The following is a 72,089-nucleotide window of genomic DNA, read 5'->3' as shown; positions in this document are numbered from 1 at the left end:
CCAGTAGCCCATTTGTGTTACCACTTCAGCAGTGAGACATCCATGGCTTCTTGAATTTTACCACAACCTTTCCATGATTGTGCTTTAGGCTGTCATGGTTAGTAAATTACTTTAATCTTCTGATTTCTGCCTTTCAGAGTTTCAGTTCTCCCTCGCTCCTTCCACTTTTATGTAAATTATAATTATTTTGGTCAATCCCACGTACACATACATGCACACAAACACACACATTAAGAACTCAATACTAAATGGATGAGTTTAACTGCAGGATAACGGAGAATTCATGAATTGTAACATAGGTCAGATAAAGGCCATTCAACACTCACATATGAGCACATATTAATAAAATGGCAAAACCACTCTGGAAGACTCTTTGGCAGTTTCTTGTAACATTAAACATATACCCACCTTACAAATCTGCAACTCTACACCTAAGCATTTACCTAAGAGAAATAAAGTATATGTCCTGTCCACAAAAAGATATTCATGAGAATGTTCATAAAGCTCTATTTTTAATAGCCTCAGACTAGAAACAATGCAAATGTCAAAGGTGAAGGGATAAACAGATATTCATACATTGGAAACCTACGTAGCAATGAAAAGGAATAAATCATTGATACAGGCAACATGTGAATCTCAAAAACATTGTTTTGAGTAAAAGAAGCCAGAAATCAAAGAGTATATATTATACAATTTTATTTATAGGAAGTTAAAGAACAGGAAAACTATCCAGGGGGATAGATGTCAGAAAAGTGGTTGCTCCAGGAGAAGGGGATTGACTGGAAAGGGATACAAGAATATTTACTGGAGTGATAGAAATATTCTACCCCTTGATTGCAGTTGTAGCTACATGGATATAGATACTTGCCAAAGCTTATTAAATTCTACACTTAAAACTCTGTACATTTTATTGTATCTAAATTATATCTTCAGCCGGGCATGGTGGCTCACCCCTGTAATCCTAGCACTTTGGGAGGCCAAGGCAGGTAGATCACCTGAGGTCAGTCCCAGCTACTCTGGAGGCTGAGGCAGGAGAATTGCTTGACCTGGGAGGCAGAGGTTGCAATGAGCCAAGATGGCGCCATTGCACTCCAGCCTGGGTGACAAGAGTGAAACTCCATCTCAAAAAAAAAAAAAAAAAACAAAATTATACCTTAATAAAAAATTTTAAATACAGTGGAAAAAGAATGAGAATTTAATATCTGTTTATTCAAAGAGTCAAAAAGAAAGCAGAAATGGTACAGAAACAACATTTGAAGAGATAATGACTAACGTTCTCTAAAACAGAAGGATGAAGTGTTAGGTTAACATAAAAAAATGAGTATTTCCTGAAGAAAACACGGATACTGACTTTTGCATGAGGTGCTCTGAATTTCCATAAACATTTGGCAGGTATACAGTTAAACTAGTAATTTTCCTCCTTAATGAGAAGATACTAAAATATTTTTACATAACTTTATCCCTAAAATCTCAACTATCTCTTATACATTTACTTTAATGAAGGCTCAGATCCAATCAGGAAAGAAAAGGCTTGTCTCCACACTTTTTAATTCCAGCAAGCTGTTCTTAATTATCTCCTTTGATAGGCCTTTAAACGCCCTCATTCTAGAGAGCTACCAGCTCAAATAGGAGAACTCCAGAAAATGAAGTAAAATGTAGAGATTGGCCTTAAAATTCTATTACCTTGTTTACTGTGTGTCATTTAAAAAAAAAAAAACTAATGTTCATTGACTTCTGTACCCCTCACTGTCTGAGGCAGCATCTAGCATAGAGTAGGCACTCCAAATTTATTTGGCAAATAAATTTATTAAAGGCTTATTATTTTTCAAGTATTGTGCGACTAATTTTACAATCAATATCTCACTTAATGCTTATAATAATCCCATAAGGTAGGTATTGTCAACCCATTTTACAAATAAGAAAAAATATGTGAACTTTCCTATGTGACAGAGCTGGATTTGAGTCTAGGTGTGTGACCCCCTCTTTTGCTTTCTGGCTTCCGTTTTATAGCTTCAGGCTAATTACTCTTTACCTAAACCTCAGTTCTAGATTCAGTCACCCAGTTGATTGCCAGAGTTTAGGATCAATTAATCTCTCCACCAAACCATGTTCCACCCCAGTTTTTGAACTCATGGCTACTGTGCCTAGGTTATAGACTGGGTGTTTGACCTCTTCTCTAAAGCCTTTGTCTTTGCTGTAGCACACATAGCTAACTACCACTCATATCTAGATCTGTACTATTCAGTACAGTAGCCATCAGCCACATGTGACTATTGAGCACTTGAAATAGGGCTACCAAAAATTGAGATGTGCTACAGGTACAAAATACACATTGGATTTCAAAGGCTTAGTGCGATAAAAAGAACGTAAAATATCTCAGTACTTTTATGTTGGTTGTATGTTAAAATAATACTATTTTAGATATATTGGGTTAAAGTAAACATATTAAAATTAATTTCACCTATTTTTATTACTCTGTTAAGTGGCTACTAGAAAACTTAAAATTAGATAAGTAGCTCAAATTTGTGGCTTATATTTTTATTGGACAGAGATGACCTAGACAGATACCAACACCATTTTTAAAACATTTTTATTGTGAAAATAATATGTGCATAGAAAACTTCACAATATATAATATATAATTTAATGATTATAAATAGAACATCTTTAGCCACCACCCAGGTCAAGAAATAAAACATTTGTAGGATTCCAGAAATCTACCATATGCCCATTCTCATTCATAAGACTGATTCATTTTCCCCTGAAAGTAACTATTCGTTTACTGTAGTCATAATTTTTTTTACAGTTTTACCACCATACATGTAACCCTATAGAATATGGTTTAGTTTTTGTCTTTTTCTATACCTTTACATAAATTAAATCAAACTATATGTAGTCCTTTTGGTCTTATTTTAAATATGTTTTCAATATTTATTTATGGCAATACATGTATCTGTACATTTCTATGGTTGCATAGTGTTCCACTGTATGACTATACCATAGAACTCATATTCATTTTCCTGTTGATAGACATGAGTTGCTTTCAGGGCTATTATTATTGTTTTGGCATTATGAATAATGCTATCATAAACAGTTATGTACATATACCCTGAAGGATATTCTGGAAGTACATAAATATGAGAGAGCTGACTGGATCATAGATCATGCATATTTTCAATTACTAAATATAAATTTTTCCAAAGCAGTTATATGCAAATTATACTTCCACCAATAAACTTTACATCCCATTGCTCATCATCCTTGCCAACACTTTATGTCGTTATAAATTTTACTATTTGTTATTTTAGTGAGTATATACTAGTATCTCTTTGTAGTTTTAAATTGCCTTTTACTAGTCACCAACGAAATAGAGCAGGTTTTCAAATGCTTAATCGCTATTTGAATTCCTTCTTTCTTGAAGTACCTATTAAGTCTTTTGATCATATTCTATTAACTATTGATTTATATTTTGATTCCCTCGTATGACCACCAAAACTGCACTCAATTTAACAGCTAATTATTCCACACTGGCCAATGCTGTCAGTAAGAAAATATCATCGTTAGAATGTTCTTGGTTAGAAAGTTGGTCTGATTTACTATTGCATCATTCTAAAAATCAGAAATTCAGACAATTTTTATGATTTATACTGATTTATTATTATACAAAACTTTGTAATTTTCATGTACATATGATCTTCTATTTAAAAATTCACTACGTGGATTTTTGCTGCCTAAGAAGAAATAACTGCTGTAAGAAGTACCCTTTCACTATAAACAATCAGAAAACAACAAAAATTATGAAATAACTGCTTTGTGACATTAGACAGCTGGCAGCATGGGACTGTGATCCCTTAGGGAAGGAAAATAAATGAGATCTATGCCTGACTCAGCTCTTTGCTGGGAGGAAATTTCTGAACCATGGCAAAGGGAGAGGGAATCAAACAATCCTTGAAAATCTCACTGAATTGAGGAAACAAAAATGAAATTTGAGGAGGCCAAGGTGGCTAGAATTTTGGAGGCAGAGTACCACAGCAGAGAGAGCTACACAGAGAGCATCCTCTAGAAAATATTTTGTTTTCTTGAATCTTTATGTGAATACCAATCTACAAATGCACAGGGTGAAACTCCCTGAGGCCAGGCAAAGCAGAACTGGTGGGCAAAAAACAATTACTAGGGAGCACAAAGTTGAGACTTACTCAGTTATTCACTGGCATGAGAGAAGAAACCTTGTTAAATACATGAATTATTTGGAAAAAACCCCAAAGAACAGTGTCTTCATAGTGAGGCTAAACCAATCCCAGAATGAAGACTACTGCAGACGTACCCAAAGGAAAGCTTTAAAACAAGCCTGGAAAGGAGCAAGCTGATCTGTAAATATCTAAACTGACTGCCAGAACAAGTCTGATTTAACAAAAAATTTACAATGTCAGAAATTCCGTAGAAAATTAGTAGATATATGAAGAAACAGAAAAATATAATCCATAAGTAGGAAAAAAAATAAGTCAAAATAAGCAGACCTAGAAATGACAGAGATGAGGAAATTAACAAGGATTTTAAAACAGTTATTACGTGCTCAAAAGTTTGAAAGAAAGCGTGAACACAATGAAAATAGAAATAAAAGGTAACAATGAATAAGAGGGACCTTCAGAAGATGGAAAACGCAATATCTAAATTGCAAATTTCACTGGAGAGAACTGACAGCAAATTAGATGCTATAGAATTTTTTTTAATCTGTAAACATGAAGCCCTGGCAATAGAAACTATTCAAAATGAAGCACAAAAATGAATAAAAATAGTGAAAAATAAACCTAGCTTCAGTGCTCTGTAGCAAAATATCTATCAGTGTGTAACATATGTAATCATAGTCCTGGAAAGAATGTGGGTGAGGAGGGCGAGTCAGAAATAATATCTAAAATAATGATGGTCAAAAATTTTTTAGTTGATGAAAACTATAAACCCACAGTTGCAAGAAGCTTAACTAAAAGCCCAGTGAAAAGCACAAAGACAATCATGCCAAGGCATTTCACAAATTGATGAAAACATTAGTGAAGAGAAAGTAAAAAAGCAGCTAGAGAAGACAGATACATTATATGCAAAGGAACAAAGATACAAAATATTATACACTTCTCATCTGAAATTATGCAAGGCAGAAGAAAACTGAACATTTTTTAAATGCTGAAGACATGTCAATCCTGAATTCTATCCACTATGAAAATACCCTTCAGAAATGAAGGTGAAATAAACAATTTTTGTCACACAAGAGTTGAAAGACTTTATTGCCAACAGACCTGTACTATAGGAAATGTTATAGTAAGTTCTACAGGCAGAAGGAAAATAACAGATGAACTCAGACGTACATAAAGAAATGAAGACTATTGGAAATGGTACATATATGGGTAAATGTTAAGTATTTTCTCATGTTTTTAAATGAGAAAATGAATACCTAGAGAAAAATGGTAATAATGTATTTACTGTCAGGTTTTAAATATACATACAATAAAGTGCATGACAGCAATAGCACAAAGAATAGTACGAGAAATCAAAGTATACTATTCATAAGGGTCTTACATTATTTGCAAGATCGTAATATTACTCGAAGGCAAATTGTGATGAACTGATAAATTAAAATACATATTACATACCCTAGAGGAACCCCTGAGAAAATAAGCCAAAACATTATAGCTAGTAAACCAATAGAGGAAATATATAATGGAAAAAAATCAATTTATCTAAAAGAAAATGGGAAAAGTGGGCAAAAAGGACAAAGAACAGATGGGACCAATGGATTCAAACAGCAAGATGGCAGATTTAAACCCAGCTGAATCTGTAATTAAATTTTAAAAACTGATCTGACGATTCCAATTAAAAGGCACAGATTGGCAAACTGGATTTTAAAAAATGCAAGATCTAACTATGTATGTGCTTTCTATAAGAAATCCACTTTAAAGATAGATTGTTTAAAAAGATGAAAAATGTATACCATGCAAACAAAACTAGGAATTTATCCAAGAGTAATGTAAACATATGTCCACCCAACGATTTGTATGAAAATGTTAATAGAAGCTTTATTTATAATGGTCAGAAACTGGAAAGAGCCCAAATTTCTCTCAACGATTAAATGCACAGTTTGTAGTATATCCATAAAACAAAACTCTACTCAGTAATAAAGATAATGAACCACTGATACAATATGATTGAAATTCATTATGCTGTTCAAAATAAATCAGGCAAAAAATAGTACATACCATGAAATTCTAGAAAAGGTAAAACTAATGTATATATAGTGATAGAAAGCAGATCATTGGTTGCCTGGGGCTGAGGACTGAATGGAGGTGTTCACGGCATGCTCAGGGGAATTTTCTCAGATGACAGAAAATGTTCTATATTTTGATTGTTGTGGTTACACAAATGTTTACATCTGTCAAAACTCATGCAACTGTACATTTAAAATTGACGCATTTTATTAAATGTGATTTTTCACCAATAAAATCGATTTTTATTGAAATGCTTTCTAAGTTGTGAGCCAAAGCTTTGGGCCTTATCTCCCTATTCCCCTTCATTCATTCTGGACTCCAGGCTTCTTGAACTCCTAGCAATTTCCAGAAAGAACAATGCTTTTTTCATTTATATGAGTTATATGAGTCAGGATCTAGAATGTCCTTCATTCGTTATGTACCTGGAAAACTCTTATTTATCCTTCATGACATTGCTCAAATAGAATGGCATCATTTCCTAGAAACAGACAGATCTGGAGAGAATGTGTTCTGCCATATTTTTGCTCTCAACATAGAAAAAATTAGCTAATCATCTTCAAGCTAATATCCTCATTAGTAGCCTTAGGATATAAATTCATTGTTCATATAAATTTTTGTAAGGGTTAAATAAAATAGGATACATAAACAGCACTTGGAATACATCAGACACATGATAAAGGCTCATTTTCATTCCTCTATCCTAGCTCTCATCATAATATAATTATCTCCAACATCTACCAGAGTGTCTGACATATAATAAACACTAACTGAATATGTGTTAGTGATATTAACATGAATGAACAAGGATGAATAAGGAGCCATGAGGGCTAGATTTTAGTTCTAATTTCCTTACTATTTTTGCATATTTTCTTATTTTTATGGAACCTTGAACTCCTTTATTCCCTTTTCTCCTTCAGCACATTTTCCATATAAAAGATTTGGTAAAGCTTATGTAATCTAGACTGATATATAATTGGCATCTTCCAAGAGGTATCTCTATTGAATAACAAGATTCTCATAAAATTGTATGACTCTATAATGAGTATGTTGCTATTATAAAAAAATTAATAATATTATTTTAATTGATTAGTTCAAAAAAAGATTAGTAGTGATATTTATCACCTTCCATTCAGAATGAAAACAAGTAATATTTTATAGGTATAAGCCACCATCTTTTAAAAATATTAGTCAGATCTCTTAATTTTAAAAAATATAAAATATTCATGTTTTTCTACCTTATGAAGAATGATTAAAGCCAGTCGACAGATTTTTCTAGCACCTTTATACTAATGTCAACAACCTTGTCTTTTCTTTCCTTCATCTTCCTTAAAAGCAGCCTATTTTAGTTTTGATAAAACCCAAGATTTCTGTATTCAAGGCTGACACCATAAAACGGGGGCAAAAACATCTGGTGGGTGTAGAATTGAGTCGTCATTTTGTGCAGGGCGATGGCAGTTGTAAGAGAGAAGCAAAACGACAGCTGTGAGGAGGTTCTGAGCAGTTCCTATTTTCAGGATGTGCTGAACTCATAATTCAGGCCTAATGAATATGTCTTTGAGATGTAACAGCCTGTTTAGATTCCTGCTTCCGCCACTGCAGAAGAACTGAATACAAAAATGGTAATGATTTCATGTAAAATTCATAAATAAAATGCAAAGACAAGGGGAATGGTGTGCCCCAGTGATACACAATGGATTGCCATGCAGTATGAAGGCTAAGTCAATGGAGCTGTTTTTAAAGCCTTAACTACAGTTTATTTTACTTGGTTGGAATATATGTAGAGCCAAAATATTTATAAAGGTCTCTGACACCATGCTGTGCAATAAACAGATATGCTCTGTTCTTCCTACAAAACTACTTGGTCCATGTCATCATCAGTATAAAAACCCAGTTAAGTTACAGGAGACATAGGCCAGGGATCAAAGTTTACAACGGAGGATTGGATGGAGAGTGTATTATACAAGTCTTTATTTAGGCAAATATTTTTTATATTATGAGTTCAGTTCAAATCAAGCACATATATGTGTTAGCATTCAGATGACTATAAATAGTTATTTTCTATAATATCTATAAATGATTTAGAAGAAAATATTAATACTCTAGGATGTTGGTTGATAAGTGCTAGTAAATAATGAAAAAGAAAGATAATGTAAAGCTTACGAAATTCTTACTAGTCCAGCTAGCTAGGTATAGATATAGATATAATATAGTTGTAGATAAAGAAAGTCTAATACTGGGAAACCTTGTCATACACATTTTTTGTTTATTCTAATATTCTGCACAAATTTAAAAAAAAACAGAAAAAAATTAAGTAGGAAAAGGACATAACCAATCATGGATAATGACCGGGTTCATAGAACAAGAAAATGTTCCTCATTTGAATCTTAAATAACAGAACTTAGCAATCTTTGACCTTTCTCCTTTCTTGAAAATGAGAAAGTAGACAGACTGAGGCAATATACAGTATCTGCCTGAATATTGTCACAGAATTCCTAAGTTATATACTGCTTTCTGCATTGCAGCTGGCATCAGGACTGAGTGAAAGGTCATTTCCAAATGCAAATATGAGAATAAACACATTTATGCAAAGTGGAGCATAGCTTTATTCAAGGTAATGAAATTGAGATGTCTAGCTAGTTTAATATGAAAATTGTCACTTTAAAATCTTTGCATTCACACTGTTGTCTAGCTTAATAAAAAATTTGTATACTCCCAGCATATTTAATCCTGGAGCATGTCTTTTTCTCCCAATTTCCAGTGAGCAAATATGAAAGGAAAGTAAGCGTGACACCATTGAAAGGGAAATTGGAGATCTGACACAAAACCAAACATTGATATATGGTTAAAAGTGGTCCTCCTTATAATATAAGAATATATGAGCCCTATTGACAGGGTCATCTTGTATTTACATTGTAGTGAATTGTCTCAAATTACTCCTTCAGTGAATTTGCGCCCACAGAATGCTTTAACCCCTTCCAACCACAAGTAGACAAATAAATAGTTACAGGAATTTGGGACAGCCATTTTAGGACTTGAAGTTGGTAAATTCCCACTCAGAGGCCTGTCTTTTTAATTAGGTCTTAACAATATATTATGAGAAGATTATGATTATAAACTCTGAGGATCTTATGGTGATTTACGTTATAAGCCTAAAAACCACCAACCAACCAACATTCAAAATCTATGTATTTTGCTATAGTTCCCGAATTGTGGCCTCCAAATTCTATCTTCCATTAAAAGGTTCCAAGGATTCCTTGGAGAAATGGCTGAATTCAGGAATGTGACAGAAAATGTACAAGATGAGCTTAGGACATTATTATTGTGCCAGAAATCAAGAAAGCTATTAAAGTCTGAGTTAATGTCAAGGTGGAAGAACTTCCAATGAACTAAGACAATTTGAGCATCAACAAGAATAATGACTTCAATGGATTTAAATATATCAAGTTCATACAAATCCATAAATTCATAATGATAAAAAAATAATCAAAGCCAGGTGCAGTGGCTCACGTCTGCAATCCCAGCACTTTGGGAGGCTGAGGGGGGGGCAGATCACTTGAGGTCAGGAGTTCGAGACCAGCCTGGCCAACATGGTGAAACTCTGTCTCTACTAAAAATACAAAACAACAACAACAAAAAAATAGCATGGTGGCAGGCACCTGTAATCCCAGCTACTCAGGAGGCTGAGGCAGGAGAACCGCTTGAACCCTGGAGGTGGAGGTTGCAGTGAGCTGAGATTGCACCACTGCACTCCAGCCTGGGAGACAAAGTGAGACCCCATCTCAAATGAATGAATGAATGAATAAATAAATAAAAATCATAATCATTGGTCTCAATTATAAGTTTCCAGGGTATTAACTGACTACTCTGAAAATTGACAGATAAAGGAAAGATTCAAATGCTTGTCCTGCCTTTCCTGGGCTAAATATATTTTAGAGTAACTAAAAAGTTGATAAAGGAAAGTCTTTCTGTATATAAGCCTTCTGGCTAATTAATGCAAAATGAATCATAAAATCAGAATATCACCATTGTGCAATCCTTAATAAAATAATGAATCTAAAGAAACAGCATCAATGACTGCTAATGCCAATAGAAAAAAGATTGATGGGGAACTTTATAATGGTTGGATAAAGCTGAAAACTCCCACTGATCAAACATAGCAGCACCTAAACTAGGACAACCAAAGTATTAGGTCCTTGACATAATGTTTAGAAAGTAGTCTGCAAAGTTGCCTACCCAAAATGTAAACCCAAATCCAACCAAGATCTAATCACCTTTTCACAAGATATATGAGAGATATAAGAACAATTTTAAGGACACCATTAGGGAACAAATCAGCCCAAAGCAGAATGTGGGACACTTTAATGGAGACACTTTAATGGAGAAATGACCTGGTCTCCGTGATGATTAATGATGTTGAGCATTATTTCATATACCTGTTAATCATTTGTATGTCTTCTTTTGAGAAATGTCTATTCAGATCTTTTGCCCATTTTAAAATTAGACTATTTTTTTTTTGCTTTTGAGGTGAGTTCCTTGTATATTCTAAAATACATAATAATTCTAATATGGGTTATTAATCCAATATTTGGTCATTATACACAAACATTATACATATGTTTGTATCAAAATATCACATGCCCCATAAATATGTACAACTATTATGTATCCATAAAAATTAAAAATAACTTTAAAAGAAATTTTTAAAAAAGAAATGTTGCTGAACAACTGGATATCCAATTTCCAAAGAAAAGAACTTTGACCTATGACTCAAACCTTACACAAAATTAACTCAAAATATATCATACACACAAATATAAGTTTCAAAATTAACCAAATTTTTAGTAGAGAACAAATGAGAATATCTATGATCATGGGTTAGGCAAAGAGATCTAATCCATGAAAGGAAAAATAAATAAATTGGACTTTCTGAAAATATTTTTTAAAAATGCTCTTTTTTAACATTTTGTTTTTAATTAGCAAATAATAATTATATATATTTATAGGGTATGATTTGGTATTTTAATCTATATATACACTGTAGGAAGATTCAGTCAAGCTAATTAACATATCCATCGTTATTTTTTTGTGGCAAGAACTTTAAAAATCTATTCTTTTTAGCAATTTTGAAATACACATTATTATTAACTGTAGTCACCGTGTAGTGCAATAGATCACTAAAACGTATTCCTCCAGTCTATCTGAAACTTAACATCCTTTGATCAACATCTAACCTTTCCCCATCACTCTGCCCAATCCCCAGCATCTGGTAGCCATCCTTCTACTCACTGTTTTGCTCTTTTAAAGATCACAATAAGAGAATAAATTGACAATGTACAGACCGGGATAAAATATGTGCATATCACTTATCCAATGAAGAACTTATATATAAAACATATAAAGAATCCTCAAAATTCAACAATAAGGAAATAAACCAATTATTTTTAATGGACAAAAGTTTTGAACAGAAAATTCACCAAAGAAGATAAACTAAATGCAAATAAGCATATGAAGATACTTTATTAGTCATTAGGAAGTGCAAATTAAAATCACAAGATACAACTATACACCTATTAGAATGGCTAATATAAACAGCCTGACAATATAAAGTGCAGGGGAAAATAAGGTGCAACTGGATTTCTCATATTTTGTGGAAATGTAAAATGGTACAGCCACTCTGGAAAACAGTTTGGCAATTTCTTAAAATGTTAAATACGTACCTACCATATGGCCAAACTCCTATGTATTTACTCTACAGAAACTGAAACTTATGTTCACATAAAAACCCGTACATAAATATTTATTGTAGCATAATTTATAATCTCCCAAAACCAGAAAAATCCAATGTCATTCACCTGATGAATGAAAAAGATTAATGGAAAAATAAATTCTGGTATATTTTTACAATGAAATATGACTCAGCAAAAAAAGGGGCACATTATTGATTCACACACAATATGGATAAATCTCAAATGCATTATGCTAAGTGCAAAACACAACCTAAAAAGATTACATTCTATATTAATCCATTTATATGGCATTCTAAAGGCAAAGCTATAGAGACTGGTAACAAATTAGCAGTTTCTAAGGGTTAGGAAAGGGTCCCCAAACCCTGGGCCACAGACGGGTACCAGTCTGTGGCCTGTTAAGAACAAGGTGGTACAGAAGGAGATGAGCTGCAGGCGATTGACTGAAGCTTCATCTGTATTTGCAGCCACTCCCCATTGCTCACATTACTGCCTGAGCTCTGCCTTGTGTCCGAACAGTGGCAGCGTTAGATTCTCATAGGAGTGTGAACCCTATTGTCAACTGCACATGTGAGGGATCTAGCTGCATGCTCCTTATGAGAATCTAATGCCTAATGATCTGAGGTGGAGCTGAGGCGGTGATTCTAGCACCGGGGAGTGGCTGTAAATGCAGATTAACATTAGCAGAGAGGTTTGACTGCACAGGTACCATAATAAATCACTTGCTTGCAGATTCATATCAAGACCCTATCAGTGAGTGGCAAGTGACAATTAGGCTGTATCTGGTGGCAGACTTTATAGTGGCAAGTGAGTTGATGTACTTCGATTGTACAGCTCCATCTGGTGACTGGCTCTAAGTCAGAATCTGACACTTATTTTAATCTATGTGTCACCCGCCTATTATTGTACTTACTTCCATCTACACCTCTTTCCTGGACTGAGCTCTAGTCTCAGTCACAGTTTTGGTAAGCCCTCAAGCTAACCCTAACCAAAATGAGTAAAAAACAAATGTCACTGGAGAGCTTCTTTGAAAAGGGGGAAAGGCCCAAGAGAGCAGAAGACTCTAAGACTGCCAAGAAAAAGAAAGGTGCATTTACAAGAAAATACCAAGAGTCTTACTTGAATTATGGGTTCACTGCAACAGGTGATTGACATTCTCCAAGCCTGCTTTGTATGTGGCAACTGGGTATCCCATGAAGCCATCAAACCTTCAAAACTGCTTCACCAGGCCAGGCGCGGTGGCTCACACCTGTAATCCCAGGACTTTGGGAGGCTGAGGCGGGTGGATCACCTGAGGTCAGGAGTTCGAGACCAGCCTGGCCAACATGGAGAAACCCCGTCTCTACTAAAAATACAAAAATTAGCTGGGCGTGGTGGTGCATGCCTGTTGTCCTAGCTATTCGGGAGGCTGAGGCAGGAGAATTGCTTGAACCTGAGGGGTTGGGGGAGTGGAGGTTGCAGTGAGCTGAGATTGTGCACTCCAGCCTGGGTGATAGAGTGAGACTCTGTCTCAAAAAAAAAAAAAAAAAAAAAAACAACACTGCTTCACCACATGGAGACCAAGCACCCTGAATTAAAAGACAAGCCTTTGGAGTTTTTCAAAAGAACAAAATAGCACAAAGAACAGAAGCAATTATTGAAGACCACCACTTCCTCAAATGTGTCTGCACTGAGAGCATCATTTTTAGTGGCTAACCACATTGGCAAAGCTAAGGATCCCTTTACTATTGTTGAAGAGTTGATCCTGCTTGCTGCTACGGACATTTGTCATGACCTTTTCGGAGAGGCTGCAGTTCAAAAGGTGGCACTTGTTCTTCTTTCAGCTAGCACCATAACTAGACGAAATGATAAAATAGCAGAGGATATTGAGGAACAATTGTTAGAGAGGATTAACGAGTCACCATGGTACATGATCCAGGTTTGTGTACCGATGTTAAGAACAAGGCAGCAATGCTTGTTTTTATGTAATATACTTTTCGGGAGGATGCGCACAAAGATATGTTATGTGCACTTTTGTTCCCAACTAACAATACAGCTGCAGAACTATTCAAGTCTTTGAATGATTACATATCAGAAGAACTGAATTGGTCATTTTGTGTTGTATATGCACAGACGGAACAGCTGCCATGACTGGATGGCTTTCTGGTTTCACTACTCAAGTCAAAGAGGTTGCTTCTGAATGTGAATCCACACACTGGTTCATCCATAAAGAAATGCTGGCTAGCCGAAAAATGTCATCTGAACTTAACAATGTTATGCAGGATATGATTAAAATTATCAACTACTTTAAAGTACATGCCTTTAACTCTTATCTGTTTGTGCAGCTCTGTGAGGAGATGGACGCACAGCACATGTCTTCTCTTGTACACAGAAGTGAGATGGCTTTCTAAAGGTTTCTAAACTCACTGGCTAGAGTTTCTGAGTTACAAGAGCTGCTTCAGAGATTTCTTTTAGGAAAACAGTCACCACTGGCAGCACATTTCAGTGACACAGAATGGGTCACAAAACTTGCTTACTTGTGTGACACAGTCAACCTGCTCAATGAACTCAATCTGTCACTTCAAAGGGGAATGACAACTATGTTCTAGTCCAGCAGATAAAGTGGGGGCATTCAAAGCCAGACGGGAATTATGGGGGCAATGAGTGAACATTGGGATTTCTGACACGTTTCAAACATTAGCAGAGATTTTGAAAGACACTGACCAAGGCCTTCTTTTTTCCAGCTGGTGCATGATTACCTAACTCAGCTTTCAAAAGAGTTTGAGCATTACTTTCCAACCACAAAGACTCCCCAAATTGGGAAAGAATAGATACGCCACCCATCTGTGAATAAAGCCAGGTGAATTGACTTTGTCCATGCTAGAAGAGAATCAACTGCTTGAGATCGCAAATGACAGTGCCCTTAAAAGTAGGTTTGAGACAACTTCAAATCTCCATACGTTCTGGATTAAAGTCAAGGCAGACTATCCCAAGACTGTAACAAAAGTACTGAAAAGCCTGCTTCCATTTCCAACTTCCTGTCATTGTGAAGCAGGGTTTTCTGCAGTGACAGCAACTAAAACAAAATTACAGAGTAGATTGGACATAAGCAACACACTTTGGGTGATAATGTCTCCCATCACCCCTAGATGGAACCGATTAGTTGCAAGAAAAAAAAAAAAAAAAAAAAAAAAAAACTCAGGCCTCCCACAGATTCTACGTTATGGTGACTTGTATAATTATTTCATTATATATTACAACGTAACAATAATCAAGTGGACAATAAATGTAACACACTTGAATTATCCTGAAACCATCCCCCCAACCTTGGTCAGTGGAAAAACTATCTTCCATGAAACTGGTCCCCGATGCCTAAAAGGTTGGGGATCACTGGGTTAGGAGGTGGAGGAGGGTTTGATTACAAGTGGGCAGCTCAAGGGACTTTTGGTTGCTGAGGAAACTTTTCTGTATTCTAACAATGGTGGTTGTTAGAGAACTCTATGCATTTGTTGAATCGCATAGCAGTATACACATACACATTTCCCCACAGACCCTGGTTCCAGGGCCACCCCAATGCCAAGTTAACCTCCATGGACCAAGGCTCCAGGCCTGAGCCCACATAAAAGACATACAAATTACCAACAGGTATACTAAAAGGTGCTCACCATCATTATTCATCAGATAAATGCAAATGAAAACCATAAAAAATGAGACATATAAAGTATACCCACACAAAATTTCTGTATGTAAATTTAAAAATGAGAAAATTTACAAATTAATCTTAAAAAGGAAATATTGTTAAATTTGTCAACTCTGTTAGTGGCATGATGATATTAAAAGCCAGAAGATCAGTTAGATGTGCTTGAAAAAATGGCAACAACAATTCCTCCCATTCCCCACGTGCCTCTGTGCAATGTGACTTTGCCCCTTCTTCCATACAGAGGTAGAGTCTATTTCCTCCCCTCAGAATCTGGGCTGGCCATGTGACTTGCTGAGACCAATAGAATGCAGCAGGAAGTGGTGGTATGTGACTTCCAAGGCTAGTGCTTATGAAACTTTTTTCTCTCTCTTGGAACCCTGAGACCTTGCTGTGAAAAAAAGCCAGGTCTAGCATATCAGAGGGTTAGAGGCCATATGGAAAAAAATCAAGATGCTCCATCCTACAGCCAGCAACAAATGTCAGACATTTGAGTGGAGACATTTTGGATCTTCCAATCTAGTTGACAGTCAACTGAAAAGGCATGAGTAAGCCCAAATAACATCATGTGAATCAGAGATAAGCCACACAGCTGAGTCCAGACTGTATCGCTGAATCATGTACTCAGTATTGGGGTGGTTTATTTAGCGATCAATACGTGTAACAGAAATATGCTGAGGTATTCAAAGGGTGAAATGACACAATATCTAAAATTTAAAATACTCTAGAAAAGGAGACAATGAGTGAAAAAAAAAAGGCAAGACAGTGGAAATTGGTAAGGCAGTTAGATTGAATTTTATCACATTATTTTATCTATTTTTGTGTACGTTTTAAAAATTCCACAATAAAAAAGTTTTTAAAATATCATACTTTTGAAATGATTAAAATAACTTATTATTATTTGGAACTATCAAATTTTAGACAAATTTGGTCAGTGGGAAAAGTGTATTGGTTTCAAATGGGATAAGAGTACAGCTTTTCTTAAAGCACACCAACCCTGCCTATCAGGAAACATGAGAAGATCTGAGATAAATGAGTAGCTCTTTGTTATTTTATGTATCTTCATATTAAACCAAATAACAAATAAGAGAATAACTCAATTTCATTGGCACAAAACATGGTTTGATGGGAAAATTTATTTTCTGTGGGCAGGTAGTTGAGGAGGTTTATAGGTGATCACTATAGAGCTAAAGGGACTCCCAACACCCCATGAAAATGCAGAAACTGAGGCTCAAAGACACTAAGTGAGTAGCCCCAGGACACACAGATTGTAAATGCTGGATCTAACACTTCTGGTATGTGATCTGCTACAAAGTTTATAGAATGGAAAACATTTTCTAACAAATAATATGCCAATGCTGAAAAAGAGCAAAAAACACAGAAAAAAAGCCAGAAGAACAGTGAAAAGATATAAAGTATCCAACTCAGATCTCAGCCATACTGATAAATAAAGCATCCTTTTATTCTGTCATTCAACAAATACTTTAAAGAGTACAATATTTGCTACATAATAAAGGTTCAGAGAAGGGTGGGGAGGAAGAAAAAAACCACAATTCGTGCCCCCTAAGATCTCATAGTCTAGGGCTGGACTTCTTAAACTAAAATGCTTTGATGGACATCAGGAAATCCTTGAACCCACTAAAATTTTTGGAAACTTTTATGAGGGCATTTTTTTTCTCAGAAGAGAATCTTAGTTTTCATTATATTTTCAAGGAATACAATGATATGAGATTCACAATAAATTAAGAACCATTGATTTGAAAACAACTCAGTAGCAGGTAGTGTCAGGAATCTTACATATAATTCTCCTACATAAATTTTTAAAAGATCAATTTTTCAAAATCAATTGCAGAACCATTTGTTGGTTACTATTTTTAAAGCATAAGAAAACTGTATAAATCCTCGCAAAGACAGAAGAAAAAATGATATATCAAAAAGCAAATTATACTCTTGTATTTAATAGAGCCAATTTAAGTAATTGAAGTCATTCAAATGACAAGATTGTATAAAATGATCTCAAATATCATTAAAAAAATTAAAGATGGCTTATCTTTTTGTTTTTGTTTTGAGTTGAGGTCCATTATGTTGCCTAGTCTGGTCTTGAACTCCTAGGCTCAAGTGATCCTCCCACGTTAGCCTCTCAAGTAGCTGGGAAAGATGATTTATCTTTCTGAGACAAAGATAAAAAAATTGTTACGGTGAACTGAATTACCTTAAGAAATGAGTGGGAAATCAATCTTCAAACATGGGGTACACTTATATTCCACTGTGTAACTATATACTTTTTCATCCAAACAAGAACATTTTTAAAAATTAATATTATTGTGCATAATTAAGGTATATAACATGATGTTATGGGATAGATACAGATAGTAAAATGGTTACTGTGGTGAAGCAAGTTAACATATCCAACATTTCACATAGTTACCAATTTTTCTACGTGGCAAAAGCAGCTAAAATCTAATCACTTAGCAGAAATCCTCAATGCAGTACATTTGTATTAACTATAGTCCTTCATGTTGTTGTACATTAGATCTCTAGATTTGTTCATCCTACATATGTGATCCTCAATTTGCATCCTCTGACCTACATCCCCCACTGCCTCTACCTTTGGTACCCACTGTTTTATTCTCTTTCTCTGTATATTTGCCTTTTTTTAAAAAAAGAAAAAAAAAGATTGACAACAAATGTTGGCAAGGGTGTGGCAAAAAGGAAACCCTTGTACATTGTTGGTGGAAATGTAGACTGGTGCAGCCATTATGGAAAACAGTATGGAGATTCCTAATGAAATTAAAAACAAAACTATTTTAAGCCAGAAAACTGGTGGTAATGTGCTATGGTAACTATAGGAAACTGATACATTTGTGTTAATCTGCTATTAAACCTGACTACTGCTTTTCAAAAAAAAAAGAACTACCATATGACCCAGCAATTCCTCTTCTGGGTATATACCCAAAGGAAATTAAATCCCCATTTCAAAAAGATATCTGCACTTCTATGTTCACTGCAGCATTATTCACAATAGCGAAGATCTGGAAATGACCTATGTGTCCATTAACAGATAAATGAATAAAGAAACGGTGGCATATGCATATATTGAATAGAATATTATTCAGCCTTAAAAATGGAGATTCTGCCATTTGCCACAACATAGATGAACTCGGAAAACATTAAGCAAACAAGAATATTTTTGATATTAAAAAGGAAAACAAAAAATAATCAACAGTCATAAACCAGGGTATATGGTCAAACCAACGTTACTGAATATATCAAAATATTGAACTTGAGTTTTTTATTGTTGTTGTATGTTTTTTTCATTTCATTTGCTTTGTTTTGTTTTTTCTTTTTGATTGAAGATCCCAGGCCTAGAGCCCTATTATCATATATCAACCAACTTTATGTATGGACAAATTTATGCAAATTTGTAAATGCAATTTTCATGAGACTGTGATTTTTTTTCCTAAAGTCCTTACCTGCAAATTTAATTTTCTCATCAATAACAGAGTTCTTTAAAACAGAGCCATCATTTGAACCAGCAATCCCATTACTGGATATACATCCAAAACAACACAAATCATTGTACCAAAAAGACACATGCACTTGCATATTCATCACAGCACTACTCACAATAGCAAAGACATGGAATCAATCTAGATGCCCAACAACAGTGGACTGGATAAAGAGAATGTTGTACATATACACCATGGACTACTATGCAGCCATAAAAAATGAAATCATGTTCTTTGTGGCAACATGGATGGAGCTGGAGGCCATTACCCCAAGTAAATTAATGCAGTGACAGAAAACCAAACATTGCATATCTTTACTCATAAGTGGGAGCTAAACATTGGGTATTCACGGACAATAAAGAGGTCAACAATAGAAACTGGGGACTACTAGACAGGGGAGGGAGTGAGGGGGCAGGGGATGAAAAACTAGCTATTGGGTACTATGCTTAATACCTGGGTGATAGGATCATTTGTCCCCCAAACCTCAGCACCATACAATATACCCAGAAAATAAACCTGCACATGTACCCCCTGAATCTATAATAAAAGTTGAAGAAAAACAAAAGAACAGAATTCAGTCTATAAAATATAATTGCATGCAAGAACCAAGATTCTTACAGGATGCAATATACCAGATGAGCTAACTTTTCTCATAAACCTCACAAACCCTTCTATAGCAGAAACCCAAAGAAAATCATGCTGTGTTTTTAACTAATCCCACCTCTAAACTAGAAAATCTCAAGTCCCTAATATGATGCCTCCATAAAACAATCAATTAAAAATCATATTATTATGTTTAACTTTTCTTTAGTTCTTTTTGTCCGTGGTACCAATAGTTTTATCATAACCAGGGACTAATGACTTGATTCCAAGTAGACTCTATCTGTTGTCTTTTACTTCTAATGAGTTCTTAGAGTTTCCTTACAGCCTAAACTACTGGCATGAAGTGTCTGTCTACTAACAAAATCCACTGAAAAAAAATATTTTTGTTGACATACCATGGTTTGTCCCTTGTTAATTCATTAACAATTCATTTTTTTTAAAAATTTTACAATTGACAATTTATCAGTCTTAATAAAGGCAAAAATCTATTAGAGCTGTAGAGTTCTGGGTTGAGCTATGCATTCTGACTAGTACTGCCTTCTACACATACTTTTGGTATTACTGTTTTTTAGAAAATAGTCAATTTCATAAATGCCTGATAAATTTAAGAACAAAATGTTACCACTTGGGGGTGTGAGGAGAGACGGAGAACAAGAAAAAAAGTCTAAATCAGAGTCAGTGGTTGGAAACATGTCAGTGTAAACTCAACCAGAAATAATGTTTTGCATACTAAAAAAAAAAAAACTGAAGTACATTGATGCTGGCAAAAATAAATGCACACCCTATAATGATTACTTTGGCATTCAACTGATTCTTTCTCTCTCTGTCTGTCTCTCTCTCTCTCTCTCTCTCTCTCTCTCTCACACACACACACACACACACACACACATCCATTTATAGATCAATGCTCCAAAGCGACCTAAAGATTTTTTGCTTTGCTTTAGGACCAAAATGAGTTTTTTCTGATAGTATTTCTCTAAATTGACTCAGGAAGAGCCTTTCTGAAATTATTTATAATGGGAATTCTAAAAAAAATACTATTTGTTGAGTTCATGATGTAATTAATAATAATTTCCAAAGCAGGTTTAAAGTAATAAAAAGTGGATGGGACTGGTACCATAAAACTTGTCACACAAATGCAAAGAGTACATAAACCGCCGCCCCCCTCCCCCATCACCACATAATTTTCACATAAAATCTTGCCACCAGATAAAATATAGCTTTTGGGCTAAAAAGGAGAGAGCAAGTGACTCCTATCTCTAGCAATATCTATAAATAATTTACTGCTAGCCTGTAAACAATAGAGCAGCACAGTATGAATGCCAAAGAGGGTCTTTATATGTCATCAAGCTACTCAAAAGTGCACTTGCTGCAGCAAGTCTGACTGTGAGCTTTGATGTGCTGGAAAAGAAACTGCTAAGCTGAGGTCATCAGTTAGTAGAAAACAATTTCCCTCGTACAGAGAAGCAGACTTACTGCTGTGCATCTGACACAGAGAGACTGGAATTTTAAAACAGGGTTGCATAATGTGAGTTAGCTGGGAAAATGAATCATGGGTTCTCTTTCTGAATGACTAGAACTAAAGCCAAAGGTGTGGCACCTCCTCTACAGCAAGGTTTCTTAATTCGGCACTATTGCTATTTTGAGCCCCAAGAACTCTCTGTGGTAGGGAGCTGTCCTGTGTATTGTAAGATGTTTAGTGACCTCTACCCACCAGATGCCAGTAATGCCCTCACCCCTACACATCAGTTTTGTCAACCAAAAATGTCTCCAGATACTGTCAAATGTCCCTTAGGGAAGTAAAATTGCCCCTTGTTAAGAATTACTGGTCAAATGGAAGGCAGAACTTTACGGAAACATTGCAATTTTACATGATGCCTTTACTTAAATTTCTAAATTGATTCTGGTAAGATTTACTTCCTTTCCTAAATCAAAAAATGCACTGAAAGAAACGCCATTTGTTAACTGTGACACCCTTCCCCCAAAACTATCAACAATCAAAGTTAGTGAAATAAGTCTATATCCTATTTCAGATCATATAAAGAATTGAAAAATAAGGCATAAATGTAAAATGATCAAAAAGAATTACAGAGAAGTGTCTAACTGCTGGTCATTTTTTTTCCTTTAGTTTCTTAACAAATACAATACAAAAAGTAGTATTTTCTGGGATGCAAAGGGAAAGAAACCTAATAAAGACCAACTCTTTATTAATATTGAATGCATGAAACTATTCAAATAACAAAGCCCTGCTTGTAAGAATGTATATTCATAATCATAAACAATGCATAAAGGAGGTGGATTCAGGAGAAACAAAAATAAAAATTGTGATTAACAAGTATCAGAAGCAAACAAAAAGGCACAAAAATATAATTGAATGCAAATGTCTTTACTATGTCAGTTTTCCCAAAATGTATGTATAACTCCCCACTATTTTAAAATGCTGGTCTGTGGATACTTATCCATTCTGTGGCTTGCAATGCTTGATATCAAAAGTCCTGCCAGAATATCTTTGAATTTGACTTGATTTCTAAAACTTTACTTAAGTCTGCTTCAACCTTCTACTTACCCAAGGCCAGAACCTCCAAGTTAAGTGAATGACAGAACTAATGTAGCTAAGAAGATATTACCTTGCATTGCTTCATAAAGCTTTCAATCTAATAAGTCTTCAATGTCTGTATATAAATTTATTGACTTCCATTGAGATTAACAGCAGGTTCATCATACTGACTGAATTCAAATGAGTCCACTGGACCACATCAGTCAATAAATGTTGATCCAAATTATAAATAGCAGCCAGGGTTGAGTGTAATGAAGCTTATAATAATCTATACAATATGTCTCTTGTTAAGGAACATTGCCACTATGAATGAAAACCAAGCTTAAGGTAACAGCATATTAATGTTGACATCCAACCCCAAATAAAACAGTTGAACGCATGTTCAGGTACAACCAGGAATATGCTGATGTAGCATTCTGAAGCCATGTCATTAACATGTCTTAGAATGTTTTTCATTCTCTAAGTTATAAAATTGTGGGAACTTCCAGTTCCAAAATGGCAATATAGAAGCAAGCTGACTTCCTCCCTTTCAACAAAATATACCCATAAACAAATATACAGTGCTGAGGTTATTACCAGAAATATCCCAGAACTCAAATGTGAAGATGAGACAGTTCCAGGGGCCACAAAGAAGTTAAAAAAAAGCTCCAAGCAGACAATAAGATACTCAAGACTTCCACATCTGTGATGCCCCTTCCCCTATTCTACCTAGCACCAAGCATTCAGAAAATTTTCCCTTAACTCAATGTTTATATACTGGGAAAAGTGAAATCAAGGTAGGCAAACAGCTTCCTCAGCGTCTTGGGTTCCCTGACAGTAGATCTGGCCCTGTCTTAACCCACAGGAAGCATCATGAATGCTTGAAGGGAGAAATACCCCTTAGGATTGGCAAAGACCAAGGGAAGGGTGGGAATACTATCCCCACCCCTGGAAACTCCTTTCTATAACTCTGTCAAAAAAGATGTTAAATCAGAGTGGCTCTTCAGCAGCACCACGCTGTATAAGGTTTGTCCCACAGGACCCCTGGGCATGAACCCATAGCCAGCCTTCCCACACTGACCGGATATTCCCATTTGGACCTCCCCGCCATTTGGGAAGGGAAATACTCCAATTGTTTACTAGAGTTGAGGCAAACCTGGACTTAAGGTGCCAGCTAGAGCTGAAAAGGAGTCAGTAACCTAGCAGTAAAGAACCTCTAAACAAATATATCCAATAAAAAAACAAAAACAAGCCAGAAACAGAAGACTGGAATAACTAATACTCTAAGGCAAATACATAGATGTACATCCACAAGAAACAAGAGTAAACAAGGAACCATGATCTTCCGAAACAGATAAAGCAAGGAACAAGTAACAGACCCTAACAAGATGGTGATATGGGAACTCTCTGACCAAGAATTCAAAATAGTAGTTCTTTAAAAACTCAACTCAGAGAAATTTAACAAAGAGATCGAAATGATTTTTTAAAAACCAAACAGAAATCTTGGAACTGAGAAATATATTTGTTGAATTGAAAAATTTATTAGAGGCTCTCAACAGCAAAGTGGATCAAGCATAGGAAACAATCAGTGAGCATGAAGACAGACTACTTGAAAATACATAGAGGAGAAAAAATAAAAATGAATGAAAATCACCTACAATACACAGAAAATTACCTCAAAAAAACAAATCTAAGAATTATTGATGTTTAAGAGGGAGTTGAGCAAGAACGAGGGGGTAGAAAGCTTATTCAAATAAATAATAAAAGAAAACTTTCCAAAGCTTGAGAAAGATATAAGTATCCAGGTACAGGAAGGTCAGACAATACCAAAGATATTAGGCCCAAGTAAGACTAACCCAAGGCATACAATATTCAAACTTTAAGGTCAAGGAAAAAGAATTCTAAAATCAGCAAGAGAAAAGAAGCAAATAAAATATGAAGGATCTCCAATTCATCTGGCAATAGACATCTCAACAGAAACCGTACAGGCCAGGAGGGAATGGAACAGCATTCTCAGAGGGCCGAAAGAAAAGAAAACACTGTCATATAAGAATTCTTTATCAAGTAAAGTTATCTTTCAAATATGAAGGAGAAATAAAGTCTTTCTCAGATAAACAAAAGCTGAGAAAATTCATGACAAGATCTATCTTACTAGAAATGCTAAAGGAAGTTCTTTGATCTGAAACACACACACACACGCACACACGCACGCACGCAAATTTGGAAAAATATCCTTTGAAGGTATAAAACCCACTGGTAAAATTAAGTACATCGACAAACTGAGAATACTCTAATACTATAATTATGGTGTGCAATCCACTCATAACTCTACTATGAAGGCCAAAAGATAAGTCTGTCAAAAATAAAAAAAAAGCAACATCAACCTGTTAAAAGACAGGTAATATAAAAACATGTAAATAGAGACAACTAAAAGTTAAAATGTGGTGTGGATGGAGTTAATGTGTAGAAGTCTTTTTCTTTTTTTCTTTGTTTCTATTATTTCCTTTGTGATCTAAGATAAATTCTTATCTCATTAAAATGACTTGTTACATCTATGTTTTTTATAAGCCTCATGGTAACCACAATGAAAAAATCTAAAATAGATTCAATAAAAATAAAAAGCAACAAATTAAAATATACTACCAGAGAAAATCCTTAACCCACCAAGGAAGAAAGAAGACAAGAGAAAGAAAGAGAGAGAGAGAGGGAGGGAGAGAGAGAAGGAAGGAAGGGAGAGAGGGAGGGAGGGAGGTTAGAAAACAAGATAAAAAAAATGACAGTAATAAGACATTCCTTATTAGTAATAACACTGCATATAAATTGAGTTGAGTCTCCAATTAAAAGGCATAGAGTGGTTGAATGGATAGAGAAGCAATACCTAACTATATCCAACTACATGCTTCCTAGAAGAAACCCTCTTCACCTATGAAGATACACTAGGCTGAAAGTGAAGGGGTAGAAAATGATATTCCGCCAGACACGAAGGGAAGGAGCTACGAGTAGACGCCGAGAGGCCGCGGAGCCAGCGACAACCAGCCTAGCCAAGCCACCGCCCCCGCCGCGCCCCCATGGCGGCCGCCAGGGACACTCATGAGGACCATGATACTTCCACTGAGAATACAGACGAGTCAAACCATGACCCTCAATTTGAGCCAATAGTTTCTCCTCCTGAGCAAGAAATTAAAACACTGGAAGAAGATGAAGAGGAACTTTTTAAAATGTGGGCAAAACTGTTCCGATTTGCCTCCGCGAACGATCTCCCAGAATGGAAGGAGCGAGGCACTGGTGACGTCAAGCTCCTGAAGCACAAGGAGAAAGGGGCCATCCGCCTCCTCATGTAGAGGGACAAGACCCTGAAGATCTGTGCCAACCACTACATCACGCCGATGATGGAGCTGAAGCCCAACGCAGGTAGCGACTGTGCCTGGGTCTGGAACACCCACGCTGACTTCGCCGACGAGTGCCCCAAGCCAGAGCTGCTGGCCATCCGCTTCCTGAATGCTGAGAATGCACAGAAATTCAAAACAAAGTTTGAAGAATGCAGGAAAGAAATAGAAGAGAGAGAAAAGAAAGCAGGATCAGGCAAAAACGGTCATGCCGAAAAAGTGGCGGAAAAGCTAGAAGCTCTCTTGGTGAAGGAAGAGAACAAGGAGGATGCTGAGGAGAAGCAATAAATCGTCTTCTTTTATTTTCTTTTCCTCTCTTTCCTTTCCTTTTTTTAAAAAAATTTTACCCTGCCCCTCTTTTTCGGTTTGTTTTTATTCTTTCATTTTTACAAGGGACGTTATATAAAGAACTGAATTCAAAAAAAAAAGAAAAGAAAATGATATTCCATGTAACTGGAAATCAAAAAAGAGCAGAAGTCGCTACATCATATAAAATAGTGAACAAATCAAAGACTGTAAAAAGACAAAGAAGGTCACTGTATAATGATAAATGGGTCAATTCAGGAAGAGGATATAATAATTATACCTATGCACCCAACACTGGAGGTCCCAAGTATATAAAACAAAAATTTATAGACCTAAAGAGAGAGATGGACTGCAATTCAGGCGATTTTAACACCCCATTCTCAGTAATGAACAGATCAGTTAGACAAAAAATACAATCAAGAAAGAAACAGCAGAGTTAAGCTATACACTAGACCTACTAGGCATAACTGACATTTACAGAACATTTTATCCAACTGCTGCAGAATATACAATCTTTTCTTCTCTTTTTTTTGAGACAGGCTCTCACTCTGTCACCCAGGCTGGAGTGTAATGGTATCATTTCAGCTCACCATAACCTCCACCTCCCAGGCTCAAGCAATTCTCCCACCTCAGCCTCCTGAGTAGCTGGGGCTACAGGTGCTCAACACCATGCCACGCTAATTTTTGTATATTTTGTAGAGATGAGGTTTTACCATGTTGCCCAGGCTGGTTTCCAACTCCTGAGCTCAAGCGATCTGCCCGCCTAGGCCTCCCAAAGTGCCAAAATTATAGGCATGAGCTGCTGCACACAGCCCACAATCTTCATCAGCACATGGAACATTCTCAGGAATAGACCAAATCTTAGGCCAAAAACAGTACGAGCAAATTCAAAACAATAGAAATAATGTCAAGTATCTTTTTTGACCACAATGAAATAACACTAGAAATCAGTAACAAGAGAAACCTCAGACCTTTACAAACACATGGAAATTTAAAAAAAAAAAAAGACCCTAAATGACCGATGGGTCATTGAAGATATTAATAAGGAAATCTAAACATTTATTGAAACAAAATAAGATTGAAATGCAATAAACCAAAATCTATGAGATACAGCAAAAGCAGTACTAAGAGGGAAGTTTATAGAAATAAATGCTTATATTTAAAAAGTAGGTAAACTTCAAATAAATAACCTGATGATGCACCTCAAGGAATTATAAAAGCAAAAGCAAACCAAATCCAAAATTGGTAGAAAGAAAACATAAAATAAAAATAGTAGCAGAAATAAATGAAATTGATACTAAAAAAGCAAGACAGAAAATCAATAAAATGAAAAGTTGGTTTTTTGAAAAGATAAATAAAATCAACGAATCTTTAGCTAGAATAAGAAACAGAATATCCAAAGAAATAAAATCAGAAAAAAAAGGGAGACATAACAACTGAGACCACAGAAATATGAAGAATCATTACAGACTATTATGAATAACTATACTCCAAGTCGGAAAACCAAAAAGAAATGCATAAACTCCTGGAAGCATACAGCCTATCAAGAGTGAACCATTAAGAAATAGAAAACCTCAATAAACAAATAACTAGTAACAAGGTCACAGGTATAATAAAAGCTTCCCAATAAAAAAAGCCCAGGAATTTATGGCTTCATTACTGAATTTTATCAAACAATTAAAGAAGAGCTAATATCAATTCTACTCGAACTCTTCAAAAAATTGAGGAGGAGGAAATATTTCCAGACCTATTTCACAAGGCCAGCATTATTCTAATAGCAAAAGCAGACAAGAATACAACAATGACAAAAATACAGGCTAATATCACTGATGAATATAGATGCAACATTTTTTAACAAAACACTTGAAAACTAAATTCGACAACACATTAAAAAGATCATTCATCATAATTAAGTAGGACTAATCCCAGGGATGCCAGGATGGTTCAACATATGCTAATAAATACATGTGATATATCACATTAACAGAACCAAGAACAAAAATCATCTGACTATATCAATAGGTGGCAAAAATTCAATAAAATTTTACATCCCTCTATGATTAAAATCCCAACAAACTGGACATAGAAAGAATCTACTTCAACATAATGAAGGCCATATATAACAAACCAATAGCTAAAACATCATACTAAATGGGAACAAATGTAAGGTCTTTCCTCTAAGATCTGGAATAAGAAAAGAATGCCTGTTTTCACCACTTTTATTCAATTAGTACTGCAGTTCCTGGCCAGAGCAATTAGGCAAGAAAAGGAAACAAAGGACATTCAAATTGGAAAGGAAGAAGTCAAATTAGACTTTTTTGCAGACAATGTGATCTTACATTAAAAAAAAACTAATGATGTCACCCAAAAACTGTTAGGACTGATAAAAGAACTTAGTAAGGTTGCAGAATACAAAATTAACATACAAAAATCAGTAGCTTTTCTATAAGCCAACAGTGAATAATCTAAAAAACAAATCAAGAAAGCAATCTCATTAACAATAGCCATGATGAATATAAAATATCTAAAAATCAATTTAACCAAGGAAGTGAAAAATTTACATAAGGAAAACTCTAAAACACTGATGAAAAAAATAGAAGAGGACACCCCAAAAAATGGAAAGATATTCCATGCTCATGGACTGTAAGAATTAATATTGTTAAAAATGACAACACTACCTGAATAAATGTATAGATTCAGTGCAATCCCTATCAAATTACCAGTGACAAGCATCACAGTAATAGGAAAAAAAATCCTAAAATTTATATGGGACCACAGAAGATCCTGAACAAGCAAAGCAATCCTAAACAAAAAGAACAGAGCTGGAGGCATCACAGTACATGACTTCACAATAACTACAAAGCTATAGTAACTGTATAATCATGGTACTGGCATAAAACACACATAGACAAATGGAACAAAATAGAGAACTCAGAAACAAATTCACATATTTACTGTGATCAGCTAAGTGTTCTTCAACAAAGATGCCAAGAACATGCATTGGTGAAAGGACAGTCTCTTCAATAAATGGTGTGAGAAGAACAGGATAATTATATGCAGAGGAATAAAACCAGATCCCTATCTCTCACCATATACAAAATAAAATCAAAATAGATTAAATTACTTAAATCTAAGGTCTGAAATCATGAACCTGCTAGAAGAGAACATTGGAAAAATGCTCTAGGACATTGGTCTGGGCAAAGATTTTTAAAGAAAGACCCCAGAAGCACTGGCAACCAAAGCAGAAATAGACAAATGTGATTACATCAAGCTAAAAGCTTCTGCACAGCAAAGGAAACAATCAACAAAGTGAAGAGACAACCCACAGAATGGAAGAAAGTATTTGCAAACTATCCACCTGACAAGAAATTAATAACCAGAATATATAAGGAGCTCAAACAACCCTATAGGAAAAAATCTAATAATCCTATTAAATAAAGAGTAGATTATCTGAACAGACATTTCTCAAAAGAAGACACAGAAATAGCCAAGAGGTTTATGGAAAAATGCTCAACACCACTAATCATCAAAGAAATGTAAATAAGAAATACAACAAGATATCATCTCACCCCAGTTAAAATGGCTTTTACGAAAAAGATGGGCAATAATGGATGCTGGCAAGGATGCAGAGAAAGGGGAACCCTGGTACACTGTTGGTGGGAATGTAAATTAGGGAAGCCACTATGGAGAACGTTATGGAGATGCCTCAAAAAACTGTAATAGAACTACCATATGATCTAGCAATTCTACTACTGGGTATATATCCAAAAGAAAGGACATCAGTGTGATACATGCACTCATGTTTATTGCACCACTACTCATTAATAGCCAAAATACAGTATCAACCTAAGTTCCCAGCAACAGATGAACAGGTAAAGAATGTGTGGCATATGTACACAATGGAATATTATTCAGCCATAAAAAATGAAATCATGTCATTTGCAGCAACATAGATGGAACTAGAGGTCATTATATTAGGTGAAATAAGACAAGCAAAGGAAAACAAATATCACATGTTGTCAGTGATGCATGGGAACTAAAAAATGTTGATCTCATGGAGGTAGAAAGTAAGTTGGTGGTTACCAGAGTTTGAGAAGGGTAGTGGGGTTGGAAGGATGAAGACAAGTTGATTAATGGGTACAATTATAAGGTTTGATAGAATAAGACCTTGTGTTAAATAAGTAAGTAGGGCGACTATAGTTTACAATAATTTTGTATAATTCAAAACAGCTAGGAGAAGAATTTGAATGAATCAAACATGAAGAAAGAAAAATATTTAAGGTAACATATATCCCAAGCACACTGATTTAATCTTTAAAAATTATATGAACATATTAAATTATCACACATACCCCAAAACTGTGTAGCTCTATTATGCATCAATTAAAAAATGAAATTGTGTGAGTATGATGGACGTCAATATCCCATCAATTTGGTGACCACTGACAATGGTGAGGTCAGTTAATTTTCAAATTGAAAAAACATAGAAAATAATTCATAGAAATATAAATATTTGAATATTTACATTACACAGTGAATGAGAAAAATAATGAACAAATAATGATGACATGAATGACAACAATGACTAATAATTATTATTACCCACATATTATGAGTTGACTCATTTAATTTTCGCAACTGTAGGAGGTAGCCATATTTTACATGTGGCTAAATTATTGGTGGAGGTGGGTGTTGAACCCACACAATCTGTCTTCAGAATCTGCAGTCTTAATATATTACGCTGTCATTTACAATAAACATTAAATATCTGATGATTTGGGAGGAGAATGTTTCAGGTACAGGGACCAGGCAATGCAATGTCTAAGGTAGAGAATAAACTTGGCATATTTGAAAAATAAAAATTAGGCCATGGTTGCATGAGGGCAGGGAGTAAGAGAAAGAATGAGATTAGAAGGAACAGGTATTTTAACCTTTTCTATCACTGTTGAGAATGAATTCATATCCTCATTAGTCTGCGTTCTTCCTTTATTCCTGCTTTCAACTTGTTTTTCTAAACACTTAGAATTTTATTTCCAGATTTTAAACATGTCCCCTTTGTTTATTTGAAATTGTTTATGAACAATTAGGAAGGCAAATATAAATAGCTTGTTTGAATCCCATCCCCATTTTCCTAGGGAAAAAAAAAAACAAAAGAATCTGGCCAAATCTCCTTGTACTTTGATGGTATATGCTAACAGAGTGTGGAATGCTTTTGGCAGGATACACCTGGTCTGTGTTGATTACTGAGGGTAAACAAATCTGTAATTTATGTAATTTTCCCGTGGCCTACAGGAAAACATAACAGGGAGATAAGTTGCTATCAGAGAATAAAATCAAGATTCTTTGTGACCAAAATAGGCTTCTTGTGTAAGTATTTTTGAATAGGTGTTTTAATAGATGTTGAAAAGGTTTAGTCTTCAAAACATAAATTGTCAAATTAACGGTTATTGTTTACAAAATGTTACTGTATCACCAAAAACTCACTAAAGCCTTACAAGAGTAGAAACTACGCAGGACTCATTTTCTAAGAGCAAGCAGTAAAACAAGAAATTCACAAAACAAAAGATAAAGAGGTCTACACATGTTGACATTTTTTAATTGATACATAATATTTTATATATTTACAGAGTAGATGTGATATTTTGTTACATGCATAGAATGTGTAATAATCAAGTCAAGAGTATTTGGGGTATCCATCTCCTTGAGTATTTATTATAACTAAGCATTGAAAACATTTCATGTACTCTCTTCTATCTATCTACTTTGAAATATATAATTCATTCATGCTAACTATAGGCACCCTACTCTGCTCTTGAACATTAAAACTTATACTTTCTATATAACCATGTTTGTACCTTGACCAACCTCTTTTCATCCCCTTCCTACTCACACACCCTTCCCAACCTCTAGTACCTACTATTGTACTCTCTACCTCTATAAGATCAACTTTTTAAGCTCCCACACATGAGGGAATAAGAACTTACTCACTAACATGAGTAAGAACATGTGATATTTGTCTTTCTGTGCCTGGCTTATTTCATTCAACATAATAACCTCGAGTTTTATCCATGTTGTTGCAAATGACATGATTTTATTTTTTTCTATGGCCAAATAGCATTCCATTGTGTATATATACCACATTTTCTTTATTCATTTGTCCATTAATGGACACTTAGGCTGATTCTATATATTTGTTATTGTGAAGAGTGCTGCAATAAACACGTAAGTGCAGACATATCTTTGATATATTGATTTCTTTTCCTTCAGATAAATAGCCAGTAGTGGGAATGCTGGGCCAAATGGTAATTCTACATTTAGTTTTTTGAGAAATCTCCATTATGTTTTCCATAGGTGGCTTACTAATTTACATTTCCACCAACAGAGTCTAAGAGTTCCCTTTTCTCCACATCCTCACTAGAATCTGTCACTTTTATCTTTTTAATAATAGCCATTGTAACTGGTGCAAGATGATATCTAATTGTGGTTTTGATTTGCATTTCCCTGATAATCAGTGATGTTGAGCATTGTTTCATGTATCTGTTGGCCATTTGTATCTCTTCTTTTGAGAATTATGTATTCATATCCTCTTCTCACTTTGTAATGGTAGTATTTGTTTTCTTACTACTGAGTTGTTTCAATTCATTGTATATTCTAGATTTTATTCCCTTGTCAGATGAGTGGTTTCAAATATTGTCTCCCATCCAACAGGTTGTGTCTTCACTTGGTTGATTTCTACTCTCTCTGTGCAGAAATTTTTCATTTAATATAGTCCCATTTGTCTAATTTTTTATTGTCTGTGCTTTTGAAGTCTTAGCCATAAAATTTTGACCAATTTCCTAAAGTATTTTCCAAAAGTTTTTTTCTAGTAGTTTTATAGTTTCCGGTCATATATTTAAGATTTAATCCATCTTGAGTTGATTTTTGTAAATGGTGAGAGATAAAGGGTCCAGTTTCATTCTTTTGCATATGGATATTCAATTTTCCCAGCATCATTTATTGAAGAAATTATTATTTCCCCAATGTATGTTCTTCATGCCTTTGTGGAAGATCAGTTGGTTGTAAATACATGAATTTACTTTTGAATTCTCTATTCTGTTCCATTGGTTTATTTGTCTGTTTTTATACCAACATCATGCTGTTTTGGTTAATATTGCCTTGTAATATGTTTTGAAGTCAGGTAGTGTAATAGCTCGCTTCATTCTTTCTGCTCAGAATTGCTTTGGCTGTTGAGGGTCTTTTATGGTTCCATACAAATTTTAGGAATTTTTTTTTATTTCTGTGAAAAATGATATTAGTACTTTTATAGGGATTGCATTGAGTCTGTAGGTTGCTCTAAGCAGGATGGCCATGTTATTAATTCGTCCAGTCATTATTATGGAATATCTTTTCATTTTTGTGTCCTCTTCAATTTATTTTATAAGTGTTTTGCAGTTTTCCTTGTAGAGATCTTTCATCTCCTTGGTTAAATTTAATCCTAGGTATTTTATTTTTTGTAACTATTGTAAATGGGATGGCCTTATTGATTTCTTTCACAGCTAGTTCATTATTGGTATATGGAATCCCTACTGATTTTTACAGTTAATTTTGTAATCTGCAACGTTACTGAATTTTTATATCAGATCTAAGAGTTTTTTGGTGGAGTCTTTAGGTTTTTCTGGGTATAAGATCATATCATTAGCAAACAGGAACAATTGTCTTCTTGTCCAATTTGGAGGCTTTTCTTTCTTTTGCCTGATTGCTTTGGCTAGGACTTGCAGTATTATGTTGAAGAGTGGTAAAAGTGGGCATCTTTGCCTGGTTCTAGTTCTTAGGAGAAAAGTTTTCAGCTTTTCCCCATTCACTATGATGTGAGCTGTGGGTTTGTCATAAATGGCCTTTATTATGTTGAGGTATGTTTCTTCAATGCCCAGTTCATTGAGAGTTTTTATCATAAAGTGATGTTGAATTTTATAAAATAGTTTTTTTGCATCTATTGAGATGATCATTTGTTATTTGTCTTTTATTCTGGTTTTGTATGTTTTTGTTTTTTCAATACAGGTCCTCACTCCTGTCACTGAGGCTGGAGTGCAGTGGCACAATCACGGAATCACAGGTCACTGCAGTCTCAACTTCCTGGGCTCAAGCAATCCTCCCACAGCAGCCCTCCTGAGTAGCTGGGACCACAAGCTCCTGCTACCATGCCCACAGTTTGTTGTTGTTGTTGTTGTTTTGTTTTGTTTTTTAGTAAAGATGGGGTTTTGTCAAGTCGCCCAGGCTGGTCAAATTCCTGGCCTCAAGCAATCCACCTTCCTCGGCCAAAGTGCTAGGATTACAAGTGTGAGCTACTGCACCCGGTCTGTCCTTCATTCTGTTGATATGATGTATCCCCATTTATTGATTTGCATACATCAACCATCCTTTTATTTCTGGGATAAATCTCACTTGAATATGGTGTATTCCTTTGTTGATATGCTGTTGGATTCAGTTTTCTAGAATTTTGCTGAGAATGTTTACATTCATGCTTATTAGGGATACTGCCCTGTAGTTTTGTTGTTGTTGTTGTTGCATCTTTGTCTGGTTTTGGCACGTTTCATGCTGGCCTCATAGAATGAGTTAGGAAAAATTTCCCTCTCTTCAATCTTTTGGAATAGTTTGAAGATAATTTGTGTTACTTCTTTGAAAGTTTGTTAGAATTCGGTTTGGATTCCATCTGGTCCTGGGCTTTTCTTTGTAGGGAGACGTTTTATTACCGACTCAATCTCAATATTCATTATTGGTCTGTTCAAGTATTTTCTTTCTTTCTTAATCTTGGTAGGTTGTATGTTTTCAGGAATTTACCCCTTTTCTCTAGGTGTTCTAACTTGTTGGTGTACAGTTCATAGTAGTCTCTGATGATCTTTTGTATTTCTATGGTATTAGTTGTAATGTCTCCCTTTTCATTTCTGATTTTGTTAATTTGTGTCATTTGTCTTTTTTTCCTTCGTTAGTCTAGCTAGTGGTTTATTGATTTTTTTTTCATCTTTTCAAAAAACCAGGTTTTTGTTTCATTGATCCCTTGTACCTGTTTTTTGTTTTGTTTTGCTTAGTCTCTACTTTGCTTAGTTCTGCTGTGATCTCTAATATTTCTTTTCCGCTACTAATTTTGGCTTTGGTTTGTTTTTGCTTTTCTCATTCCTTGATGTGCATTATTAGATTGTTCAAAACCTTTCTACTTTTTTGATGTAGGCATTTATTTCTATAAACTTCCTTCTTAGTACTGCTTTTGCTGTATCACATATGTTTTGGTATATTGGGTTTTAATTTTTATTGGTTTCAAGAATTTTTTTATTTCTGCCTTAGTTTCTTCCTTGACCCAATCATCACTCAAAGATATGTTATTTAATTTCCATGTATTTGTACAGTTTCCAAAGGTCCTTATTAATTTCTAGTTTTATCCATTGTAGTTTGAGAAGATACTCGATATGCTTTTGATTTTTTAAAAAAAGTGTTGAGACTTTTTTTGTGTCCTAACATATTGTCCACTCTGGGGACTGTTCCATGTGCTAATGAGAAGAATGTATATTCTGTAGCTGTTAGATAAATGTTCTATAAATGTCTTTTAGGTCCATTTGTCAAATGCGCAGTTTAAATCTTGTATTTCTCTGTAAATTTTCTATTTAGATGATCTGCCTAATGCTGAGAGTGGAGTGTTGAAGTCTTCAACTATTCTTATATTGCAGTCTTTCTCTCTCTTTAGATCTAATAATATCTGCTTCATATATCTGCATGCTACAGTTTTGGGTGCATATATGTTTAGAACTGTTATATCCTCTTGCTGAATTCATCACTTTATCATTACATAAAAACCTTGTTTCTTTTTACTGTTTTTCACTTAAAGCCGGTTTTATCTGATACATATACAGCTACTCCTACTCACTTTTGATTTCCATTTGCACAGAATATCTTTTTCCATTCCTTTACTTTCAGTCTGTATGTGTCTACTGTTAAGGTGAGTTTCTTATAAGCAGCGTATTGTTGGGTCATGTTATTATTTTGATGCATTCAGCCATTCTATATCACTTAGGTGGAGAATTTAATCAATTTATTTTCAAAGTTATTACTGACATGTGAAGGCTTATTCCTGTCATTTCATTAACTGATTTGTTTTTTGTGTATTTTTGTTCTTTATTTCTCTCTTATTGTTTATCATTGTGGTTTGGTGGTATCCTGTAGTGGTAACATTTGAGTTTTTTCTCTTCCTTGTATTTTTGCTCTACCACTAGCTTTTATGCTTTGTGTATTTTCATGATGGTATCATAGCTATCATTTTTTTCACTTCCAGGTGTAGGACTCCCATAAGCATTTTTTATAGGGACAATCTAGTGGTGATGAATTCCCTGAACTTTTGCTTATATGGGAAATACTTCATTTCTCCTTCATTTATTAATAACTTTGCTATGTATAGCATCCTTGTCTGGAAGGTTTTTTTTCTTTCAGCCATTTGAATATATCATCCCATTCTCGTCTGCCCTGTAAGTTTTCTACTGACTAACGTGCTGTTAGTCTGATGGTGGTTCCTTCGCAAGTGACTAGAGGCTTTTCTCTTACTGTGTTTAGAATTTTCACTTTCTCTTGACTTTTGACAGTTGGGCTATAATGGGCCCTTTTAACGTACCTTTTAAAGTTGTATCTACTTGGGGATCTTTGAGCCTTCTGTATCTGGATGTCTAAGTCTCTTGCTAGACTTGGAAATTTTTCATCTACTATTTTTAAAATAGGTTTTCCTGACCTTTCATTTTCTCTTTGCCTTCTGGGACACCAAATATTTAATATTTGCTCACTTTATGGTGTCTCATAAGTCACAATGGCTTTGTTCATTTCTTTATTCTTTTTTATTTTTTGTGTCTGGGTTATTACAGAAGACCTGTCTTCAAGTTCTTAAATTCTTTCTTCTGCTTAAAGTCTGCTTCTAGTCTATTGTTGAACTTTTTGAGTATATTTTGTATTTTATTAAATGAATTATTCAGTCCCAGAGTTCCTGTTTGGTTCTTTTTTATGATATCTCTTTGGTAAATTTCTCATTTATATCCTGAATTGTTTTTCTGAATTATTTGTATTGTTTTTCGGTATTTTCTTATATCTCACTGAGCTTCTTTAGTATCAATATTTTGAATTCCTTCTTTGTGATTTTATAAATTTTTTCTTGACCGATATTTTTGCTGCAAAATTATTTATTTGGAGGTTTCATATTTCCTTGCTTTTTCATGTTTCCTGTGTCCTTACATTTATATCTGCACATCTGGTGTAACAGTTGCTTCTTCCAATTTTTTTGAATTTGGCTTCATAGGGGAGAATTTTTTCCTGAGGACGTACCTATGGTATTGGCTGTGCAGGGGACTTTGGCTTTGATTCTTGGTGCATGTAGTAGGGTATTCTCTTTATGATTTATTTGGCTGTAAACAGCATCAGTGGTATCTGATTTCCTCTATATCTTACGATTCAGTTGTTAGTGGAGGCTGTGGTGAAGTTTTACTTGGTGGGTCCATGAAGAACATTTACAGACCCTTCAGCTGGCTTTCTTGGGTTTTAGAAATGGCAGAGGTGGGCAAGGTGGGTGGGCAGGTTCATGAGCCAGTGGGAAGTGGGCATAGTGTGGGCAATGGCAGTAGCAGTGGAAGAACAACCCTCTGGGATCTACACAGACTGTGCTCGTGTTGGTAGTGGCTGCAGTGGGCTGCTGAGCCAGTCCTCAGGCCCACAGCTGGCACTTGTGGGTGGGAGCCTGCTGTGTTGGTAGCATCAGGTGGAGTAGGCCCTAACTCAGACCCTGGGAGGAGTGCTCAGGTGCTAACAGTGGTTTACTAGGCTGGACAATCCCTAGGCCCCTAGATGGCATGCTCTGGTTTTAGGAAGGATGGAGCTTGGCTGGGCAGACCGGCCCTCAGGCCTCAGCGTGGTGCATGCAAGTGCTGGCTGTTGTAGGCAGGGGCAGGGTGAGTTGCAGACCTCCAGCAGAATCCTACTTTGGAGTAGCAGTGGTTGAACTGCTTCCCTATTACTGATGAGGGTGTGGTTGCTTTCAGTGAGAACAGCCATATGCAAGTGGCTGGTGGACATTAGCTTTGCTCACACCTTGGTACCACAGCAGCCCATAGTGGTAGCAGTTGCAGTCAGCGCAATTTGTCTCAGGCATGTGTGAAAATGAGCAGCCACCCCTCTGCTTAAGGGGCAAAGTTGCTGTCAGTTGTCTCACTGTGGGCCTCAGTGGTGGCAGCTGTGGCTGAGGAATTTCAATGGGTCTCTAGTGATATAAAGATGCAGGAGCTGTTGAGCCCAAGAGCAGGCCAAAGTCTGGCGAGGACCGGGCTCTCAAAAGGGTGCTATGCAGCAGCTGCTTAGAACTTGGAGGTTTGTGGGAGTCAGCATGAGCTCTATCTCTGGAGCAATGCCTTTATGCGATCTCTAGACAGTGCTCTGTGATACTCTGTGGGCCCATGAGGGTTGAAGTCCTCTCCCATAACTAAGATTACAAGAGTCTGTGGCAATACCAGGGGCCCTCTCACTTACCTCTCATTTGGGATCTCTTACAATGCCCCTCTATTATGGAGCCTCTCCAGACACTCAGTGAATCCCAGCTGAACAGGCTGCCTCACTTCCCTCTCCTTCCTTGCTTTCAGTGTTTCCCATCAATTCTCTGTTGAATTCAAGTGTTCTCTCTTAGATTATCTGCTTGAAGTGTGATTATCTACTCACTATTTTGGTTCTTCTACATGGAGGAGGCAAGTACCAGATGCATCTATTCAGCCATTTTGAAGCCCTTAGTGTTTGGAAATTTAAAGCACTCTTCTAAATAACCTTTGGGCTAAAGAAAATATCAAAATAAGCCACTGTCTCTTTAGCTAGAAATGCTAATGAGATTAAAGCACACATTATATAGACAGCAACCAAAGTCGAATTCAGAGGAAAATACACATATGAGTAAACAAAAATGATTAAAAACAGAGGACCAAAAGTCCATTCAAGGAACAAGAAATGTAACAATAAAATGTGCATGAAAGAAAGGAGTTGCTAATGATAAAGAAAATAGTAAAATAAAAAGTATATTCTTTAAAAAGAAAAATAAAGGAGATCTTATAAAACAAAAAAATTAAATCAATTTTAATGCCAAAGAATTACTTCAACAACCTGGCCCTGTATCAGACAATTTTATAGTTATGTTCATTCTATATTACAAGGGACAGATAATTCCTATACTGTATCAACTATATCCAATCAGAGAAAAGGTGTCAAATCTTCTCAATTCACCTTATGAGTCTAACACATTTCTGATTCCACAACGTTGCAATAGTAGCATGTACACACATACACACACAAATCAATAATATACCCAATAAAAATTCTCAGCAAGTTTTTAGCAAATCAAATCTAAAATGCACTCTTTCTTAAAATGAGCATTTTAAAAGATCCTCCAAAACAAACTTTTAATCCAGGAATTCAATAGTTATTTAATATGAAATTTCTCTTCCATAAGAAACTACATGCATATCCACATAAATATCAAATCAATACTGTGTTAAATCTATTTAATAGAAACCAAAATAATTTTAAGTAAACCAGGAGAAAGAAAACCAATTTATAATTATTTCCAGGATATTCTACCCCGAAAACTAAAAAAAAAAAAGAGTTATGCTATCATTTATACTGTAAACATATAAAAATTAATAGTTTATCTTCATACTAGCAGTAACCAGTTATAAAATACAAACGGTAAAAATTCCATGTATGATAGCACCAACAAATATATGTGTATATATGTATATATATACACATAGATATATGTGTGTATGCATATATGTGTATGCACACACAAACACAGAGAGATATAACATATATATATACATGTGTATGTGTCTGTGTCATACCTAGAAGTAACACAAACCCTCAGTATCAATTTGAAGTCTTCCACTTAATCTGTTCTTCATCCTTGTGCAGAGTGCTCAACTCTTCTCCTTGCCCATACAAAGATGACCCTTCCCTTCAAGCCTATCCCAAGATGCAAGCCAAGACCCACCTCCACATGTTATCTCCTGACTCTACACATTTATTCAATTCTACTTATTTTCATTTCTGGCCATGGGATCCTTCCCAATTACCAGAAGTAATGAAACCTCCTTGGGTCCACTGAATAAACTCTTACATAGGATGGACTTTTTAAGCATTAACTGATATGCTCATGAACTCTTCTACACACTCTCACTTCATCCTGTACTTCCTTTTAACCACATGACCCCCATGCCATCATGAGTTGAGGCTGTAAGACATGCAACATATAAGACTATCATTCATCTTCAAGAATGAATATCATGATAGAACCAGTACCCATGAGATACACAGTATAATACAACCCAGAGACAAGGTTCTCAGAGCTGAGTAAAGAAGAAAACTGGTCCAAAGAGCCCCTGAGAGCTCCCTGAGCCACTACTACATGAAGTGAAATGGGCCCAAATCACCCTCGCAGCCTTGTAGCTTCTCCCTCCCACCTTTGTACATCTTGGGAAAAAGCCAACTATCTTCCCAAGTTGCACTCATGAGACCCAGAGTGCCAGGGGGAACTTGTCACCTTGCCAAATGCCATTGAGGAGGACAGACGGCACAGTCCACCTCAGTAGATACCAGTGTAGTTCACATGACCACAGCTGAGGCCTGGTGCCACCTCCCCACCAATGGCCACCTCAAAGTCATGCCCAGCCACCATACAGAGACATAATGCTACATAAACTCCAGAACTTAGCTTCCATCTTGAAAAGAAAGATTAGAAGGTGGGAAATTCTTAATTAAGTGCATTTAAACCTTAAATAACTGCTTGTCCAGAACTTACTACATTTAAGTTTTCTGCCACTAGAAAGATTGGGGGCTTAAAAGAGAAATAAGGTGAACTACAGAAAAATAGTCACAATTTTGTACACATAAAAACAGCACTTGAAAATATTACATCCACTGCATCATAAAATACAAAGAAAAATTTCAATCAATGCAGGGGACAGCCATGTGATGGCTCAAAGTTGGCTCAAAGGGGTGTATTTTGGCTTAGATTTATGAAAACCTACAGACACTTCTCCCAGAAGGAACAGCAGAAGAGAGGGCTTTATCGTCCATCTTTTAGGGCTAGTGGAAGGGGTGGGATGGAGTGATCACTTTTGCAATCTATCATTGTATACAGTATGACCAAATGCAGTTCTGAACCACAACTTTTCAAATTTGCTGATGCCGGGTTATCCACATTTATAGATAAAGGAGATTTGGGAAAGTAAAAGCATTCTAAAATCAATAGCTGGAAAAACAGAAGGAATAAGAGAAAAATATATTTACGCAGATGCCTGGCAATCAGGACATTCTGCTTAAGATGGTATCTGATCCCTGACAGATAACGAGGCAATTCTATAATTTTCCTTCCAGGCAGCTTAATTTCCATAAATTTCTGTTTGAATATTAAACCCTTGTTACCTTACACAAAAATTGAGTTTACTTAAAACCAATTATGGATATGGACACTCAATCACATTGTCCCTCAAATTATTTCTCACATCAAATAGATTCTAAGTAGAGCTTTGATATCTTTCTTTCCAGTCATCCTCAAATGAGTTTATTGTAGTCACTTCTCTTCAAGAAATAGAAATTTAACTCAAGAGATCGAATACTAACACCTTCACAACTAAGTAAGAAGAGGATCACTTCACCTGTACATGGAGTTCTGAGAGGAGACTAGAATAAGTGATTAAATTAAATGTGAGTGGCTGTGTTGGCCAATATTCTACTTCAGTAGGTTATTCCTACTGAACACAGGTGGTTTATTACAACTTGGAGAGGATTCCTGGAAAGCTAACTATTTCTATGGGAATTTTAACTCACAGATAAAAATTTTGGACAATTTTTTCCTATTTATTCAACAAACACTGCCAGGTAAATTGGAAGCTTCACAGCTAGCTGAATGTGAGAAGTCAAACAGCTGTTAGACTTGCTTCATTCCCCCAACTGGTTCAGTTCCAGTTTCACTTGTTAGGGTCCAGCCAGAACCAGGGTCTCCCAGATAGCCAGTCCCATTATCATAAGGTCCAATGAATTCAAAACAATGCCTGAAGTGACTACTTTCCAGAACTATGTCCAAAGAATAAATCTGATTAAAAGTTTCCAGCAAGGCCAGGCACAGTGGTTCACACCTATATTCCCAGCATTTTGGGAAACCAAGGCAGGAGTGTCATTTGAGGCTAGGAGTTCAAGACCAGCCTGGGCAACACAGCAAGATCCTGTTTCTATAAAAAAATAAGTTTTAAAAAAAATTAGCCTAGTGTGGCGGTATGCACATGTAGTCCCAGCTACTTGAGAGACTGAGGTGGGAGGACTGCTTGAGCCCAGGAGTTCAAGGATGCAGTGAGCTATGACTGTGTCACTGCGCTCTGGCCTGGGCAACAGAGCAAGACCCTGTCTCTCTTTAAAAAAGAAAAGTTTCCAGCAATCTCCAGAGCCACTCTTCAACAGAACCATGATGATGCCAGAAGACTCAGTGACTAACACTGGTCATCTGCTATTCCAAAAATAACTCACTAGGCCCAGAAGAGGCAAAAGTCCAGGTATACAACTGTCTCCCTCCCTAGAGGAGTACTCTGTCATTGGTAAGTTCTTCCAGTGCCAAGCATGGCAGAAATATGAAACCAATTTACAGGCTGGGCTCCATTCTAGTAAAACCACACGTTACTTTTACAGAAAACTACCGGGCTCTGAAATTCTACATGCACATACAACAAGAAGAACAAAGCCATCCTTTCAGTCCTTAGGTTCACATCAGTTAACAAGGTTAAGATGTTACTTCGAAATATAATACAAGGCTATAGTAACCAAAACAGCAAGGTACATATAAAAATAGAAACACAGATGAATGGAAAAGAAGAGAAAACCCAGAGATAAAGCCACATACATACAGCCAACTGATCTTCAAAAAAAACACACTGGGGAAAGGATACCCTCTTGAATAAATGGGGCAGGTGAAATTGGGCAGCCATTTACAGAAGAATGAAACTGGGCCCCTATCTCTCACAATACACAAAAATTAACCCAATGTGGATTAAAGATTTATATGTAAGACCTCAAACTATAAAAATTCAAGAAGAAAACCTAAGAAAACTTCTTCTGGACATTGGCCTAGACAAAGTATTCATGAATAAAGCCTCAAAAGTAAATACAACCAAAACAAAAATAGACAAATGGGACTAACTTAAACTAAAAGCTTCTGTACAGAAAAAGATATGATCAACAGAGTGAACAGACCACCAGACAACCTACAAAATGGGAGAAAATATTTGCAAACTACGCGTCCAACAAAGGACTCCAGAATCTACAAGGAATTCAAACAACTCAACAACAACAACAAAAGCCCACAGATAGCCCCATAAAAAGTGGGCAAAGGCATTACCCTAAGCGAATTAATGCAAAAACAGAAAATCATATACTTCATGTTCTCACTTATAAGTGGGAGCTAAACACTGGGTAAACACCAACATGAAGATGAGGACAACAGACACTGGGGAATGCAAGAGTAGAAAAGGAGAACGGGGAACAAGGGTTGAAAAACTTCCTATTGGGTACTATGCTCACCACCTGGGTGATGGAGTCAATTGTACTCCAACCCTCAGAATCATGCAATACACCTCTGTAAGAATTCTGGGCATGTACCCCCTGAATCTAAAATAAAAGTTAAAAAATAAAATAACAATTATGGTTATTTTTTAAAGTGGAAAAAAGACATGAGCAGATATTTTTCAAAAGAAAACATACAAATGGCCAATGGATATATGAAAAAATGCTCAACATCACTAATCACCAGGGAAATGCAAATTACACATACATATGCCACAGTAAGAACAGCACAGCACCTGAAAAAGGTACCCAAGCTTCAAATGTATTAGTTTGCTAGGGTTGCCAAACTAAGTACCATAAACTGAGTGGCTTGAACAACAGATTTTTATTGTCTCACTGTTATGGAGGCTAGAGATCTGAGATCAAGGTGTCAGCACCTGAGATCAAGGTTTCAAGGCTAGGCTTCCCCTGAAGGTGCTCAGGAAGGATATCTTCCAGGCTTCTCCCCTAGCTCCTGGTAGTTCCTTGACTTGTAGTAGCTTAACTCCAATCTTTACATGGTATTTTCCTTGTGTGTGTGTGCGTGCCTGTTTGTCTCTAAGTCCAAATTTCCCCTTTTTATAAGGACACAGTCATATTGGATTAGGGCCTGCTTTAAAGACTTCATCTTAACTTGACCATCTTCAAAGACTCTATATCCAAATAAGGTCACATTCACAGGTGTTGGGAGTTAAGACCTCAATATATTTTGATGGAGCACAATTCAACCCACAACAGCAAAGTGCATATGTATACATTCTCAATCTGAATACATGTCTTCTCTTCCTCTGATATTCTCATTCATTATTCCTCAAAAATCAGCATTAAGAACAATCATTAAGGATGAATTCACAAAGTTTAGAAAAATGAAAAAGTTTTTAGTGGAAAAACCTATAAGGCCTCTAGATTAGTTAATAGCATTTTAACAACATTAACCTTATGGTTTTGATGAGATGGTAGCATTAGGGAAAACTGGGTGAAGGGCATATGAGAACTCTACTGTATCTGCAACTTTTCTATAAATCTAATTTTTTTCAAAATAAAAACTAAAGAAAAAGTTTTATGATCCCAAATCCAGAAATTTGATAATTATTCAAGCTGAACTACTCCATGATTTTGAGGAATAAGGTATTTAGATGCATATATTTTGGTAGAGTTTAATCCTTTATACTCAGTATATTCCTTTGTGAGGATGGATGGATGGATGGATGGATAGATAGGGCTTTCTTAGGGAAAAAAAATCCATGTAGCAGTTTTCCCATTGCTTATATTGATTTAAACGCAAAATATTTTGTCAACAATTTAAAGAGAAAGAGTAAATGACCTTTAAATGAGCTCCAGTTACATACATATATAGACATGCATCTACATCCATCCAACCTTCCTTGGCTGACCAAGTCTACTTCCTAAAATACTAGTTAATGTTAAATTTACAACTGATAAAGTGTGAATGGAATTACTGAACTGTGTGTGTGTGTGTATGTGTGTGTATATATATATATATATATATATATATATATATAGCTGTTCAAATATGTAATTCCTTTCTAAATAACACTGTAAAACTTTGTTTTCCTAGGTCATATCAGCACTGGGTGGGGGGAGCAAGGGCGTGCATGACCATCAAAATGTGTTTGGTTCCTGCGTCCCCCAGAATAATGCTACTTGGACTATAGGTTCTCAAGATACTCTCCTTTCATGAAGGGTCTTAATTTACTCCTAAATACTCCTCTGTGGTTGTAGGAGTTTTTTCACTGCTGTTAACCTAGTCCCTCTCTGCTTTCAAGCCAGACAGCCTATGTTTGAATCTCTACTCAACTCAACTCTGGGTAAATCATTTTCCCTCTCTGGATATCAGTTTCTCCATCTCCAATAGCATTGATTCCTCTCTCAAATGCTGGATTTTATTAAATGTTCCTGACGCACAGTAAGCCCTTAGAAAATGGTTGAAAGAATAGATAAGGTAGTCATATAATCCTGATTTGAATACTTAGCAGTTGTGTGTGATCTTGACACATCACTGACACATCCTGACGCAAATTCAAGTTTGAATCCCAAGTAGTTGTGTGTGATCCTAACATCCGCTAAGTTCATTTCCTCATTTACAAACTGTAGATAATAATGGTACCTCTTTCAAAGGGGGGATGTGAGGACTAAAATGAAACACCCACGGAAAGCATTAGCACAATGCTTGGCCAGTGAGCCCCATATACACATTTATTATTATGGTTGTTATTATTATTATTAATCAGCCTGTGAGAGAGCCCAATTGTACAACTGCAAGGGTTGCTGGCTTAAATTTTGTCATGGCTTCTGCGCTCTTTCCAGCAGTTGTAAGGGTGCCTGAGAAGGGAAGATCATTTCTCTTCAGCCAGGAAATGCCACTATGGCTTCAGAATACAAATGCCAGATGGTTCTTTCAGTGTCTATAGACCTCTTTCCTGAGGGGTTGGAAAGTGCTCCCTGGACCTTGGCTGCTCAAAGTTGGTTCAAGGACCAGCATCACTATCATCATATGGGAGCTGGTTAGAAATGCATACCCTCAAGCTCCATCTAGACCTATTGAATCAGAAGTTGCATTTTAACCAGATCCCCATGTGACTCATACACACAATAAAGTTGGAGGGACCTCTAGTCTAGAGCTTGCTCAGGGTCCTTTGAGAGATACAACCCAATGCTGGATTTCAAGATACCGTCCCCAAATTTACACTTAACTGTATCCACCCCAGCTTTCTTAGATGTCGGAGTGGAGTTCATGCCCTCTGGTCTCTTGGTACCTACCCACCATCCACTTCTGCCTTCCAGATTATTTCAGCTTCCATTCATTTTTATTTCTTAGTCTTTCTAATTATATCCCCTTACTACAATTGGATAAGATTTCTAATATATAAACCAAGTTTATGCTCCCCATCCACATTCTGAGTATTGCAGTGTTTTAAGTTTCAGAACAATTCCATTACTTCATCTAAACAACACATAAAAGGCCCTGAAACTAATAAACTGTCCAAGAAAACTCAAACATTTTTTACCCTGAAAAATGTTTTTAATGAACTTTCAGACATTACAATCTGCCCAGTCACACTTTATTAATACCTGTATTGTTAATATAGAAATAAACATTTTGTGTTATAGCTCCCCGAAACAATCTTCCACAATCCAAATCACTTAAATTTCTATTAAGTATAAATACATCTCCGCTTTGGAAATGTATTTCTGACTATACATCTCATAAGGATTTTCAGTGCTTATGTACATAACAATGTAATTAAATTGGAAGGTTAGATATAATAGTTTAATATCTAAGCCATCCTTATTCAAAGGAGCTTCATAATAAAGATTTATTTTTGCAAATATTTATCAGAGGGTAAATAAGGGTATTTTTCCTACCCTTTCCATCCCTTTCAAGTATATTTATTGGAATAGTGGGCAAGGTATTAGGAGAGATTACTTATATTCATTTTAATAAAGTAGACTAAATAAAGACATAAAACCCATTATGTTTCACTGGCAGCAGAATCTCATCCTGGAAGGTTACCCAAAGCCCAGTGACAATTTCAAGGACATTCTGCTACAAAAGCATGGAAATCTCATGCTTGTGGAATTGCTAAGATTATTCTGTGCATTTCTTTACCTGTGTTTATGTATCTACATAACCACACTGACCTTCCATGTAGAGTTGGAAGAGAAAAACATAATGAAAAAAAGCTTTCCATGTTATATACACCAATGCAAAATGGGTTATATTGAAACGCCAATGTTAAACCAACAACTTTAAAGATAAAATGAATAAATAAATTTATAGAGCAAAATGTATACCTTCTCCTCTCACGCATGAAGACAGACATGAATAATGATGATGGAGATGAATAAGGAGGGGCAAGGACAAAGCCTCTTCCTACTCTCATAACATCAGTGAAGTCAGGCAGTAATCAGGAAGTAAGGGGTTGGGGGAGTGGGAGAGATGAGAGTGGACAAGGGATGCTTCCATTTTCTGAGTTATTAATCCTTTCAAGGATTAAGATATACACTTATGACCTTGAAGTGGCTTCTTATTTTTTAACCTAGACTCCATAGACAATGTGTGGAAATTCTACCTTACAATCTGAAATGTTCAGACTCAGTGTGGTAAGAATAAAAGGAAAACATCAGCATTCTGAAAGTCAGGTGCAGTAAATTTAAAAGTCTTACTCAGAATACTCATTGACATATTGTAATCTGTCCACAGTGGTCAGGCAAATAGAAACTATTTACTTCTGGGTCTGGCACTTAAAACTAGCAACTGGGGAGTACAGGTGAGAAAGTTTTTCAATTTGTTTCAACTTCTTTTTCTCCATCTGAATAAATGATTTTTTCTGACTAAATTATAACAATCTACATATTTTATCAGTATCTATATTTGCTATCTCTGCATTTAGTACTTTGACTACTCTCTCCCAAATCCCTGAATCCTTCACAATATTTTAATAAGTAACAATTCCTAAAATGCTTTTACCACTAGATTTACTATATGTGAAATATATATATTTAAAAATATATACTTCCCTCTTTACCTAATGAATTAAACATTGTTTCTAAACCCAATATCCTATCCAAAGCAAGCTTATGTTTTTCATTGATACTTCTGCCAATTCAACTTAATTCAAGAAATATATCTTGAGATATACTGTAAGCATGCACTTAGTGAATAAAGCTGTGTAAGATATGCCCCCATCTTGAAGATGATAATGGTCTATATAGTTCACTGGTGATTGAAAAATAAAAAATTATCATGACAGATAAGTTATGAAAATTTTGAAATCAAAACTTTTGAATTAACATGTGTGTACAGGCCAAGAAATTTACAAAAAGCCTAAAGCATCAGGCAATAAACCCTGTAACCACATACACATGTGCCCCCATATCTGAAATATAAGTTGAAATTATAAAAAGAATAAATTGATCAATATATATAATTAAAATAATAGCTAAAACTTTATTCTATTTTACATCTGGTTAGATTTTAAACACTTGGAAAACAGCAATTAAGTTTTATATTATCTTTGTATACCCCCACAGAATTTGGTACAGTACTGGTCACAAAGTATTTGACAAATAATTAAAAATTGAGAATTGTCAGGGAACTTTGTTGTTTCAGGCAGAAAGAGGAGTATCCGAAAGCATTTTCTGCCAGTAAATAAAAGCATTCTTTTAATCTTACAGAAGGAAACGGTGAACATGCCAGGCAGGAGGAAAGGATGGCCAATGGAAAAAATTTCATGATGTTGAAAATATCTGAGTAGATAAAATTGGTTAACTTCCATTTTCTGAGGTTAATTTAAGCTTGTCATAAAATCCATTTATATGACTATACATCTCTCTTTTCACTGTTTGCATGATTGGTCACTCTACCTTACCTTTGCATTTGCTTAAATAAATGTGAAACTAGTGAATGGATAAGAGAAAAAGTTATTAAAAGTCAAATAGGAAAAATATGGTCTATCTCCTAAAGGATTCGAAAAATCAAATAGATCTTCCTTTCAAGAGAAAATGTTACCTCTTCAACCCAACCCTGATTTAGACTTAACTGAATTCTTCTTGGGATGAATATTTCAGACCCAAACTCACCATTAGCAAGATTTTCAGTTTGTAATAGGTGCTGTGAATAAATCACCAAAAGGAAAATAGCAACTTCCTGCTACTGAGACAAAGTTCTAATGCATATGACCTGAAAACTGAAGCGAAAATCTCCCTTCACTATAGTATGAAGTCGCAGCAGAATGATAAAAGGCAAAGCTACCCAAATCCCTCTGAACTCTTCTAAGACCAACCCAGAAGGACTGTCTGGTATTGATGTTAATTCTTATCACTTCTCATAAATTCTGCATTACAAAATATCTAACACTTTTTAAACTACTCAAGATATATCAAGGTCATTCTGAGGATACTCAGCCTTCCATTTCTTAACTCTCACCATTGCCAATTTTCACTTTTTTGGCAGAATTCAGTCCACAGTAGCATTTCCCCTCAAGGTGCGGTATCTAACTTTTGAAGGTGATGTTATATGCAGAGGTACTACTTTCCATAAAATGAATTTGTAATAGTTCTCTAAATCAGGGGTTAGCTAAATCTGGCCCATTACATGTTTTTATAAATAAATCTTTATTTGAACTCAGTAGTGCATTGTCTATGGCTGCTTTTTTTTTTTTTTTCTTTTTGATGGAATCTCATTCTGCCACCCAGGCTGGAGTGCAGTGGTGCAATCTCGGCTCACTGCAACCTCTCCCTCCCAGGTTCAAGTGATTCTCCTGCCTCAGCCTCCCAAGTAGCTGGGACTATAGGCGCCCGCCACCACACCCAGCTAATTTTTGTAGTTTTAGCAGAGACAGGGTTTCACCATGTTGGCCAGGCTGGTCTCGAACTCCTGACCTTGTGATCTGCCTGCCTCGGCCTCCCAAAGTGCTGGGATACCAGGTGTGAGCAACCAAGCCCGGCCTATGGCTGCTTTTATACTACCATCACAGAGTTGAATATTTGAGACAGACTATTTGAACCTCAAAGCTGGAAATATTTACTATCTGGTTCTTTACAGAAAAAGTTTGCTGACTCTGCACTAGATAATAAAGGTGCTGTATCACTGCTATGCCTTGTTCTGTGCAAGCTACATTAGAAAGAGATTGGTACAAGTTCATGAAAGAAAACATACAAATGGCCAATAAGCACATGAACAGATTCACATTATTATCCACTGGGAAAATCCAAGCTAAAACCACAATGATATGCTACCACACACCAACTAGAACGGATGAAATTAAGAAGACTGACCATACCAAATGTCAGCAAGGTCATGAAAAAGCTAGAACTGTCTTACACTACTGGTGCAAATGTAAAATGGTAAAACCACTTTTGAAAACAGTTTGGCATTTTCTTATAAAATTAAATCTACTCTTCTCTATGACTCAGAAATACCACTTCTAGGTATTTACTCAAAAGGAATGAAAACATATATCCATAATAAGACATCAATGTTCATAGAAGCTTTATTCCTAATAGCCCAAAACTGGAAACAACCTAAATTCCCATTCGAATGAAGAAACAAATTGCAGTATATGCCTACAATGGAATACTACTCAGCAATAAAAGGGAATAAAACCATTGATACGCAAAGTAGTATGTGCAAATCTCAAAAGCAATGCAGGATGGGTACAAAAAACAGAATGAATATGACCTACTATTTGATAGCACAACAGGGTGACTATAGTCAATAATAACCTAACCGTGCATTTTAAATAACTAAAAAAAATAATTAAATTGTTTGTAATACAAAGGATAAATGCTTGAGGAGATGGATACCCCATCTTACATGATTTGGTTATTATGCATTGCATGCCTGTATCAAAACATCTCATGTACCCCATAAATATATACACCTACAATGCACCCACATAAATTAAAAATAAAATTTTTAAAAAGCAATGCAGGGTAAAAGACACAAGACAGGACCTAAAGTGGGATTTGAATGGGAAGATGCACAAAGAAGCTGTGGGGGGCATATGTGGAAAACTCCTATATCTTGAGTATTGTGAATGCTTATATAAGTATTATATAAGTACATAAGGCTGTCAGAACATCAAAATGTAAACTTAAAATTAGCCTATTTTATTGTATATAAATTATACAATAAAGTTGACTTTAAAAAAAATTATTGCTCCATAGCCTTTCATGAACCACCTCACCTATCCTAAATACCCCAAATTATGCTGATTCTTCTTTTCTTTTAGCCTCATCTAACAGATTTCCATTATGCTCCCATCTTCATAACCCCTCATATTCCAATAACCATATAGTATGTCTTCTAAATATATTATTTTTTCATATTCCTGCTAAATATCAGACTAGTAAGGATTTAATAACTCATAAAATTCAACTATCTAATCTTAAATGCTCTCCTAATGTGAAATAGGCCATGTCCTAAGGTATTCATTCTATTTTTATCACTTGCTTAATCCAGAATCTGCCTACTTCTAATTCTGGCCACTGGATCCAATCATGTCTTTTACAGCCATATTCAAAAAACTTAGTTACACCTTCCAACATAATCATTCAAGTATTTGACACATGAATACATGAAACTGATCACAGTCCCCTCAATCCTTACACTCTTTAAGCTGATTATCCTCAATCATTTCTTCTTTTAAACAAGCTACAATTCTCCAATACTAAATTCTTGTTGAGCTCTTGATATCCTCACTGTGTCAAGGTATGTGTTCACATCCTTAATTACGCATCCATGTGAGATTATTCTGTTAGTCCAGAGACAAAACTATAATCAATGAGTGAAAATTGTAGGCAAAACTATTTTTGCTTAATAAAAGAAATTTTTTTTTCTAACAACCTAAACCGCCCCTAAATGTAACATTCAAGCAAAGACTAGGTCATTATCAGATACAGAGAATATAACTTTATATTTCATTAAAGTTGTATGATACGGATTGGCTTTGTGTCCCCACCCAAATCTCACCTTGAATTGTAATCCCATAATCCCCACATGTCATGGGAGGGACCCAGTGGGAGGTAATTGAATCATGGGGGCAGTTTCCCTCATGCTGTTCTCACAATAGTGAGCTCCCACGAGATATGATAGTTTTATCAGTGCCTGGCATTCTGCCTTCTGACATTCTCTCTCCTGCCACCCTGTGGAGAGGTGCCTTCTGCCGTGATTGTAAGTTTCCCAAGGTCTCTCCAGTCATGTGAAACTGTGAGTCAATTAAACCTTTTTCCTTTATAAATTACCCAGTCTTGGGTATTTCTTCATAGCAGCGTGAGAACAGACTAATACAGTAAATTGGTACCAAGAGTGGGCACTGCTATAAGGATACCCAAAAATGTGGAAGCAACTTTGGAACTGGGTAACAGTCAGAGGTTGGAACAGTTTGGAGGGCTCAGTAGAAGACAGGAAAATGTGGGAAAGTTTGGAACTTCTTAGAGACTTGTTGAATGGCTTTGACTAAAATGCTGATAGTGATATGAACAATCAAGTCCAGGCTGAGGTGGTCTCAGATGGAGATGAATAACTTTTTGGGAACTGGAGTAAAGGTCACTCTTGCTATCCTTTTGCAAAGAGACTGGTGGCAATTTGCCACTGCCCTACAGATCTGTGGAACTTTGAGAGAGATGGTTTAGGGTATCTGGTGAAAGAAATTTCTAAGCCACAAAGCATTTAAGTGGAAGCACAGCATAAAAGTTTGGAAAATTTGCAGCCTGATGATGCAATAGAAAAGAGAAATCCATTTTCTGAGGAGAAATTCAGGATAGCTGCAGAAATTTGCATAAGAAACAAGGAGCCAAATGTTAATTGCCAACACCATGGGGAATAATATGTCTCCAGGGCACGTCAGAGGTCTTTATGGTAGCCCCTCTTGTCACAGGCCCGGAGGCCTAGGAGGGAAAAATGGCTTCCTGGGCCCAGGGCCCCCCTGCTCTGTGCAGCCTCAGGACATAGTACCCTGTATCCCAGCCACTCAAGCTCCAGTTGTGGCTAAAAGAGGCCAAGGTACAGTTCAGGCCATTGCTTCAAAGAGTGCAAGCCCCAAGCCTTGACAGCTTCCATGTGGTGTTGGGCCTGCAGGTGCACAGAAGATAATAATTTAAGTTTGGGAACTTCTGCCTAGATTTCAGGGGATGTATAGAAACTCATCAGAAATCTGCTGCAGGGGTGAAGCCCTCATGGAGAACCTCTGCTAGGACACTGTGGAAGGGAAATGTGGGGCTGGAGCCTCCACACAGAGTCCCCACTAGGACACTGCCTAGTGGAGCTGTGAGAAGAGGGCCACTGTCCTCCAGACCCCAGAATTGCAGATCCACCAATAGCTTGCACCATACACCTGGAAAACCCACAGACACTCAATGCCAGCCTGTGAAAGCAGCAGAATAGGGCTGTACCCTGCAAAGCCCCAGGGACAGAGCTGTCCAAAGCTGTGGGAGCCCACCTCTTGCATCAGAATGACTTGGATATGAGACTTGGAGTCAAAGGAGATCATTTTGGAACTTTAAGGTTTAATGACTGCCCTGTTGGACCCTATTGGATTTCAGACTTGCATGGAGCCCATAGCCCCTTTGTTTTGGTCAATTTCTCCCATTTGAAATGAGTGCTTACCCAATGCCTGTACCCCCATTCTATCTAGGAAGCAACTAACTTGCTTTTGATTTTACAGGCTCATAGGTGGAAGGGACTTGCCTTGTCTCAGATGAGACTTTGGACTTGGACTTTTGGGTTAATGCTGGAATGAGTTAAAACTTTGGGGAACATTTTGTGTTTTGAAATGTGAGGACATGAGATTTGGGAGGGGCCAGAGGCAGAGTGATATGGTTTTGCTTTGTGTTCCCACCCAAATCTCACCTTGAATTGTAATCCCATAATCCCCATGTGTCATGGGAGGGACCCAGTGGGAGGTAATTGAATCATGGGGGCAGCTCCCCCCATGCTGTTCTCGTGATAATGAGTGAGTTGTCGTGAGATCTGATGGTTTTTTAAGCATCTGGCATTTCCCCCACTGGCACTCATTCTCTCTCCTGCCCCCCTGTGAAGAGGTGCCTTCTGCCATGGTGGTAAGTTTCCTGAGGCTTCCCCAGCCATGTGGAACTCTGAGTCAATTGAACCTCTTTTCTTTATAAATTACCCAGTCTTGGGCGTTTCTTTACAGCAGCATGAGAAAGGACTAATACATTGGACTAGGAATACCTTTAAAATACTCTCCAATGCTCTAATTCTATAACTTTCAAAGGCCCCCAAGCTTGGAAGTTTGTAAAATGAAACAAGGAACTGGTTAGTTTGTAAAGACAACACAAATTAGAAGAAATCAGAATGTAGTTGACTGGGTCTCTTGGGTCTGGTATTGAGCTCCTGAATACAACTATAAGCAATTATAGAATTGAGTGGAAGGAAGAAGGGGTTATAACACTAAAGAGAAAATTTCTCACTTTTTTTTCCCTAAGGCCAGAGTTGTATAGTCCTATTGGACACTAGAGTTCATGCTTTGTTTTACCCTTGTGTTTAAACAATGCCCAAAGTATCACACGAAATAAAGAGAAGAATGCTGTCCAAGACTGCTTTGGCCAGCATATCACAAATGACAAACCCATGAGAAATAGTATATTCCTACAAACAAACAAAAGAGCAGTTATGAAAATAGCGCTCAGTCCTACACTAAGCCACTCCCAAAAAAGGACTAAAAGAATGCAATCAGTGCATTTTCAGAGTTTAAAATTGTTATCCACAGATTAGGGACTCAGAATTCCAATGTGCTTTATGTTTTTCTCCCTCCCTCATATAAATGAGCTTAGCCTAGGCTCTCACTCAGGTTGTGGGCTTTTAGAATTCTGCTTTTGCTTGCAATTGATAGGATTTTTCCCTTTTTTCAAAAGAAAAAAATGCATTAAAGATTTCATTCTTTATAGTTTTCCAAACAACATGAGCTCAGCAAACAGATTTAGTTTTAAAAGTAACTTATCAACATTGACAGCGTTCTCTTAAGAACAGCTGTTGCCTCATAGACTACAGCATGAACATACCCCTGAATTTAGAAACAATTCTGCTTAGAAGGAATATTGCACATTTAGCACCACCCTCCCCTTAATTACCAAAGACATTTGCATGAAAGCCTGATCTTTGTTTGGCAACTTCACCTTAATATTCTCTTCTAGGTTTTTAAGTTTAAGTCATGAAAGGTATCATTCTGTAATGAGGCGTTTAGCTTGCAAAGAAAGAGTTATCTTCTCTTTGCATGCCTCAGTCTAACAGGCCATTTTGGACTTTTAGAATTGCTTTTTCCTTTCTTTTACAGAGTTGACTATCAAAACTAGTTCTTTTGTGATCCTAATTGTGAGCTGCAAGGTCACATGAGTTTTGGCTGTGACAGTATCAAATGAATTTATAAAGGAAGACACTATTCTTCATTCTTTTAATGTTTGAGATGCTGAGGAGAATTTGCATAATATGTGTTTTGCAATTTTTGTAAAATGCCATGCCACACTTTTACAACTGACATTAATCTTAAGGGTACTGGGTGCGTAAAGCTACGCATCATAATGTATGAGAGGAGATAGGTTGGTGAAGGAGTTAGAGAAAAGCAAAATAAAAAATATTGATGTAATAAACATTAAAATTCTCTCACTGTTCGTTCACAGTAATTGCTTATGATATAGAGTGGTTTCTGCAGACTATTTGCCTCCTACATATGTCTCAAAATAAATTCCTACTGATCATTGGGAGCTTACTGTTCAAATGAGCAAAGTTAACATTCACAAATGATTATTTCAAAGCCTTACAAACTTTATCATTCCTATATTAATGTACTGTGTATGCACACAAAAAGAGAACTATGCAAGTAAAATGTTTAGTCTTTCATTTTATTATGAAATGTTTTAGGAATCAAATATTATTCTAAGGAAAATAGAAAGAAGTACACAATTCAATATTATTCTAAGGAAAATAGAAATAATTAAGCACATAATTGAATATTATTCTAAGGAAAATCGAAATAATTAAGTACATAAATTAAGGCAGGCATGAAGACTTCTTAGTCAGCAGAGCATCACATGCCCTAAAGAGGACATGGTAGCTTTTCTTAGAGACAGCCTTAAGTAGGTAAGTATAATGAGAGTAAAAGGAGTAGATGAAGGCAACACAAAGGAGAGGCTCAGAGTGCAACAAACCACTTGCTCTTTGATTTAGCTTGGAGTAAACCCTAAGTACAGTATTCCTGAAGACACAACAATATCAGTAACAAACTAGCATAAAAGAATAAAAGGAATAAGGTTCTCCATATAAGATCTAGCTCATTTTTATTGCTTATGAAAATCAGAATTATTTCCAGCATTTAAAAAAGTTAGGTAAGTTGGCATAGCTTATACAAAAAGACAAGTGCATAAAAATGCATTGCATACATACAGTGTGGTGTCATGAGTAGTTTTCCTTTTCTCCTTCTTGCTTTCTGCATCTTCCAAAAATTGTAAAATGAATATTCAATTACTCAGGATGGACCAGATTACGCAACCCTGGCAAACAACCCCCCAAGTCTCTATAGTTTAGCACAACAGAAGACTATTTCTCACTCATGTCACACATCCAACATGGGTCAACAGGAGTGTTTCTGTTCGTTGGTCACTCAGAAACTTGGCTAGTGAAGGTATCATTTGAGCAAATGCCTCCATAACAATAGCAGCAGTAGAAAGGGAATGCAAATCTCAAATTTTCTCTTGAAGTACCACTTGGAAGTAACATTTATACATTCCATTCACATTTCATAGGGCAAAATAAGTCACACTATCACACTTACTACCAAATGAAATGGGGAAGTACAATCCTACCATGGACCCAGAGAACCAGAAATATTTTCTAAAAAGAATTAATGTCTGCTAAAAAACACGTATTACCCATGAATTATATTTTTAAATATTATTTTTATATTTTTGAAAGCATATATATTTATATTTTATAAAATTGAGACAATATTTGCACACTATTTTATCAACTGAATTTTTTCTTTTAGCACAAGATAAATATTTGCAGTATGAAACATTCCAATACACATTATTAAATCCTATAGATGACACATATTTTAACAATCCTCTACTACTGGACTTTTAGTTCTTTCTAATGTTCTTGAAAAGAATAATAAAGGAATAATGAATTGGATGACTGAAAAGAAAATATATGTAGAAGAAAAGCAACTTGAACTTGATGGTAAAGTCTCTAATAGGAAGTCAGGAGAGAGAAAACCAGGACTGCAAAGAAGAAGCAGTCACACTGATGCTTTCATTGAAGCCTTGGGCGGTAGACCTCACACACATAGATTCACAATATGAGGTTAACAGAAGGAAACATTGAGAGGATTTCATGTAGAATCCAAAAACACTAGCAAAAGGAAGTACAGAGCGATTCAATTTTGGATTGATGATACTCCACACTCCATATCATACATCGAAAATTAGAAGTCAACCATGTTATACAGACCACAGCTAAAAGTCATAATCTAAAATCTATTCAAAGATAACCAAAACATCATAACAAGAAAACAGAAATTATGAATAATTCAAACAAATAATATAATTGTCTTTCAAACAAAATTATGCCCCTCAATTGGTAGAGCATCTCCTTTGAGTTATTTTTCCAATAATAGTGGCATATTTGGCCTGGTACCTTCACAAAAGGCTCTCAATTAAGTATTTATTGAACTCAACACTTCCCTAGGTTCTGAAGGAGATACAGAGTAAATGATAGACATGTGTATAATATACCTGTGGAATCAAAATTAGCACATGGAAGACATCTAAAAAATAATTAAGTTCACCATGGAACTGGCTATTAGGGCCAGCAAAACTAAGCAAGTTGTTTGTGAGTTAAAACATTATGAAAGTTGTAATCACAGAAGGTGGGATTTGAGCACAATGCTGAATGATAAGCAGCAGGAGGTTGAAAGGTTCTTAAATTGGGTAGGAGGAGAAGTTGGCATTACACAATCATCATAGAAATTATTGCAAAATGCCAGTAGGGATGGGTAGACCTGCTGATCTCATGTGGAGGGTGCTGGAAAATGCAACTGGAAAGTCAGGATGGAAAATAAGTTTTAAAAACAGGAAAGTGAGGATGGTACCAAAGGAGTGAGGCCTCTGAAAAGCAAGAAGCAGCTTTTGAGAATTCTTGTAAAACGTTCGCAAAAAAAAAAAAAAAAAAAAGAGTGATCTAATGAAAGTGATGTTTTAATTAAGTTAGTCAGATAGTGATAAGCCTGATTGATTGAAATTGTATTCCTTCCCCTCAAGCAACCTACACACACACACTAAGTGCATATAAACACATACAGGCAAATAATAGTGTCCTTTATTCTTCAGCCTACCACAGGACTTCAGATACGAAATGGCAAACATAATAATAATAAACATAACAGTGGTGTCTATATATTCCTTAAATCCATCTCTATCACTACATATTGCATCTCTAAGATGGGGACCATGTCTTATGTATCTTTATATATCCAGTCCTTAACACAGTATCTATCACATAAACAGCAAGCTTTAAATACATGATTGAAGAAACTAAAGTATGGAACATCACATAGTCCTCATTCTAAGCATACCAAGTGTTTGAAACAGGATTTGATTTAGAAAAAGAACTAAAATGTTAGTTCCCTTTCTCCATGTGCCTGATATCTTCCATTTGGCCCTCCAGCCTCCAGAGCCATACTCCACCTTTCACCACCCTGCTCTATACCTTGAAAAGCTAACTTGTATGTATCACAACAGAATTTCTTTCCATTTGAGTTTAGTCAGTTGCAGAATGGACAGAAGAAGGAAAGTAAAATATTTATTCTCTACACCTCCAAAACCAGCATGGCTAGATCATAACCCTTAACCAAAGGTCATGGCGCTTCCCAAGGTTGCCAGCTTGAGAGGAATGTCTATCCTTGTGGATAGAACTGCATCCTCTCCTCATCCTTTTATACCTAAAGATGGTAAAAGCTTAGCTGTTACTAGCAATTTCCCTTATAGCTCTACTACACCTGGACATACATTTGTAAATAGCCCCTTTCTAAATAAACTGTCTTCAAATTACCTTTCCTAGAATGTGTCATTTGCTTGCTGCTGGGCCCTTGACTGTTTAACTTGATTTTCTTCTAGAATAAGAAAAGGCAAGAAAAGCTACTCAGTGAGGAAAGACATTTCTATAAAGAAACTTTTTAGAGGTTGGTCCAATTTCACATCTAGAATTGGATGAAAAATTATTGAATTAAATTATCATTTCCTCTAACATTCTTCACAGATTGGAAACTAAATTACAGCATATTGATAAGAGATTCACAATAAACAATATTTTTAAATTTTAGATAAACAGCAGAAACATTTATAAACATTTATAAGAAATAATTTTTAGTTGCTGTACTTTGGGCTCATTAAGAACACAAATTCATTGACCTTTTTACTTTTTCCCAATCCATTAGCCTTCTTACTTTTTCATCTTCCTCCTTGGCCACTACAGAGCACACAAAACCAGCATTAAAAAAAAAAAAAAAAGAAAGAAAGAAAAGAAAAAAGAAAAAAGAACTTAGGCAAATACTTTAACTCTATAGCCCATTGTGTTTTCATTACACCCATCAAGGTAAACCTCCAATCTGGATGAAACCAGGTATTTGCTTTGTCTAAGCCAGCACCAGGTCAGCTGCCACTGAAGAAGGTCATACAGTGGGGCAAACTGGACTCCAATAAATTCACAATGGTAATCTCAGTGGGAACAACCCACACTTAACAGAATTTTTCTTGTGTTTCTTTGCTCAAGTCCTGGGCTCAAAAAAGTTTTCCAAGCCATCTTCTATTCTCTTCCAACTACGGATCTCTACTTTTCCTTCCAGTTTAAAATATGACCATGCCTAATAATTCACGTAAGTGCTGAGATTATCAACAAAATATGAACATTCTAGCACCTACCACAACTAAACAGTGTCCTTCTTCTTTCCTCATGTTTCAACAGAAAAGGTAAACCATGCCACCTGTATCTTGAACATCATCCCCTTCCTCATATTCAGGAATATCACTCCCATAGAATCTCCTCCTCTGTATGTTCATCTCTTCCCCTTAACAAGATCCTCACCATCAAGATTTAACCATACACGTCTCATCTGTCTTTTGCAAATACATGTTTCATATATTTCTAACTATTGATTATAATCTCCTATCTCTCCAACACTACCTTATCATGTAAAAATTATACCATGCAGCTCCAGGATCTTTGAATTTCTAAGAACATGTGATACATTATTCCCATCATCTTGGCCTTTAGCATGCCTCACAACTGTATTAAAAATGGCTGGAGGGCCGGGCACAGTGGCTCATGCCTATAATCCCAGCACTTTGGGAGGCTGAGGCGGGCAGATCACGAGGTCAGGAGATCCAAACCATCCTGGCTAACACGGTGAAACCCCGTCTCTACTAAAAATACAAAAAATTAGCCGGGCATGGTAGCACGCCCCTGTAGTCCCAGCTACTCAGGAGGCTGAAGCAGGAGAATCACTTGAACCCGGGAGGCAGAAGTTGCATGGGCCAAGATCGCGCCACTGCACTCCAGCCTGGGCAACAGAGCAAGACTCCATCTCCAAAAAAAGTGGCCAGAGATGCCAGGTGCAATCACACATACCTGTAGTCCCAGCTACTCAGGAAGCTGAGGCAGGAAGATGCCTTGAGCCCAGGAGTTCAAGGTCAGCCTGGGCAACATAGTGAGCCCCACATTCCCTCATTTCTTTAAAAAAAAATAGAGCCAACCAAAATTTCTACATCTAGTAAAAGAAGTGGAAGTAGTGATATATGGCAATAATGAGGCAAGATGTAGGAATCCTGAGACACAATAGTTGCGAGGCTAAGAAGACAAATTTTTAAGAAAAGGCAAAGAAAAGACTTCCCTGGGGATGGCTTCCCTTAGAGAATAACAAAAGGTGAGATATAAATATGGGAAACAATTGGCTATGGAAATAAGGGAGGGAAGAATGTTCCAGGCAGAGAGATACAGAAGGAAGATGAAAAAGTAAGAGGGCTAATGGTCGGAAAAATCATTTGACAGAAGAAAGGACCATGGGGCTAGATCCCTGAGATCATGGGAGAAACAGGTGGAAAAGATATGTAGAAACCACATCATACAGGGCTTACAGGTCAAGGTAAAACAAACAAACAAAAACTTTTGTCTTTCTTTTAAACGAATTTTAAAAATATTGAAGATTTTTAGACAGAGATATTAAGTATCACTTTTTATAACTGGGAAAAAAATACATACTTTCAATGTAAAGAACAATTCGGACAGGAACAAATTTCTGTCTGGGATGAAGAAAACCAGACAGACTCAAAAGACATTGGGAAAGCAAAATCAATAAGACGTGGTAAAGAATTGCATACGCAGTTGAGAGAGAGAGAGGAAGCATGACTGGGTATCTTGCTTGCACAACTGGGTAGATCACCAAAATAAAGACAGATTTGGGAGGAAGATCAGAATTCAAGTCTGGTTGGACATTAGATATTTGCAATGTCTTTGAGTCATCAGCAAGAAAATGTGGAGTAAATGTTTGTATTTTAGAAGAGGTATCTAGCCACATTTAGATTTGTACATCATCTGTTTTACAGACTTCAACAGATTATAAAGGGAGAAAGCATAGGGTGAGAAAAGGAGATGGCCTAGATTTGAGCATTAAAGAACTGCAACGTTTAAAATCTGGGAAGAGGATGATGAACTGGAAGAGAAAGAGAAATAACCAAGAAAATATGAAGAATAGAACACAAGAGAAGAGAGGGTTTCAAGAAGTGTTTCATTCTAAGAGAATAAGGAAAGTGAGAACAGGAACATATCAGTTGCATTTAGCAACCTGCTTTTAAGGACATTTCTGTTCCCAGAAAACTAAAAATATTATAAAGGCACTAATTACATTTTATCACTTCAACATAGTTTTCTAACATATTGTATATATTCCTTACTTCTATTTTTTATTCATAAATCGTCTACTGGCATAAGCCCATGAGCAAGCAGTCAGAGCTAAAGAATCACTATTTTCAGCCCATTTCCATTGTTGTCTCAATTATACTAAGTTTATGAGACAAAAGCATCTTTTCAATAGTATCAGCATTTTCTTAATTTTTTTCTCATTTTAAAATACTAGCAGCATAAATGCAATGAAGACTAATATTGAAATAATTACTTAAAATAATAGACAAAGATGGTGTGATGCAAACTGCCACAAGATGAGTCATAATTCAATAGCTTGAAATGTTTATCAATTCATGAATAAAAATATGAATTTCATTAGTGGCACATGGTGAAGTGGTCAATATCTAATGTACAAAACATAAGTGGTTAAAAAGACAAATGTTTGAAAATTGAGGTTTACCTGTATCTTAAGCATAAAATTTAAATTCACAGAAATGTCTTCAAGGGATAATTTAAAGAAACAGGGAATTTAAATACTTTCAATCCTAACTTTAATTTAAAATTAATTAGCATATAGTTTTGAGAATTCCCTTCTTTCCTATACCACATTCACAGTAAAAGTCAAGAATCCTTTCATTACACATAGGGAAATAATATTCAGTGTATGGATATGGCTTTGGATCAACTGTAATCATGTACAGATACCATTAAGGTAAGTTTTAGATATACTTTCCCAAGTTTTAGATATACTTTCCCACCTGTAGGACATGTAAGTACAAACACACTTTTACAATTCAAAATACTAATTTATTAATCTACATGTGACAAAGATCCTCTCCTTAACCAAACTTTAGTCAGATCCTTCTGAGTCCTCTGCTCAGCTAGGTCTCACCTTGGGCTTCCCTTTCTGTCCTTGTAGAGTAAGGTTTTAGCAAGAATACTGTCAGTCAGTTCAGAGAGAATCCCCACCCTCAATATCTATCTATCCAATTCCTCATCCTCCACCCTTTATATCTGATCACTATGGCCTGCTTTCAGTAAGAATGCTTTTTGGTCTGTTAAGGAAAGAATTACCCTACCCTCTTAGTAATTTTCCATCCACCACCGCCTCCATTCTGCCCCTTGGATATAAATCCCTACTTTTTCTTGTATTCAGAATTGAGCCAAGCTTAATACTGAGGTCTTTTCCTCCAATTTCAATAATAGCTGATTTTTTATTGTAAATTTATAATTTATAATTTAAAATCTATTTTTACAGCTTTAACTTCTGTAAGGCTCTATTTTTTTTTCTTTTGACACATGTAGAAGTTCAATCAGTACTGAGGGAGATATATGAAGGGAAATGAATCTTTACAATGCAAATTAATTAGGAAATGATAATGGCATACATAAAAATTGGTAAACAAAAAATGATTAATTACATTAGGATAAGTGGTCAACATTTTAAGGAAAATTTAAATTGGATCCTCATCTCCCACCATATGTAAAAATAAATTTCCAGATCAATTCAAAATCATAAATATAAAAATATTAACATGGTAAATTTAAAAAATGTAAAAAAAGTAAATGTAAATAATTTTTTAAATAGAAATAATGAAATGAGTATTTGTATAATATTTTGATGGAAAACACATACTAAGAATCATGCCAAAGCCATAAACTATATTTAAAATGATATATTTAAGTAATTTAACATTTAAAATCTATTTACAGCCAAACAGCCCACCAGTATCAAAGTTAAACTTCAAATTGCACTATGGAAAAGAAATATTTGTATAATTTGTAACAGACTAAGGTAGCAAATAAATGTGTTTTAGAGAGAGAAAGAACTTATAAATCAGTGAAAAATGTACACTCCCATAGTACCAAAATTAATAAAAGATATAAACAATTCACAACATACATGGTAAAGAAACATTTTAAAAGATGTTCAATCTCACTTTCAATTGAGGAAGTCCAGGTTAAGATGACAGTATGTTTGTTCATCACAATGCCAAATATTAACAAGTTTAATAATGTTCAATGTTATCAAGCTCATTATGGAGGAAAACACTCTCATATTCGATCAGTGAGTCCTATCTTTTTGAATGGGAATAGTATAATATTCATCCAAGGCCCTTAAACGTGCATACCCTTCTAGAAATATATGCTTAAGAAAGTATGTTAAGAAAATACTGGGTAAGTGCACAAAGATGAATGAACAAGAATGATTATCAGAAGGGAGGACAAGATGACGAACTAGACATAGCCAGGAAGAGCCTGTCCCACTGAGAGAGACTAAAATACTGAGTAAACCAAATTGAGTATACTTCAAACTGATCTTTTCAGAGAAAGCACTCAGTTAATGGAGAGATTACACAGACACTGGGCCTGAAGAGGGAGGCAGGAAGCTGGGAACCCTGTATCCCATATAGCTTATGGAGTTCCTGAGCACCAGGACTCATTCTTGGCCCTGATTAGCTCCTAAGGAAGGAGTGAGTGAAGTAACTGCAGAGCAGCCCAATCTTACCATGGACCTCCAGGATCCTGACTGTGGGAGATTCCATGACCTACATGGACATTTGAGTTGGCAGGGGAAACTGCCCAGAGAGTTGGCAGAGACAGTGCTTGAGCCTGCGTGGAGCCCAGGCAGTTTTGCATGAGGACATTTGCAACAAAACACAGTAATAAGCACCCATTCCCCGAGGCTCTCCGTATTCCTCTAAGAGGCTCTAACTTCAGTGGATTGTCGGACCTGGAGAGAGCAGGGCTGTCTTTCCCATGGGACTGGGGCATGTCTGATCTGCATGCCCTCTTGCTCACTTCCCCCTCCCAGGATCCCTGCTTGGCCATTCCATAGGAGCAGACACACAGTGCAGCCTCCACTGAGTGCTTTTGCCGGCAGCCCCCACTAGAGCACTTTGTTGGTTACCTGGGAGAAGCTTGGCTCACCCAGTACAGCTAGTACTTAACTTCAGGGTTGGGGGAAGCTCTCACTCTCAGAGCACTAGGAAGAGTAAGGTGCAGGTTCATGGGCCAGTTCATTCTCCACAGGGCCAGTGTGCTGAGTGTGCATTCCTCCACAGGGCCAGTCTGAAAGGGGTGTGGCCAGCTTCTCCCTGAGGGAGGTAAGCCCCACAACCTGAAACACCTAACAGCCCAGCAATCTAGATACAGAACACTTAGGACAAAACTAGTTGGTTGGGCCAGTTTGGGGGGCAATCACTGGAAGGAGAGACCCAGTTGAGGGAGCACTAGCTGGGTAATTCCTACAGCCATCTGCTGGGCAAAAAGCCCCAGACTGCAGGTGCCACACCAGCTGCACACCCATAATAACACCATCCTGCTCAAAGATCCCTGGCTCTTGACCTACTGCATCAACAGACCACCTGCAGACATACCTCACAACCTGCTCTGACTCTACCAAATACGCAGGACCAGTGTGCCTCCAGAGAGCTGAGAGTCTTCTGGTGAACTAAACCTCAGCTAGGGCTGCCCCCATGTGAGGGAGAACAGCTCACCAGGGTCCTTCTTGGAGCTAAGGAAAGGCAGGTGTGGGACCAGTGATTGGAGGAGGCTCAACTAAAACCCGGGAATGGACTCAGCAAGGGGATCTCTCCCCCCACCCTACCTCCTCCATCACAGAGCACTGCTGTCAACATGTTGAAATACAAAAAGAAGCACATGGCTGAGCAAGAGTCTGTCAGCCCTTAATCTTAAGCACCATCAACAGGATTGCATCCTGAATTACACCACCAAAAATTCTTCCAACAGGCATTGCCTGCTAAACACAATGCAGGATTCTGGCTACAAATAAGGGATTGCATACAGAGCCTTGGCCCTCTGAAATCATCCAGAAATGAAGACAATTGACTATATTCAACTTACATCACAGTCAAATCCTCAAGGGAAGTAAAGAACAGGAAAACAAAAAGGCCCATCCAAACAAAAGCAACTTCAAAAGACAGAATAACATCAGCCCTCACAGAAGAGAAAGAACCAGCACAAGAACTCCAGCAATTCTAAAAGTCAGAGTGTCTTCTTACCTCCAAATGATTGCACTAGCTCCCAAGCAATGGTTTTTAACCAGACTGAAATGACTAAAATGATAGCCATGGAATTTAGAATCTGGATGGCAAGGAAGCTCAATGAGATACAGAAGAAAGTTCAAGCTCAATCCAAAGAAAACAGTAAAATCATCCAAGAGCTGAAAGATAACATAGCCATTTTTAAAAAGAACCAAATTGAACTTCTGAAATTGAAAAATCCAATACAGAAATTTCATAATACAATTGGAAGCATTAACAACAGAACAGACCAAGTTGAGGGAAGAATCTCTGAGCTCAAAGACCACTCCTTCAAATCAACTCAAGCAGAAAAAATAAAGAAAAAAACATTAAAAAATAAACAAAACCTCTAAGAAAAGTGTAATTATGTAAAGAGAACAAACCTATAACTCATTGGCATTCCTGACCTGAGAGAGAAGGAGAGAGGAAGCAAGTTGGAAAACATATTTGAGAATATAGTCCGTGAAAATTTTCCCAATCTTGCTAGAGAGATCAACATGAAAATTCAAGAAATTCAGAGAACCCCTACAAGATACCAGACAAGGCAACCATCCCTAAGAAACATAGTCATAGTCATCAGATTGTCCAAGGTCAATGTGAAAGAAAAATCTTAAAGGCAGCTATAGAGAAGAAACAGGTCACTTACAAAGAGAACCCCATCAGGCTAACAGCAGACCTCTTATTAGAAACCTTATAAGCCAGAAGAGATTGGGGGCCTATTTTCAGCACCCTTAAAGAAAAAAAATTTCAGCCAAAAATTTCATATCCCACCAAACTAAGCTTCATAAGCTAAGGGGAAATAAAATTATTTTCAGAAAAGCAAATGCTAAAGGAATTCGTTACCACTAGACCAGCTTTACAAGAGGTCCTTAATGGAGTGGTAAACATATAAATGAAAGAATGATACCTGCCACCAAATAAAAGCACTTAAGCACATAGCCCAGAGACGCTAAAAAGCAACTACACAATCAAGTCTACATAACCACCAGCTAACAACATGATGGCAGGATCAAATCCTCACATATCAATATTAATATTGAATGTAAATAGGCTAAATACTTCATTTTAAAGGTACAGAATGGCAAGTTGAATTGAAATAAACAAGACTCAACTGTCTGTTGTCTTCAAGAGACCAATCTAACATGTAACAATACCCATAGGCTCAAAGTAAAAGGGATGGAGAAAGCTCTATCATGCAAATGGTAAACAAAGAGCAGGGGTTACTATTCCTATATCACATAATATAGACTTTAAACAAACAATGACAATGATTTTAAAAAAGACAAAGAAGGGCATTACATAACAATAAAGAGTTCAATTTGTAAACCAAAAAGTATCTGAGACAGCTCTCAATCAGTTTAGAAGTTATTTTGCCAACACTGAGGATCAGGATCTGTGACAAAACCTCAGGAGATCCTGAGAACATGTGCCCAAGGTGGTTAGGTTACACCTGGTTTTATATATTTTACGGAGATATAAGACATCAACCAATACATATGAGGTATACATTGGTTCAGTCTAGAAAGATGGGATAACTCAAAGAGGAGGCTTGCAGGTCATAGGGAGATTCAAAGATTTTCTGATTGGTAATTGGTTGAAAGAGTTCAGTTACTATCTAAAGACCTGCAATCAATAGAAAGGAGTGATGCTAGTCTCTCAGCTAATCTCTTTAGGATCAGAAAAAAAGGTCAAGAAAGGGAAGGGGATCTCTATAGAATGTGAATTTCCACCATAAAAGACAGCTTTGCAGGGCCATTTCAAAATATGTCAAAGAAATATTTTTGGGGGTAAAACACTTTGATTTCTTTCATGGCCCTGCTACCTGTCAAGTGATGCTATACTAGAGTCAGTTTGGAATTTGGTATCTTATTGCTACAAAGAGTCTATTCTGTCAGTCTTAGGATGACTGACTGACTGATTGATTGATTGATTGATTGACAGAAACAAGGTCTCACTCTGTCACCCAGGCTGAAGTGCAGTGGTGCTAGCACAGCTCAATGCAGCCTCCAACTCCTGGGCTCAAACAATCTTCCCTTCTCAGCCTCCCAAGTAGATGTGACTACAGGCATGCACTGCCACACCCAGCTAATTTTTTAAATTTTTTGTAGAGACAGGGTCTCTCTACTTTTCCAAGACTGGTCTCAAACTCCTGGCCTTAAGCAATCCTCCTGCCTTGGCCTCCCAAAGTGCTGGGATTACAGGCATGAGCCACTGTGCCTCGCCAATCTCTATTTTAATGTTATTGCTGGTCAGCTGTGTGCCTGAACTCCAAAGGGAGGAGAGAATAATGATGCATGTCTGACCCCCCTCTTTCTGTCATGACCTGAACTAGCGTTTCAGGTTTTGATGTGTCCTGTTGGCCAAGAGGAGGGTCTGTTCAGTCAGCTGGGGGTCGGGGTGAGGCAGGGGAGGGGGGCGCTTAGAATGTAATTTTTGGTTTACAAATTCAGTAAGACTTAACTATCCTAAATATATATGCACCCAACATTGTAGTGCCCAGATTTATAAAACAAGTTCTTATAGACCTGCAAAAAGACTTTGACATCCATATGCAGAAGAATGAAACTGGACCCTTGTTTTTCACCATATACAAAAATAACTCAAGGTGGATTCATAACCTAAATGTTAGACCTCAAAGTATAAAAATCTTAGATGAAAATCTAGGAAATAACCTTCTCAATATGAGCCTTGTTAAAGAATTTATGACTAAGTATTCAAAAGCAATTCCAACAAAAACAAAAATTGACAAGTGGGACCTAATTAAACTGAAGAGCTTCTGCACAGCAAGAGAGATTATCAAGGGAGTAAACAGACAACCTACAGAATGGGAGAAAATCTTTGCAAACTATGCATCTGACAAAGACCTAATATCCAGAATTTACGAGGAACTTAAAAAAATTAACAAGCAAAAAACAACCCCATTAACAAATGGGCCAAATACATGAACAGACACTTCTCAAAAGACGATATACAAGCAGCCAACAAACATATGAAAAAATGCTCATCATCACTAATCATCAGAGAAATGTAAATCAAAACCACAATGAGATGCCATTCTGACTGGTGTAAAAAAATTTCTAAAAACAGATGCTGTCAAGGCTGCAGAGAAAAGCACTTATACACTGCTGGTGGGAATATAAATTAGTCTAGTCACTGTGGAGAATAGTTTGGAGATTTCCTGAAGAACTAAGAGTTGAACTACCATTTGATCTAGCAATTTCATTACCAGGTATATACCCAAAGGAAAATAAGTCGTTCTAAGGACACATGCACCCATATGTTCACTGCAGCATTATTCACAATAGCAAAGACATGGAATCAACCTAGGTGCCCATCAACAGTGGATTGGATAAAGAAAATGTCATACATCTAAACCATGGAATACTACGCAGCCATAAAGAAGAATAAGATCATATCCTTTGCAGCAACATGGATGCAGCTAGAGTCTATTATCCCAAGCAAATACACACAGAAACAGAAAACCAAATATTGCATATTTTCAGTTACCAATGGGAGCTAAACAATGCATACACATGGACATAAACATGAGAACCACAGACACTGAGGAATACAACAGGGAGGAGGGAGGAAGGGAGGCAAGGGCTGAAAAACTACCTTTCAGGTACTATGCCCAATACCTGAAAGACAAATTCATTCATACTCCAAACCTCACCATCAGATAATATACCTTTGTAACAAACTTGTACATGTGCTCCCTGAACCTATAATAAAAGTTCAATAAAAAGGATGATTACCAATAACTATTTATAATTGTTCAAAAAATGGCAGAGAAGTGGAGAGTATAACCCAAAGGCAGAGACTAGGATAAATTATGACATATAAAATGAGTATATAAACTTGTTAAAATGATCATGTAGATATGTCTATTACTATGAAGAGGAAAAGGAAATTTCAAAGAGCATATCTCATGACTTCATTTTTGAAAATGTTTGCATGTTCTTGTGTATGTGCATTTTTATGGGAAACATCTAGAGAAATGAACAACAGTTTTAACATGATTGCACTGAGGTAGTAATTTTATGTGTGGTTTTCACTTTTTTAATTCCTTTTTTATTGAGTGAATATTTCTATGAGTTTGTGTTTTTCATAATAAAAAGTAAATAAAACTCCATTTTGAGAAAAATAGCAAAAACATTCTTTGGCCACTTTCCAAAAATGCATAAGGAAACTGCATAAAATTTTCTCTATAGATGATGACCCTAAATTTTGTTACTAGCTATGGATCTGAAAAACCACAAAGCTTCTAGTGAACTATCCTCTACTGAATACTAAATAAAAAAGGACTGATTTAAAACCACACTATGCTCATTTAAGTGGACTGTATTAGCCTTCTATTGCTGTGTAAGAAATCACCCCAAAACTTAGTGGCCAAAAACAATATTTATTATCTCACATCTTGGTGTCAGGAATCCAAGAGGAGTTTAGCTGGGTGGTTTGAGTTCAAAGTCTCTTACTACATTGTAATGAAGGTGTCAGCCTGAGCTGCAGCCATCTCAAGACTCAACTCGGAAAGAATCCACTTCTGCACTCCTTTTTGTGGCTTTTGGCAAGGTCTCAGCAGATTATCTTCCAAGTTTACTCATGTAGGCCTCTCCCTAGGGTTACCTCATGACATGAAAGCTGGCTTTCCTCAGAGTTAGAAGGCCGAGAGAGAGTGAGAAACAGCACCCAATCTCAGCAGTGGCATCTCATCACTTCTACTGTATTCCATTCATTGGAATTGAGTCAGTCAATCCAACTGACACTCAAGAAGATGAATACCAGAAGATAGGGATCTTTGGGGGTCACCTTAGAGACCACCTACCAAAATGAACCAAAAGCAAAAGTAAAAAAGAAAGAAACTAAAACTAGAGCTTATATAGGAATATTCATAGCAGCTTTATATATAATAGCCAAAAGTTGGAAACAACCCAAATATCAATAGGAGAATGGATAAACAAATTATGATATATCCATACAGTAGAATACTACTCAGCAATAAAAAGGAAAAAAACTGATTGAGGTGGTGGCATGAAATCTCACAGATCTTATACTGAGCAAAAGAAGCTGGTCTCAAAAGAGCATACTGTATAACTCATTTTATATGAAATTCCACATAGTAAGAATCTATGGTGAAAAAAATCAGAAAAGTAGCTGCTACTTTTGATAAAGATTAACTGAAAAGACCCATGAATAAACTTTTTGGAGTGATAGAAATATTCCATATTTCTATAAGTGATTGTTAATTACACAGTTGCATGCATTTGTCAAAACTCATCAAACCATGCACTTGGGATCTGCACATCTCTTTGCATATAATTGTTGCCTTAAAACGTAAATACTCAAAAACAGAAAGAAAAAAAACCTAGGTTTTGTTGAACATTGGAATGAGTTTAAAAGGGAGAACAAATTATCACTTCTTTTCAAGTCTTGCAAAAATAAATGAAAATTCTAATCTGTCTAAAGACAAAGTGTCAGGAACATCTACTGGGAAACAGCAAGATGAATAGCAATTTTTCAACACTGGGAGTTAAATTTGGTTCAAGTTAAGGGCAAAGTAAAAGATCAAGAAACTTCTCAATGTCCAGTGCCATCCTGAAAATAAGTCACGTAGTGAAAAGAAATTCTGGCACAGGAGATGGAAGAAAAAGATCTTAAAAAGAGGAAAGAAGGTCACAAATTTAGTTAAGAGATTGAAGTCAAAAGATGAATAATATTTGCCCCAAAGTCATTAAACAAATCATAGACTGAGTCAGAGCTCCTACCCTGATGTTCTAACTCACGTCCCATTGCTCTGGGTATTTACTTATCTTACCTACAAATATTGCTATAATTAAAGTATTGTTTTCACTTGAAACCTGCAAAGGAAATCTGGATTTTCATCTTTTCTTTCCACACACTAAATCTAAACTCTTAATGATATGACTCCTGGTTTCAAAAGTTTTATCTCCAAACCAATTTTAAT

At 36.3% G+C, this 72,089-nt stretch overlaps 1 pseudogene; it reads left to right on the top strand.

Annotated features, from left to right (window-relative positions):
* Nucleotides 1-25,377: 25,377 nt before the first annotated feature.
* On the top strand, nt 25,378-26,146 carry LOC112130808 (ran-specific GTPase-activating protein-like; annotated as a pseudogene).
* The last annotated feature ends 45,943 nt before the right edge of the window (nt 26,147-72,089 follow it).

Source organism: Pongo abelii, chromosome X (assembly GCF_028885655.2).
Source record: "Pongo abelii isolate AG06213 chromosome X, NHGRI_mPonAbe1-v2.0_pri, whole genome shotgun sequence".
In the NCBI taxonomy this organism is placed as follows: domain Eukaryota; kingdom Metazoa; phylum Chordata; class Mammalia; order Primates; family Hominidae; genus Pongo; species Pongo abelii.
The sequence above is the reverse complement of the archived record's forward strand: the minus strand, read 5'-3'. Positions and strand labels throughout refer to the sequence as shown.